Below are 68,060 nucleotides of genomic sequence, written 5' to 3'. Positions count from 1 at the left end.
CAACTACATAGGTATCCCACTGGGAAAACTCTATATTAGTCCTCTTTCGAGAACCAATAACCTTCTAGTAGTTTTGGTCCAAGTCAATTCACTTTAGTAGGTTTTAAATAATTAGCTTACCCGGTCACAGTTAAATTCATTAACTATTAATCCATGACCAACATGATGAAGGTCGGAGCTCAACTAACTAATCATAGTATGGTTAAGGCAATGTCACATTGTAGTACCAGAGAATCACTCTAGTCACAGAAGTCTAAGATTCTGAGGGATATACATATATATATATATATATATATATATTTTTTTTTTTCATACCAATACATAGGCATAAATTCAATAATTATATTCATATCCCTCTATGGACATATCTGTCATCTAGGTCAATCCACAAGAACAAGAAGTTCTCAGGTACGGTTTGCTAAGTCCTTTTTGGAAGGTCAAATCACGGTGTAAGACTCCCTCTATGAGTCTAAATAAGGTTTAGATGAACTAAGTAAAATCCAAATAGAGTCATCACTAGCTTGAGGTGTTATGAATGACTTCCAAATACACGAGACCTTTATGGCTCACTCAAATAACCAACCTATAGCTTTCCTTTCTTAATATCTATCTATAGGTTTAGATTCTATGTATCCCATTAAAGGTCTCTACCTGCATAGGTTTAGGTTTCCTACCCATAAGGTTTGGGTCCTTAAATTCATAGGATTTAAGGATCTTCATTCATCAATGACGGTTGTACCACTAAAGTTGTAGATGACCTAGTGGTACCTTCTGTCAATAGTCCAAAGTCCACTCTTTAATAAAATCTATCTGTAATCAAGTGGCTTGTAACCATTTCGAGATCGATTGAACTAAAGTTCAGCGTATCTAAGGATTCTAGGAGATTCAAACTTCAACATAAACCTTAGGAGTCAACAATTCTAACTACCTCAACGTCTCACACCCAGTATCTATAATCTGTGATTTTGGGTCGTAAGGCATAAGTCTGTACTACTTTTGCTTACAAGGCTTCCTTATGAAAACTCTCATTTCTGGTTCTCCAATACCTAACTCAATTTTAGAATGAATTAGAATATTGATGGATCCCTGCTATTCGCTCCCAATAACGGAGGGGACATTTAGTGACCCATTACTCCACTCATACCTATTATTGAGTAAAGTTTTGTCAAATTCTTCCGTTCTCATTTCCATTTTGACCTCGACAGAATTAACTATGCTAACACACTAAATAAAACACTCACCAAAGCAAAAACACTGATTACACTACTTACTCGCAACATCAGCAAAACACGCACAGTAAAAAAATAACATACAAGTAGATAAGCCAACTAACACAAAAATAGATTAAACCTCACGTTAGGCAGGTAAGGGAGTATAATTCAAGCATGAACAGGCTTAATGAGTCAAGCGATATACCTGCTATCATGACTGGGTTTATCCTAGTGGGAAACTCCTAGACTTATGACCTAACTGATTACATTTGTGGCAGCGAATGGTTGATTAAGATCGCACGTACGGTGTATTCACAGACTCGCCTTGCGGACAATTCCTAGACATGTGTCCCAACTCATGGCAAGTGTAGCAACGAATGTTCGGTCCATACGATGACGGTATCACCATGGGTGGGGGTGACTGAAATGTTGGGTCCACTTCTGTTGGGTTGCTCTGTATTGAAGTTGAGCCAACATATTGCCTCTCTTGTGCCTCGCTTGGTCCCCTAGAATCTAGGAACACCATTGGCCTCTAACGTACCATCTTGAGCACGGTAGTTCTCTCACTGTTTATCCTCAATCACTTTGGCAGCCTGGACCACTTCTGCATAAGAGGGGAGATTGTGCAATACCACTGATGTGATAATACTGGGTCCTGGCCCCTTCTCAAATTTTTTGGCCTTGACAGCTGCAGGTTTCATATGCATGGGAGCAAAATAGAAGAGTTCTTCAAAAATCTGATAGAACTCAAGGACTAACTTGGGCCCCTGGGTCAGGCTCATGTAGGGTTGGGATGCAGTTGCCTGAAGTTATCTTTAGTGGATTGCCACCAAGAATCAGCCTCGCCTCTAAATTGGAAGGCAGTACACTTGATTTTATCTTGGTCCGCACATTGAAGCACCTCAAAGATTCTCTTCATATCCCTTATCCATTGTGCTGGATAGAGGAGATCAGTGGTCGCCTTTGTAAAAATGGAGGGGTTAAGTTTCTGGAACCTTTCAGTCAACTTGGAGGCATCAACCCACTCGGGTGTTGGAGGTACTAGTTGCCTTTCTCTTTCTTGTACATCAGTCAATAACTGAGTTCCCCAAGTCTGCATTCATGCCCGATTTTCCTATTGCATATTTCGCAGCAAATCTCCCAATACCGTTGCCATATCTGGATTGGCTTGGATAGTAGGGACAGCAGGTTGAGTTGTGCTTGAAGGGTCAGCATCTTGATCGTTAGGAGGAGACGGACTCCTATTTGAACGGGTGTGAGCCATAGCAAAAATCCTGTCAAAGGACTTGTACCAATAAACAAATGTTCAAACAAGTATAACAGATATCATAGGTTGTAACATGCATAGAAGAAATACCTATGCAATGGAGTTATGGTGTCAATCAGGTCTTCAGTTTACACTAATGTCTTATGCTCTTTTTCTTATGAAATTCTTTGTTTCTACCGGGTTTTAGTTATACTATTTTTATTGTCCTTATTAAAAGTTTGCACTCAAAGTAGTATAACCTATGTTAATTGCTATAATATAATCATGATCATCAATGCAAACAAGTTTCGTTTTATGCACATTGTTTCTAATGCCTTTACTATTGTTCATGTTTGTTGTTAAAATTGTTATTATAACCCAGTGCACCTAAGGTTCAGCTGGATTGTGAGTTAAGCGAGAGCATCAATGCTCTGATACCACGCTGTCACACCCCCATCCCAATAAAGGGATAAAATACTATAAAAAGGGTATGACTAGGATGCTTACCAATATCCTAAACCGCCACCAAGATCACGGACGCAGTGGCGTACCTCACAATCACATAAATGAGAATCAAATCAATTATTAGAATAGCGAAAGACTTATATTTAATAATGTTGATCCTCATTTAGGGAATAACTACAGTGGTAATAAATACATAAGGTGAATTATCCTTGAATTTAAAAGTTAATACAACAGAAGTTCTTTGATAAGTACAAAGAAAGGAAAGAAACCTACATCAAGAAATGTAATATTCAAAAGTAACAAGAAGAAGATAAACATCAATGGTCGTAGACCAACTTTCGCATCCACATCCTTTACCAGGTCCTTTATCATCCACATGTACCGTATAACCTGCATCACATTCTAAAAAGAAGGGTTCCTTGAGGGGTGAGCTTCCACTAGCCCAATGAGTAGAAAATTGAATCCACACATACACAACAAATATAAGACTGCAAACCGAACCTGATGAGCAAACATCCTTGACGTCCCATACCACCAATGATGATTCACACATCAGACCCGATTTATAGTCATGCAATAAACACAACAATATGATATGTAATATGAATAATGATGATGATTATGGTGTATGCATGGATGCTATGTTGTGTAGAGTAATGGAATTGTATCCCTAGTACCGGAACACACCCTCGATCCCCAACGATACAACACCATTGATCTACGACATAATAAGGCCATATCCCTGGTACCGAAACACACCCTCGATCCCCAACGATATACCCCTAACTATGTCAGTGGAAGCCTGTCGGTCCCAGAACACACCATCGGTCTCCCAACAAGCCTCCGATAATCTCAACCACGATACCAGAACTTACCCTTGATCCCCGAGCTGGATTATCAATAAGGTGATACGGCGTAGGAACTTACACATCTGCCTTCCGTATCCCTTTAACACAAATATCAATCAAATATGTAACATACTATATAAAACAATCGTATCGAGAGGTATTCTGGGTGCATTGACGTCCCATACCATATAGTACCCTGGTACCAGCACGACACGGCATATGGCAGGCCAAATATAATATATGAACAAAGACATTAAACAAACCACAGTATCATCTCATACAATTCCAACCACATTTATAACACATAGTCATCAATTATCACACACACGAACATATTCATAGATAAACAGTGCAAACATGTATTTATGCATTAAGTGCATCACAAAATATGAACGCATCAAGCACAACATTTAAACATAGAAACACTCAAAATAAACAAGATCCAATCCCCACTCACAATATAATTCGTGTTCCATTGATTTGATTTGTCGTTCGATGTCCGCTAAGTGCGTTTCCTCACACAAATAATAAAGCCTAGGATAGTGTAGAAGAGTGTTAGAAAGGGTGGGGGAAAATCCCTTAGGGAAAACCCCATAAATTACATAGCCTGTAGGCCTTTAGGGTAGCATCGGATGCAAGCTCGGTTGTAGGCAGGGCCTTGCATCTGCCCTTGCATTCGATCAAGGCATGATACAGATTTGAAGGTGTTCTTTAACCCAATTTGTCCCACTTGGATCTTTAAGTCCCAAGGACAAGGGAAGGGTGTTCTAGGGTCCACTAGGGCCTGGTTACATCATTAAATTTATTGGGTCTAGAGAACTTAAGGGATTGAACTCCCAAAGGTCACATCCTAGGGTTTTAAGTAATGAAATCCAAACTCAGCAACAACGTTGCAAGGAGGGGTTCTAGGATTGTACTTAGAGGCAAGGCCTTATTAATGAGGTCTAACACTGAACCAAGGTCACCCCTTAGGTTCCAAGTGGAACCTCAAGGTCTAACTTCAAACTCCAAAGTTTTCCAACCCAAAACTAATGAGGGAAAGGGATTTTAAGGATATCAATGGTAAGCCTTGGCACCATAATAGATTACTTAATTAGTATAATTAGGAGCACCTTAGGATGTAGTTAGACCCCCCATTAAACCCTAATAAGTTCTACTCCGATGGCCACGAAGTAGCCAAGGTTACTGAGATATAACTTAAATTCTAAAGTTACTATCTAAATACATCAGCAAGGTTTTGAGTTCACTTTCGAGGATCACACACTCATATTGGGTCCAAGGTTTCTTCGTAATAATTATAGCCCTTTGAGTCTAGTTTATAACGCAAGTTGAATAATATCGATATAATATACATAGACCAAGTTATGGTCAAAACAGCGAGTCAAGGTCTAATGTCAACAGTTCTGGGGATGAACGATTTTATGGGTGGTTTTTCTCAGAACATGAAACCGCAAGTAAAACCTTGCTAACCAGGGGCTTAGGGAAGTCTCTGTAAGGTACGATTTTATGTGTGGTTTTTCTCAGAGCATGAAACCGCACATAAAATCTTTCTAACCAGGGGCTTCTTAAGAGGATGGTCTCAGGGTGGTTGCAGGGGCGGTTTCTCGTAGGTCTTGAAACCGCAGGTAAAACCACATATCTCCAAACCCCAAAATCAAGGGATTCTTCACCAAGGCTTCCATTTTCAAGTAGATTAGAGGAAAGGAAACACCAAGAGAGCTTCCTCCTTGGCACATTAGGGTCCTAAGACCTCATTAGGCCTAAGCATCCCAAGGATTCAATAAAGGAAAGCAAGGAGAACTTCATTTAAGGCATAATAGGGTAGAAACCCTAGGTCTTTCCATTGGGATGGGATTGGGAGCCTTAAGATTAGCCAAAAGAGTAAGATAGCTCCACCATGATCATGGTCATGAGGTCACATCGATCCTTGGGTCTCAAAATAAACCCTAGGCCGATTCTCTCCCATCTCCCAACCCCAAAATCCAAATTAAAGAAGGAAGAAGGCCTTAAAGGCTTATCTACCTCAAGGAAGTGGTACCCATGTTGAGGCTCCAAGAAGCAAGATCCTCAAACCCCCCTATCAAGCTCCTCCACACATCTTTTCCCTTCTCTCCTTCCTCCACGTTTTAGGTTTGGTGAGAATAGTAAAGAGAAGTAAATTCCTTTAGTTCTAAATAGGCAAATGTGACTTTAGGACCCGTTTGGTAGGGTAACATTAGAATATAAACCCATTTTTAGTTTATTTAGTCAAAAGGGCCTATTAGGCTAAATGGGTCGACCCACTGGTTTCAAATAGAAAAGAATCCACTTAGGGATGGGTCCATCCACCATGGGATTATAAGCCCATCACATGCTCCCTTAAATAAGTGGGACCCACAATTAAAGTATTTTCTATTCAACCATAACAGCTCGGGTGGTTCAAACCTCAACCCGCACTTCAAGGACACCGAAGGGAGGGGTAAGTAATTAAATGAAAGGTTAGAACGTACATCTCCCTTGTCATGGTTTACTACCCATGACCCGAACAGTCTCGCCACGACAGTGTCAAGCTCATCACTGAACGAGGTGTCCAAGTGAGGCGACGCTCCGGGGTACACTCTCCGGTACTCTTCACTTTCTGGACTAGTACTTGGAGGAAAATCAACGAAGTCGCTGTCAACGAATTTCCCCCACCGTCGGTTGAGGAATCTTTCCTTCACAGGCAAGCCCATACTGTGGTCAATGATTTTGTAGCTGGGTTTGACCATCATGGAGAACAGGTCACTAGCATACATGGCAGCAGTATCTACACATCACGAGGAAGAAATAATATTTAATTATATTCCCGAGGTGCGGGTATAACAGAGTCGGCCAGCATACTTTATCGATTTTTCTCCCCTCCCCCTTGTACCCAAATTCTCTCTGCTTTGTCTTCTCTCTTGCTCTCATATTGAGTGGTGAGGTTTTTTGGGTTTTGAAAAACACTGGTTTTGAAAAGATTGGATCTTTTCATGGAGAAGTTTGTTGCTTTGACTTGGGGAATCTTCAGTTACATCAAGAAGGTTCAATAACTGGTTTCTTGAAGTGTTCATTGGGAGAAGAACCATTATCTGGAGGTGGAGCAACACTTGAGGTTCTTCAGGTTAGCGAATCTTGATGTTTTATTATCATGCATTAACGTTTTAATTATTTCTTATTCATGGGATGCCAAAGAAAACCGGAATCGATCTCTTTCCGCTACGCATTCAGGTATGGTATGGTTTTCTCTTTTCATGTGATGGAAAGAGATGATTTTTCTGTTGTTGTTGTTTACCCTAATTCTTATTGGATGATAGAAGAGATCAGTGTAATAAATTCTTGTTATACCATTAAATTTTTTTATTGTTTTCCCATGGGCAACCATGGAGATGATCCCATGATTACCTAATAGATCCAACCAGGGAAGAAGGATATCAAGCTTGTGTAGGATCCTCTTGTAGACGTGTCTGAGGTTCCTGCTCTTAGGAACCCCTGTAAATTGAAGAGGTTAGAAACTTTTACCTTTCTTTCTCTATCTATTGTGAAAGAATTCTATTGAAACTAGCAAAGACTGAATGTCTTGGGAAAAAAGAAAATGGGGATGGGAAGCATTCCCCTCTAGAGGACTGGGAATACCAGAAGGACTTGAACATGGCTCAAGGAACATTACTTCAATCATCAGACAAGTTTAATTCGTTTGTGATATACCGAATTGAAGAACAGACACACCCGAGAGATGAAGAAGAAATCCTCTTTTAGTTTAATCTTTTACGAAACTTGAAGAGAGAAAGACAGGAAGAGGGGGGGGGGGAATTGGCTTACATCTACGACTACGAGACAAGGAAATTAATTACAAAACAAGTTGATTTGAATTTGTTTTACACTTACTTTGTCTTGCAATATACTTGCCTTGTGAATAATTTTCTCTGTCATAAATCGAAGAAATTGGAAGAAAAAAAATGTGGAGACAAAATTACAAATAAGTCTTACTACTCCACGGGGATATAGTAAGGGATTACTTTTTAGCAAAGTACTTTATTTGTTGAGAATTTTAGGCTTGATTTGGCATGTTTTCTATTTCAATATCATGAGGTGATTTCTATTCCAGAAATTGTTTGGTTTGATTTTCGCACCTTATTTCAGTGAATTAGAAATCAAATGGAATAGAAATTCTGAAACAGCTAGGAGCAGTTTCAGAACTTCTATCCCACTTGATTTCACTCTTGCTCTTTATGAGCACATGGTTAATTTAATTGGCATAATAGTAATTTCATGTTAAAAGTAAAACACCACCTTTCTTCTCCTAATGGCCTCACAACCACCTTGCCACCATCGCCACTGTCACGGGAGAAGTCCATGTAATTGTTCAAAACACAGGAGGTGCTTGTAATTGGACCAAAGTACAAGGGAGGACCATATAATTTGCTCTACATAAAATATTCGGCCAAAGCGGTTCTTATATGAGAAGCTAGGTATTGTGATGTAGCAAGTGAGTCTATTTGTTACCACAATAGTGTATTCCATCCATGGTTTTAGGTATCAGTCTCGGATCGATTGTATCAATATCGACCAACACTGATACCAAATCGGTGAATGGTATGAAAATGGTATTATTGTCAAAATACAATCATATATCAATATCTTTGAGTTATATGAATGATTTAGATCCCCATCGTATTAGATTCAATACCGATACCGATACTGATACCAATACCAATCTGACCATGATTCTGTCGCTCCCTTTTCTAGAAAATAGTGATGAGGGAATTTTATTGCAAGGCAAGACTCAATCACCCGAAGCAACCATTGATGTCTGATCATACAAATGAATTGTGCTAGAATTCATACTTTTTTGTTTTAAACTTCCCCATTCTTTCAAGCTGAGTAAACCATTTTCTCTTACAATAAATTTAAAAAAAAAAATAAAGATGCGAAAAAGAGCGCTGCCCGTTCAGATGGATCCTATGCTCAGACACAGGAACACGCAAAATTCATTAATCCCATGTTGGTGCAGGGGCTACATGACCAGACAACATCGATCTCTTACCCATAAAACGATAATCATAAGATAAGATAATCATAAAACTTTGACCAATGCGTTAATTTGTTTTGGGATTAAGCATAACTCTTTTTTTTTTTTTTTCGAACCACCCCATGCTTTCAAGCAATTAAACGTTTTTCTTAAAAAAAAGAAAAAGATTATTGACTAGTTGCATGTAAAAGATTAAGATAATCATGGGAAAAGAAATAACAATTATGGAATTAGATAGGATGAAAGGCTTTCCCATACTCCACCCGAGAGGATCTCATGAATGATGCCTCTGTAGTTCGTTTTCCACGGATTGTTATTATAATAAAACTAGATAAGGACTGATAAATTAGTATGAGAAATAGTTTTTACGTCAGCACTCCCATGTGTCTAACTTTCTCCTTTTCAAAACAAGGAGGTAAATGTGTCTTTTCATATGAAGAGGAAAGATAGACTCATGGGAGTGCTGGCTGATGAGGCATAAAACACCCCTCCTATCAGAGGCTGCCACATGGCCGACCCGATCTCAGTCCGAGAACCTAGTTGGGCCTAGCAGGAGACCTGGCCGACCCCATCTCTGATAAGTCACCTGACAGAGTCAGACTCGAGCGAGCCAGCCGGTGGCTGAGGCCGAGCTCATACAGGTCAGCCATAGACTCCTGGCCGAGCTTGCGGTCGAGACCAACCTCTCGGGCCGACCTCCCTTGCCGACCTCCTTTGCCGACCTCCTCTGCCGACCCCCAGGGCCGACCTCCGAGGATGTAGCCCTCCTCCACTGAAGCTACCATAGCACCCCACCGGGGACCTCCGGGCCACGTTAGCACATCCAGAGAATCACGGGATAGGGATCGAGCCACGATCCTAGCACAACACGGAATCACACTCTACATGGACTCTTACCTTAATAAGAGTCCGACCCCGAAAATAACTCTCCACTCCGCTATACGCGGGAGAACCTTCCGAAAGAAGGACTCCTACCATACTAGGACTCTCCCAATCGCCTCATCTCCTCCTCACTCTATAAATACCCAGGTATGGAACACCATCGATCAGCTGGCTTTTTACTACGCAGTTACGCTGTTGCATTGGAGACCTAACTTGAGCATCGGAGAGTCTTAGGCCGGAGCCACACCGGTTCTCTTGTGCTCATCGCTTGGTTTTTGCAGGTCCATCCGTGGGCGAACCGAACATCGGAGGTTTTCACACGCAACACTGGCATAGGCCACACTCCTAGACCCAATTAGCATATAGTATTAAACTCATGATGGGGTTATCTAAAGTGTGGCCTTTTACCAGATGAATTGGTAAGCGATTATAATTCAAGGAATTTTGCATATCAATTCAAATCTGAACATCTCGTATTGATCCAATTGTGGTTATTTGATCTGATTTTGATTCGGTTTACATTTTGAAAAGATGTAAATCAAAATCAAAATGAATAGGAATTAGTCAAAATCAGAATTGTTTTATACTCGGTCCGATTTTATCGGTTTCTATTCGATTTTTCTTATCTGGTTCACATCCACTTTACATGCAGTTTGTAATGCTAGTTTTGGAAATGATTTGCAATTCTAATTTTTTGATGTGTTTAATTCCAATTCATATTTGATTTCTATGTGTTCATAGTGATGGTTTGTAATTGGTTTCACTTTTGTATCCTTTAATTCGATTCCTTTTACACTGATAAGTGCGCAAATGTTGGTGGAGAGAAAATAGAAAACAAATAGAAAAATAAGAGAAAAGATAAGAGAGAAAGTAGAGATTTGGGCTCCTGACGCAATTGGAGGCCGCCAATCTTCTCTCAAGTTAAACTCAAGAAATAAATTAAGAATTTTCTCTTTTTTAAATTACAACTTGAACTCATAAACTAAAGGGTAAAGTACACGTACCCCCTATAATGCACCTAGTATTTCTCGTACCCCCTAAGCTTTTGATAAGTCCACGTATCATCCCTCAATATTCCACGTACCACCCCTGCTTTACCCCCCTAATGCCAGATAAGTCCAAACTATTAAGTACCACCTTTAAGTGCTAAAAACTTGATCATTTTACCCTTTGTTCTATTTTTTTAAATTTGAAAAGACCTAATTGCCCTCACTTAGGTATTACCCTAACCTAATTGGAAAAGACCATCTTACCCCCAACTATTTGTTCTTCAAAATCTAACCCAACCTAATATTACCGTCCAGCTCCCTGCTCCGTCCACCACTTCCTTCTTTGGCGACGACAACTTCTGCAGGTGACTTCTTCTCAACTTCTCCTTCTTCTGCTTCTTCTACAACCTCATCTACAGGTTTGATTGATATTTTAGGCTAAATTTGTAAAGGAATTGAAAGAAAAAACACTAAAAAGATTTCTGCATAAGTAATTTCTGCATAAGAAGAAGGAGAGGAAGAAGTATATCGCGTTCTTGACCTGGCTGACAAATCCCCGTAGCCGAAAGGTTCATTTAAAAATAAAAAATAAAAAAAATTCTCTAGATTCAACAGAACTGACTTGAAGACATCGATAGCTTAAGCAAACTCCCAAGCCTGCTCCACTGCAATTCTACCCACTCCCGAAATCAGAAGATTCTCTCCGCAACTATTTTACCCCTCAGAACCCTTAATCCATGATAATAGACTCCAATTCTTCGCTAAAACATTCGCATTTCACAAACCAGACAGATTTCTATCAATCCCGCGAACAAGGTAAACCAGAACTTATCCACTAGCAGACTCCTGTGAGCGCATCCAAAGCTAGATAATACCCAAAACTTCCTCGACTAAATACAAAGCATCAAATTTAAATTACCATTTCCAACTATCTCTTAATCGCTTAAAGCACCGCAGCTGGAGATCCCAAACAGAAACTATCAACTTTACAATCACCGAAACCCCCTCTTTTTAGTGTTTTTTCTTTCAATTCCTTTACAAATTTAGCCTAAAATATCAATCAAACCTGTAGATGAGGTTGTAGAAGAAGTAGAAGAAGGAGAAGCTGAGAAGAAGTTACCTGCAGAAGTTGTCGTCGCCGGAGAAGGAAGTCGTGGACGGAACAGGGAGCTGAACGGTAATATTAGCTTGGGTTAGGTTTCTAAGAACAAATAGTTGGGGGTAAATGGTCTTTTCCAATTAGGTTAGGGCAATACCTTAAGTGAGGGCAATTAGGTCTTTTCAATTTTATAAAAATAGAACAAAGGGTAAAATGGTCAAATTTTTAGCACTTAACGGTGGTACTTAACAGTTTGGACTTATCTGGCATTAAGGGGTAAAGCAGGGGTGGTACGTGGAATATTGAGGGGTGGTACAGGATCTTTATCACCTCCAGTTTGCTGACCGGCCCAGTTCCCCAGTTCCTCTAACAAAGGGGGGCTGAAATGACCTCTCTACCCATGCCCAAACACCCTGCCCGGGTGGGGTCCACCATCCCCCTATTAGAGGAACTGGGGAACTGGGCCGGTCAGCAAACTGGAGGTGATAATTTTCCGGGTGGTACATGAACTTATTAGAAGCTTAGGGGGTACGAGGAATATTGGGTGCATTATAGGGAGGTACGTATACTTTACCCTAAACTAAACAAGATAATAACCTACTCATAAAAACACTCTCCACTTCAGTCACTAATCTCCTAACCGAGATAAAACCCACCACTTCTTTACAATTAACATATGATAATATCCTTTTACCAAAAAAAAAAACAAGAAACACATGATAATATCCTTTATTTATTAATAAAAATTAAATATGGATATCCTATTATCAAGGAATTAGACACGTAACATACACCTAATTTGAGGGCATGAATAAATAAGTTTTAGGTAAACTTACCATCTAAATATATATTGTAGATTCTTTTACTATACATTCTAACATCATAAAAAGTTATCTTACAATCCCTTAGAAACACAGAACCGACCTTCTCGAACGTTAGGCAGTAAAAAAAATTGAGTTTATTCGGTCTGATTTTATCATTTTTTTTACTGGTTCCTATTCGATTTAGAATCATCAGTTTTTCGGTGCATATCAAAACCAATCTAGGAATAGAGAACCTATGAAATCATAATCAAGTCATTTCTTTGCGGTCCGATTTGGTTTGATTGTAAATAGTCAATTCCAGTTCCGATATTTGGTTCCAATTCCATTTTTACACCCTTAATCATATATGTCTTATCCTTAAACTCAACAACATGCGGCAAAATAAAATCCATCACTTCAAGCTAAATATATGATTAAAATTTACACATTTTGAAAGACAAAAAGAGAAAATTATTGAATTATCAGGTTATATGGATTGAAAAAAAATTGGGATAAATGATCTATGATCAATCCAACATTCCAACCCCACCTCCCATTATAAAAAAGTCTACCCAATTTATTGCTTATATCGGCTATATGATCTCGTCATACACAATAAATTGGCTCAAATTGTTTCCTTCCAAATAGCCAATCAAAAGACAGCCATCATGAAGCTAATTTGGAGAATTGCAAGAAAAATAGCATGTGGGTAAATCAAATTTATTCTAGATATATAAATATTTTTTTCAGTAAATTTATTCTAGATATTTGATAATGGACTCTATATGGGTTATTAAAAAAGCATCTGATTGTTCTTATGTTTGAAATAAAATTCTTAAATTCAGATTTCTGGTTGAGCAACATGTTAAATGGAAAATTAGAAATGGTGCAAATATGCTTTTATCATGGCTTGATCCCTGGTACCTCCAAGGAATCTTAGGCTGTGTTTGGAATGCATTTTAGGTTGATTTTGCATTCTCGAGTGATAAAAATAAGGGTAAATTATTTGGACACCTCCTGTACTATGGTCATTTTGCTTACGATTACCAACGTTTGGAACAATTACTTGACACCCCCCAAAACCTGTGGGTATTAGTCTGCTGTTAGTATTTAAAAGAAAATATCTATTTTACCCTTATCACCTATTGAATAAATAGAAAACAATGAAATTAAAATTACCTATGAACTCTTCTTCTACTTCTTCTTCCTACCACATCTCATGCTGCAACCCACCCCTTTCATTGTTGAACCATTTACTGTTGTTATGGTGATTTGCAGACGCCGGAGAAAAACAAAGCAAACAACCCACGAACGCCGGCCATAAAAAAACCCAAACCATTGTTACCCTAAAAACAAAGGCCCAAATGCTAGAGATTGAGATTGGGAGGTTGAAATTGAGAGATAAAGAACTTTCAGAGGAAAACTAAAAAGGGGAAAAAAAACAAAAATTTGCAGAAACTCTGGAACTTCCACTTCTGAAAGGTCCAAAAAGCAAGAAAACCTCTAAATTCATTTACAACGTCGGAATAAACAAAGAACTGTAGGAGGAAGGGGTACAGAGCAGAGGTTAGAGACGAGTTCCATTGATCTCATTTCTCCCACTCGCAATCTCCCTGCTTCGCTCTTGCGCAGAACGGTAACCCAGTCATTCATTCTCTTTCCCCATTGAAATGGCTTTCAATTACATCTCCCTCCCTAAGCACTCTCTCCCATCATCACTCCCCTCCATAATCCCTAAATGCCCATCTGTGAAGCACCGGCTAATGTCCGTTTCCTTAATGCGTCTTCCCTTATTTAAAATCCATTCCACTCTGCAACCACTTTTTACCATTCTCTTTCCTAGCTTTCCTGCAATTTAGGGTTTTCAGTCTTTCGACATTAACGAGCAATCTTCAGTAGTGCTTCACTATTCTCATCCTAAGCCTGCAAATCATCCATGAAGAATACCCAGGGCCTTCACTCTTACAACCCCAAAGCCCATTCAGATTTCAAGAAAATGACGATACAAGCCGCCATGGAGCATACCCAACGTGCCCAAACCCTCACAGAATCGCTCGGATCAAAATGTCACAATGAGAGCAGCAGATCTTCCTAATATTTTAGGGCTTAGTTGGCCCTTATGGTAAGGACCTTCGAACCTAATCAGAGGCTGATTCAAGCTTTTGATGTTGTGTAATCAGTTTTCTCCAAGGGGCTGGCGATGCCCTGTTTTTCTGGTTTTTTTGGACAGCTTTGAATGTGAGATTATTTACAATCAGACCATCCGTTATGTCTGATATTTTGGGACATTATTGGCTTACCTAAAAGGCTCCCTCGACCTTTAGTTTGGTGTCAATCTGACACCTTGAGTTGCTGATTTTTTGAAACCATCCAAATTTCGGGTTGGTGATTTCAGACATGGCTGCTGGTTTTTTTTTGGTTGCAAGAGGAAGAAGAAGAAGGAGGAGAAAGGGGGCAAATATGTCACTTCACTACACCTTAAGGGTAGTTTAAGTATTTACAAAATATTTAACCCATGGTAACGGTGATTGACTAACGGACAGGGCTACTTGAAAAAAATGGTAAACTATAGGAGATGTTCAAGTAATTATTATTTCAAACGTTGGGGAGACTAAGCAAAATGGCCATAGTATAAGAGTGTCCAAGTAATTTATCCTAAAAACGACTATTTTTATCATCTGAGAATGCAAAATTGACCTAGAATGCATTCCAAGAATGCATAGCAAACACTGCTTTAGTCAATGCTTTTGATGAGAATACTCCTCATAACTCTGGTATCTGGAGAAACGATTTTGTTTCTGATGTATTCACAGAATGAATGGGTTGAGTATTCTGGCTATCAATCAACTCTTGTGTATATTTGGGTTGAGTATTCTGGCTATCAATCTTTCTTGATGGATTGGGATATTCTTAACTCTTCTTCCTGTGTTTTTTGTTGGCCCCATTTTTTAAGAAAATTTGGGATACCGCATTATCCTGTATTTTGAAAGATCTTGCAAAAGAAAATTCAACTTGATTATTTCAATCGGGAGAAGTAGCAAGAATGTTCCTGTTATAAGGCTAGCAGCCAAGGAAATAGGATCTTAAGGGGTATTTTAGAAAATACAAAAACTTAGAAAGGTATTTATGAACCCAAAGGGATAGTGAATTATTCCATTTCCTTGGCTGCTAGCCTTGTAGCAGCAAACTGTTTTTCCCACATTTGGATAGTTTTGATGTGTCTAAGGGAAGAGCGAAACATTAGAACTGGATTGTATAGATTATTCTCTATGAGCGAGAGCCATCTTTGACCTTGTTATCCTTGTTTCTTTAGAGGGCGGGCTATCCATAGCGGATTGTGATCCTCTACTGCCTCCTGCCCAAGAGGCCGGCCAGCATGCAGCTTCACACCGACATGGACGAAATGACCGTCCTACCCCACTCAGGCAGGGTGGTCAAGCAATGGATAGGGTGGTCATTTCACTCCTGCCTGTATGAGGCTGCACGCCAGCCCACTGGCATGCGGCAGCAGAGGATCCAAATTGATCCATAGCTGGTTAGAGCTATACCTTTTATCTTAATTAACTATACTTGATCTTTTTGGAATATTGCCTTTAAGCTTATTTCGGATAGTTTCTTGTTCTATCTCCCTTTTTCTTTTGTTGGGTTGGCTTGTCTTCCTAGACAAAGTTAGCATTTCTGTAAGAATATCATTCCTTTCTTTATTTGATTTTTGATTACCCATTTAAAAAAAAAATGTCTCCCATGAGGTGGAAATGGCGAAAAGGGACAAAAGCTTACGGAGAACTAGTTTATGATCAATCCAAACTCCTCAATTGGCCAATCAAAAGACAACCTCTGCCTTCCATGAGGTGGAAGGGCAGAAAGGGACAAAAGTTTAGTAGCTGTTAATAAATTTTTAACAGGCAAAAGATGTGTTTATAAGGGGGTCGTGCATGCTCATCTTGAATCAAGCTAGCCATTCATAGTGATAGAGGCAGCTGAAATTAAACCACATAATGGAGTGGCTTCTTTCCCTTCTAGGAGCTCCCTTTCTTCCATTGATTCTCATTCTAAAGACCAAACAAGTGAAGAAGAGAACCAACCTTCCTCCTAGCCCTCCTAAGCTTCCCATCATAGGTAACTTGAACCAACTTGGCAAGGTCCCTCACCGCTCTCTATGGCAACTCTCTAAGGAATATGGTCCAATTATGCATTTGCAACTTGGGCGCATGCCTACGTAGGCATCATGCGAGATCATGAATTCTCATGATCTTGATTGTTGTGGTAGGCCTGCATTGATGGGTGCAAAAAAGCTCTCATACAACAATTTAGACATTACTTTTTGGGGTTACGATTAACAAAAAATGAGAAAATACAGAGGAAATGAGAAGATACAGAGATTTTGGGAATGTTTCTCACATTGAGCATGAGAAGACAAACTGCTTTCATTTATATAGAAACAGCAATAGCTTAAGTTACATATTGTGCTTACACGTGGACATGAGGGGACCATGTGGACTATGATGTCAGAAATAGAAAAATTAACAAACTAACTAACAACTGTAACAGACTCAGTTTTATTTCTATTATCCCCCCGCAAACTGAGCAGAGGTTTAGGACCTAAGCCCAGTTTGGTACAAATGCTAGAAAACTCCCTCCGAGGTAATGGCTTTGTAAAAACATCAGCTAACTGCTGTGAGGAGGGAATAAACCGAGTGAGTAGTGATCCAAGAGCCACCTTCTCTCTAACGAAATGGTAATCGATCTCTATATGCTTAGTCCGAGCATGTAAAATAGGATTCACCGTTAAATGCAAGGCACCGATATTGTCACAAGACATGGTTGCGGGCTTGACTGAGAAACACCAATATCTCGAAGAAGAAAAGATAGCCAAGTCAACTCAGCAGCTGTGGAAGCCATGGCCCTATACTCGGCCTCAGTACTTGAACGAGCAACTGTTGGTTGCTTCTTAGCACTCCAAGAAATACATGTAGAGCCTAAGAAAGTACAAAACCCAGTTGTGGAGCGGCGAGTGAGAGGGCAGCCAGCCCAATCCGAATCTGAATAGGCAGCAGATCAAGGGAACTATCCCGCAAGATACGCATTCCATGATTCAGAGTACCACTGACATACCGAAGTATGTGTTTCACCATCCTGAAGTGAGAGAGAGTAGGATGATGCATATGTTGACAAACGGTATTCACAGCAAACGACAAGTCTGGTCTGGTCATAGTGAGGTATTGAAGTGATCCCACCAGACTACGATACAAAGTGGGATCAGAAAACAAAACATCTGTGGCAGAGTCGGATGATGTAGAAAGACTCATTGGAGTAGAAATGGGCTTGAGAGCAGTCATATTAGCTCGCCGAAGAACATCAGCAGCATATTTTGATTGGGACAGAAAAAGACCGTGGTCATCGTTCAAAACCTCAATACCAAGGAAATAATGCAGAAAACCCAAATCCTTCATTGCAAAAGTAGAACCCAATGCTGAAATAAATTCATTCAAGAACAAAGGTTCATTCCCAGTCAAGATAATGTCATCCACATACAGTAGGAGAAGTAAGATGCGACCGTGATGCCGATAGACAAATAACGACGGATCAGACACGCTACAATAAAAGCCATACTCCAAAAGAAAACCGCTGAAGCGATCAAACCAAGCCCGTGGGGCTTGTTTTAAACCATAGAGTGCTCGTTGAAGTTTACACACGGCAGTGGGCTGAGAAACATCCTCAAACCCAGGGGGTTGACGCATGTAAACCGGAGTGGAGAGATACCCATGAAGAAAAGCATTCTTGACGTCAAGTTGCCGTATAGGCCAACATCGGACTGTAGCAACGGTGAGAATCAGCCTTATGGAACCAGGCTTAATAACCGGGCTGAAGGTCTCAAGAAAATCAGTACCTTCCTGTTGATTGTATCCTTTAGCAACAAGACGCGCCTTAAGGCGTTCCAAGCTACCGTCAGCACATAGTTTGGTCTTGTAAATCCACCGACACCCAACAATATTCATTTCTTTGGTTCGAGTAACCAATGTCCAAGTATTATTATGTGCTAGAGCCTCCATTTCCTCAACCATTGCAGCACGCCAACCATTATGACACATGGCAGATTTGATAGATTGTGGTTCTGTGGGAATGGTCACAGAGGTAAGAGCATATCGTGAGTTTGGTTTGACAACACCCAGTTTGCTCCTGGTGACCATATGATGAGAGGAAGAAGAGGACTGTTGTGTAATAGGTGTCTCAAGAAGAGGAGCTGGTTGAGGTAAAGTAGGTTCAGGTTGATGTAAAACAGGTTCAGATTGAGGTAAAATAGGTTCAGGTTGATGTAAAACAGGTTCAGATTGAGGTAAAACAGGTTCAGATTGAGGTAAAATAGGTTCAGGTTGAGGCAAAATAGGTGGATATATGTGGCCGTGTACACTGGAGAACCATGGACCTATAGTAGTAGAATCAGGGACAGACTTTGTAGAGGCTGGTGAGGAAATGGCCGAAGGGATCCATCTCTCAAAGGTACTAAAGTCGACAGTGGGAAGTTCTGGAGAAGTCAGAGTTGGAATTGTAGCTCTTTGAAGCAGAAATACACTCTCATTGAACACAACATGACGTGAAATGTAGACTTTCCCTGTAGAATAATGAAGACATCTATAGCCTTTGTGTCTATCACTATACCCCAGAAAAATGCAAGGGAGTGACCTCTGACCAAACTTGTTTGGGCAATAACCTCCCAAATAAGGAAAACATTGAGTTCCAAATACTCTCAACACAGTATAATCTGGTTCCTTGGCAAATAAAAGATGCAGGGGAGTATCCATACCTATAACAGAGGAAGGCAATCGATTTATAAGAAAAACAGCAGTGGAGAATGCCTCTACCCAATACCGAAGAGGAATGGAAGCATTATATAACATCGCAAGACCCAACTCGACAATATGCCGGTGTTTTCTCTCAGCAATGCTTTTTTGCTCGGGTGTCTTTGGGCAAGAGATGTGATGGATAATACCAGCCTGATTGAGATGTGCAATAAACCCTGAATCCATAAACTCACCACCACCATCAGATTGAAACACCTTGATCTTCTTTTCAAATTGTCGCTCAACCATTTTTTGAAACATAACAAACACTTTAAAGAACTCAGATTTGCGCCGTAAATGGGTAAATCCAACTATACCGAGAGAAATCATCTACAAACAAAGCATAGTATCGAAATCCTTGAACACTAGTAACTCGGAGCATTACCCCAAAGATCACAGTGTATGCGAGCTAATGGCTCGTACTACGAGTAAAAGAAGAAATGAACGGCAACTTAACACTCTTACTAAGTTGACAATGCTACAAAGACCGTGTAAGCTATGGGTTACAGTAATGACCCCTTTATTCTGAAGAAATTTTGTAATTTTTCCTTGGGGATGCCCCAAACGCTGATGCCATATCTCTGCTTTGTGATTTGAATCGATGTGAAAAATAAGCTTCATGTCTGTGATTTATTATCAAAAGCATACATCCACCAAGTCTACTCCCGATGCCAATATCTTCCTTGTCCGTAGGTCCTTTATCACAAAACCAGCACCATTAAATTCAAAAGCACAAGGTAAATCCCTAGTGAGTCGTGGAACTGATGAGATTCTTACGAATAGCAGGGACAAGTAGAACATCCTTTAATCGTAAAGTTGTGTTACCTTGCACAATTTCTCCTTCACCAACATGTGTGATTGGTAATTGAGTACCATCCCCAACCATTACAAGATGTGAACCATTATAGGGGATGAGATTTTTAAGGTTACCTGTCGTATCGACATATGAGTGTAGCTCCGTATCCTGGGAACCATGCTGAGTCCTGTGCATCGCAGCCAGGCAGATGGAACATCTCTAGCTTGGAAGTTATTATCAAACCTACTCCAACACTTGAGCTCCATGTCCATATTTGTAATGATTTGGCACCTAATCGGTGAGCCAACATACTTGTTCGAGAACCGTAAGACGGATTTTGGCGCTGATTTGGAAAGGAACTCGTTTGTCGTGGTTTGGTTGAATTGTGACTTGAATTGAGTCCGGCCGAAGCTTTCTCTGAGTCGACCAGAATCAGTATCAATCTTCTTTGGCCATTGATTGTTGCCTTGTGGCCGACGTGGCTGTATTGAACAAAACCTCTACCATGAGAGGTAAAGGAGTTCTCACTTTGTTTAGGCTTCTTGTTGTGGTCACCATAGTAAGCCCTGTGTGAATTCGTCATTGTATCGATTGATGATTCGATTGCGCAAGTCATGACTTAACGAAGAGGAATCAAGTCGCATAACAAGGCACCGGTGGCTTTAGCATAGTCGTAGCAAAAGTCTCATAAGCAGGTCCAAGATTGGTAAGTAGAGAAAACACTTTCTTCGATCTAGCACAGTTTGTCGGATTGCATTGAGCTGATCACAGATGTTCTTGAATTCCACAAGATATTCAGATAGAGACTTTGCATCGATTTTCTTGAGAAAATGCAGCTTAGAGAGGAGCTCAAATTCTCGAGCCTCGGATGCTTGAGAAAAAGTCAAGAAAGTGTCTTCCATAGCTCATTGAAGTCCGAATTCCAACGGCCAAACCGAGAACATCTTCGATAATGTTCCAGTGATCCAGGCTTTAACCAATCGGTCGTTCGAATCCAGGCCATATAGGCTGGATTTGGTGTTGAGTTACCGGAGGAATCGATTGTCTCGATCCGGTATGAGAAGATCCCCATAACAAAGCCAAGGAGATCCTCGACTTTCTATCAGAGACAAAATTTGAGTCTCCCACAGGAGAAAATTGTTCTGATTGAGTTTAAGAGTTACAAAGTTTGCAACATTGAGGGTGCAAGGATAAGCGTACATACAGATTCGAGTTGTTTGTACCGGTAGAACATGATTGCTTAGACTTACAGTAAAACAATCGTAGAGGAAAAGATGGAGAAAGACTCAAGATCTAAACAAAAAGATTTAAGATCTTTAAAGAAAAACAGATCGAGAAAGACTCCAGAAAGGAGAAATTGATCTGTAGAGTTACCCTAACATTCTGTAGATCTGCACTTAGAAAGACTTCAGAAGATCATAACCGATCATTGAAGAAGATGAAATCACCATTGTTGTGCGAGAGAAGTTCACTCTTGAAGCTCTGATACCATAACAAAAAATGAGAAAATACAGAGGAAATGAGAAGATACAGAGATTTTGGGAATGTTTCTCACATTGAGCATGAGAAGACAAACTGCTTTCATTTATATAGAAACAGCAATAGCTTAAGTTACATATTGTGCTTACACGTGGACATGAGGGGACCATGTGGACTATGATGTCAGAAACAGAAAAATTAACAAACTAACTAACAACTGTAACAGACTCAGTTTTATTTCTATTAACGATGATCATTGGAGGGAGATGAGGAAAGTGTGTGTTCTAGAGCTCTTTAGCTTGAAGAGGGTGCAATCTTTTCGTTCCATTAGAGAAGAGCGAGTTGCTTCAATGATTAGCTCAATTTTGAAATCTTCTTCATCATCTACTCCTATTAATATGAGTGAGATGCTATTTACCATCAATGATGATATAACTTGTTGCTGGTTGCTTTTGGTAAGAGTTAGAAGGGGAGAGAATTTGATAATGGGCGGTTAGGAGAAGCTATTCATGAAGCCGTCGCTTTATTGGGTAATTTCGCCTACGGCGATTTATTTCCTCACGTTGGGTGGATCTTGGACAGGTTCACTGGCTTCTAAGGAAGGCTAAAGAAGTGCTTCATTCCATGAATTTGATCATTTCTATTAAAGAGTGATTGATGAACACCTCAACAATGAGAGAGCTGAATCAGAGCAGGAAGACATCACTGATGTCTTGCTCCAAGTAGGAAGGGGTCATAAAGGTAGGGTTGTAAACGGATCGGATTCGGCTCGGATAGTGTTATATGCGCATCCGCATTCGATTAGCTATCGGACAGATTCGGATAGTGCTAAACGGATATGGACACGGATATAGATCGAATATTTTATCCGTTTACATGTAAATATAGTTTTTCGAATAACTATAGCGTACCCGTATCCGCATCCAATTAGCTTTCAAACGGATTCGGATAGTGCTAAACGGATACGGACACGGATACGAAAACGGATTTTGGTTATTCATTTACACCCCTACATAAAGGTAGTAAAGGTTCTCTCACTCATGATCATATCAAAGCAGTCCCCATGGTAAGTTAAGCTACCACCTATCTCCAATTCTTATCTCCTTCAACTTATAGATTTTCTTATTAACACCCCTCAAAGTGTCAAATAATTTATAATCTCATATTTTTGCCCTTCTGGCATGACATGCAAATTTTTTTTTTCCCTAATGAGAGTAATAATATCATTTTACATGAGTACTCGAAAAATATACATGACAGTAATACGTTTTGATAATGACATAATTATAAGTCACTTTCAATTTATTTTTGAAAACCCTTTTATACTCTTATCTTGAAAAATTTTTGAGAATAAGATAAGAGACAATTAAAAGAATGTGTCAAGTTCTAAATACACCTATAAACATATCATTCAGACACTTCCACTTAAGAATTATTAGTTCCTTTAATGTAATGTTAAACACCCCCAACCATACGTCAAATTGTGCAAAAGGCTCTATTTGTACAAGTGATATTTCTTTATCATATTATGCAAATTTTTAGGAACGAGTAAGATATTGCAGAGATTTGGCATCATGTAAGATGTAACGGCGGCCATTTACCCAAAAAAAGGAAAAAATGTAACGGCGGCCTTCTTGTATTTGGCCTATATTTCATATCATGGCATTTAATCAAAATACCATAGGTCAAATAGAATTCAAACCGTCAATCTAAAAGTTGGTTTCAATTTCTATCCAATTTAGATTAATTTTTAATGGGTTAACCTCACGGGATCTTATTGGGCCATTATCGGGTTGGCATTAAGCTCGGAAACCAGGTTTTGACTGGGGGCGAGTCATTTGAGTTGAGTCAAAATTTTGAAAACCTAGTCAAAAGTCATGTAGACTAGGTTAAGCTAAAAAAAGGCGAGACTGGATCATAAATCGTCTGAGTCAAATAAGACTCGGTATTTTTATCCGAATCATGACAAAGTATAGTTGTTTCTTAAAAATCATAAAACCAATTAACTTATAAACTGAGTTAAGTAAAATAGTAAATCCATGTAAACAATAAAAAAAAACCCTCAACTCTTTGGGTCCCTTTTCTTATTCAATTGTATGAACTCAAAATGCAATGATCTGTGATTCCTTGATTTTTGTGTCTTGATTTTTCCATATTTTTCTTATTTTTTTTATTAATTTATACATGTTTATTGCATTAAAAAATTATAATGTGACTCGTTTTGACTGGATTTGACAAGGCCGAATCACCAAATTTTCTAAAAGATGAATCTGAGTGAGAAAACCTAGTTTTCCAACTATGGTTTTAACTTCTTTTTTTTAGTCCATCCCCTCTCATGCTGCATGCATGAAAACCTCTTCCTTATAATTATGAATTAATTGTTTTTAATAATTTTTGCTTATTATTATTATTTTTTTTTCAGAATATATTTTTAGGTGGAGTAGACGTTGGTGTTGTGTTGGGCAATGACAGAGCTTGTAAAGAAGCCGGAAGTAATGAAGAAATTACACAATGAGATAAGAAGCATTGTTGGAAACAAAGGAAAGGTTGATGAAGTAGATAACGATCAGCTTAAATTCCTTAAAATGGTGATAAAAGAGGCTCTTAGATTGCATGCTTCATTTCCTCTATTGGTCCCACGAGAAATCAATAATCATTTTATCATTAATGGATATGACATTTACCCCAAAACACTGGTTCAAGTGAATGCTTGGGCAATCGGGAGAGATCCAAAATATTGGATAAACCCAGAAGAGTTCATGCCAGAGAGGTTCATAAATAGCTCAATTGATTATAAGGGAGCACATTTTGAGTTATTGCCTTTTGGAGCAGGTCCAAGAAGTTGTCCTAGAATGCATATGGGTGTTTCAGTGATGGAGCTAACACTCGCAAATCTTCTGTATGCCTTTGATTGGAGCCTTCCTGATGGTATGAAGAAGGAAGATATAGAGATGGATGAGGAAGTAGGTCTTATTGTTCATAAGAAAGCTCCTCTTTACCTTGTGCCTATTAAGTGTTTGATGGATGACCCTTGAGAGGAAAGGAATCCTCCTATTTCCATTATTTGACGCAATAAGTATTACGTACCCTCCCCCGTCTTTGTTGTATACCAGCTCATGTACCCTGCCATCGTCTTTCGTTGTATTCCAGCTCATGTTGTTGTTCATTTGGTGTGTATCTAGCTTATAAATTAATAAATGGAAAAAGGAAGCGCATGATGCCAGTGTGCAAACTATTGCTCACACTTTTTTCACATCCCTCTTGTGAATCTCATATTTTCTCTCTTCATTAAATGCCCACCACTATTTGATTATTCATACCTCTCCTCCCTTATTGGTGTAAATCTGTATTCTAGAAGAAATAAATTATTGTTTACCAAAAAAGAAAAAAATAAGAAATAACTTATTAGAGATTGAGATACATTACGATCGTACAAAATCAACTAAAAAAATTATATCATTCACAATTGAACTGGTATTAATGTCATTGTGTCAGATATTTTTTTAGGAAAAAAGGTGGGTATGCTAGCAGTATATTGTATGCTAGCACCGTGTGTCTATCTCTCTCTTACCCCTTTTGAAATGACTCCCTTACCATTCAAAGGGGGAAGAGAGAGATAGACACATAGGGTGCTAGCATCCAGTATACCCCATCACTCTCTCTATTTTTTATGATGGAAACATAATACCATCGCTAAAAACAATATTTTTTATGAATAAAAATTTTTACCGTCATAAATAACTCTTTTCCTGTAGTGAAGCAACCCATTACCTTGATCAATGGAGGCGTGGAATGAACTCTTCTTCCCTTAAAATTACTTCCAGTATGATTAATTTTTATGAAGGAAATGAAATTAGATCATGGCTCCATGCTCAATGGCAGACACATACTTTTTTATTTCTAAATCTGCCTCTTTTGTGCTCTAAGAAGTACTGGGTGGGACATGTGTCTACCACTAAACGTGCACGTGCAAGCAGCGCGGAACTGAATTTTTTTTGTATGCAGTTCCTTGACCGGTGTGGTTCCCTAGTGCCTCTCACAAGAGGAGGGTGGACCCCACCAGGGCAGAGTGTTCGGTCAGGTGTCCTGGGTGGGTCCCACCCCCCCTCTTGTGAGAGGCACTAGGGAACTGCACCGATCAGGGAACCATAGACGATAACGATACGTGCGAAACTAGACTCATGAAATTAAGAAGGGAAAAACTAGAAGTAAGAAATGAAATGAGTAAGCACAGGGAAGGAAGGTAAATTAATGAGACTGGATCTTATTGAGATGTTGGGAGTTACAGAGTTATAATTATTTGGGATTTTGGATGTGTCTTCGTATACATTATGCTATTTCCATCGAATGACTTTAGCTTTCGAATTGATTTTTTAAGTGGTATTTCTTGGACAATCACATCATATTTATTTGGTGGGATTGTGGTCGTACAATTAACACTTAATGCCGCAAAGATAAATTCAATTTTTGTGTTTCATAGTGATGTAGAGAAGATTTCTGAACAATTCTTGGATCGGTTGGATCGACAAAGTTCATCTGATTAGGTCGAAGATATTAATTTTCTAGTTCATCTTACGAGGGCCATAATTTTTTGCTAAGGTGGAGGTATGGGAGCCATAATACCTTTTCGGAAAGGACAACCAATGCTCTACAGGTAATCCAATAAATTCATTGGACTAATGTTTCAGAACCAAATTCGCACGTTTAAGGGATGCACGTAGCCTCCGAAGTTTTATACGTGATTTTCTGGATATTAGTGTCCTATTTTATTTTTTTATATTATTTTATTTCCTATTTTATTTAGGTTTTCTTTTCCTTTGCAATTCGACCTCCTTATATTAGGGTCGTTTTGGATGAAATAAAATCATCTTGAAGTTTATAACCTAATTGTTTTGTTTGCTCTTCTTCTTAGTTGGAATTTGGGTTTTTGATACCTTGAGGATTTGAGGGTCGTGAACGCTAAAACGATATCTAGCACCCATACTTCCTACTGCATCATTTGCATCCAAAGAATAATTGGCTATGGCTTGGAAGGCTCTTCAACCATGTACGGACTCCTATACCAGAAAATGTGGACTTCTCTGCATTACAATCACAACACATAAATTGAATTAACTCAAGCTAGCCAGAAGAAACAGAGTCACAGACAGGAATTCCATTAAGCCTTATCTTAGTTACAGGAGAACGAAAGGCATAAAAATGAAGGAATATAGAAAACACACTTACTTGGTTATTCCTCCGCGAAACCAAGGAAGACCAGAGAAGAAAATTTCACCATCATATACAATAAAACCTTCAAGGTAGAATATTTTTCCGTTCTAAAATAAAGAGTAAATGCGTTATCATTGACTTAGGTTAGAAGTCCGAATTTTATCAGGTGAACCGGGGTGCCTAACACCTTTCCCGTACGGTAACCCGACATGAACCCCAAACTTTGGATCAGATCAATTTGGATGGAGTCATTTTTTGTTCTTTTTAATATGGGTCCTCAACCCTAATCTAAATGACGACTCTTTGTTAATTTGATACCTTAAACCCCCCTCCTTTTCAATCAAATGGAGGGAAGGTTTCCCCAGAACCCTTTGTCCTCATAGTCGGGTTCTAGTTCCATTACAGCTACAAAAGCTTAAACACAAGCAAGGGAAATCACTCTGTGAGGTATAGAGTAGTGTAGAGAGTTATTCTAAAGATTTAGATTCTCCTCTTGTGTGTATATCTTTGTCTAACATATGTTTTAGTTGACGGAAGTACTATTTCGTCGTTTATAATTTTGGTGACAGAAACAGCCTCTTTGTGAAACAACTTCTTTGTGAAAGCAGGGATAAAGCTACGTACTTTATGACCCTCCCTAGACCCCAAAATAGCGGGAGCCTCGTGCATTGGATATGCCATTTTATATTCTTGGTGATAGCATTGTAATTTCAGCGAAAGTTGCCTAAAATAGCTTTTCTTGTAGTATGGTCCTCAGGGAAAACGTAAAGGAAAAACAAAATGACCAAGCAGGATTTCTTTAGGGGTGTAAATGAATAGTCGAAATCCATTTCCGTATCCGTGTCCATATCCGTTTAGCACTATCCGAATCCATCCGAAAGCTAAACGGATGCGGATGCGGATAGGCTATAGCTATCCGAAAAGCTATATTTACATATAAACGGATAAAATATCTGTATCTGTATCCGTGTCCGTATCCGTTTAGTACTATCCGAATCCGTCCGCTAGCTAATCAGATGCGGATCGGATGCGGATGCGGATATAACACTATCCGAGCCGAATCCGATCCGTTTACAACCCTAGATTTCTTTTCCTTGTAGAGAACTCAGTTTAAGCTTTCAGGAATAATCTTTAATTTCTTCTTGATGATTCCATTCATCAAGCTATCAATTTCTCCATCACCACCAGGGGAAATCCTCTTGGAGTCTAGATATGATGGCATCCACTAGAAAATTGTAGAAATCCTGCATTGCTGAACCCATTCTGTACTTGTCCTCCAAGTTTAAGCTTCAATTATCCATCTAGCTTCAACCCAAGCTTTCCCCCAGTGGCTTGGAAGGCTCTTCAACCCTGTACGGACTCCTATTGAGCCACCATAACATGTGGGCTTCTTCTGCATTACAGTCACAACACATGGCCAGAAGATAGAGAGTCACCACACCAGACCAGAGGAATTTCACTAAGCCTTGGAAGGCATAAAAACGAAGGAATACAGAGAAACACACTTACTGGGTTGGATCTAACGTAGCCCCATTGAAAAAGTTTATTATCAACTGTGTTTGATTCTGTTTTAGGGAAGAAGGGAAAGAACTGGGCCACTAGGGGAAAGCTTGGAATTGTGTGCAGAAAGGTGCATCGATCACCTGCAAAACCGATACAATACTGATATGGTATTAGAATGAATTGGTCAGATCACACAACTTTACCCCTAATTTCTTTTAAAAATGAGTTTTTTTTTATACCATTTTACCTTTTGTACCGTGTCACCGATATGTTATCGACATAGTATTAGGATCGGTTACCTACAAACCCGATACGTATCACCCGATAAGATACCAATACCACAAACCATGGTGAGGATCCTATCATTTGAATTAGTTGAATTCCAATCCAATTGTTTCAAATTTAAAATCATCTCTTACGCATGGCCCCATTCATGAGTCATCATAAAACTCAGAGCGATTGATGATTGAGCGAGTGGTGGATGGTATTTTTGGAGTATTTCTTTAAAGAGACTGCCTTACTGACACAAACCAACCCTCTTCCCCCCTAAACATGGTTTTAGTGTACAGTATTAGATTGGTATCGATCACTTTCAAAACGATATGATACTATTACGTAGGGGTGTCAACCGGTCGGGCTCGGTCGGGTCCGATCGGGCCTAGCCGGATCTTACGGTGCTAAAAGCATGCACCATGACCGCCCGTTTAAGTTTTTGGGCCGGGTTTGGTCGGGCTTGATCGGGTTAGGTCGGGCTTTGGGTTATAAACGAATTGTCATAATCGGGTCATAACCGGGCTGTGGGCATGTTTAACTCTAAACGGGCCTTAATCGGTCTCTAAACGGTGCAGCCACATAGGGCTTAAGAAAAAAGCTGACCATTAAATCAAAATAAAAACTTACTTTAAACTTTATATAAAGATAGTTTATATATGATAGTTGTCATATGGTAATGAGAGATTAATTTGATTACTAAAAAATACTTTAAATCAAGACAGGAAAAAAATATAAAATATAAAGATTAAAAGTATCAAACTAACTGGATAAGTGAAAACTGACCTGGTAAAGATTCTTTTCCAAGTCTAAGCTGACCCTGAGAAACTCAAAGCCAATTTTTAGGCGTGACTTTCCCTTGTAACACAAGGGGTTTGAGCGAACTTGAGAGGAGTCAACAAACTATTAATAAACCAAATACCATAAACCCCTTAAGTTGGTTATTTATTGATTAATTTACTGTAAGGAAAGCAGAAAAAAAAACTGAGATTTTATTTATCTGTTCAGATGTATATACTACCTCATCTCTCCTTTCTTGTTCTTTAATGGCGAGGTCAATTATATCTTGGGTTGGGATGATTTTCCATTTGGGAATGATCTTGGAAAGCTTCGCCAATGCACTAATAACCAATGGATGAGGTCTCATATCATCTGCAATTTGTAACTTACAGTAGAAATAAAACCAATTAGTAGTTAAATCGGGCTAGATCGGGTTGTAATTGGGCGGGCTAGGTCGGACCTGGAATCGATCGGTCTGGTCGGGTGCCTGATGGGCTAAAACTCCACACCGGGACTGCCCACTTACTAAATGTGTCGGGCTTAAACCCGACACGTTTAGTAAACGGGCCGGGCCGAGCTTTAATCGAGCAGGCTCGGTCCGTTCTATCGGGTCGGGCCTAAAATTGACACCCCTACTATTATGGATCGGCATGAATCGTCTTGTATAAGACAACTTTGCCCCTGAATTTTCTTTAAAAAATTAGGTTTTTGATTGTTTTACCAGCATATTATTGGGATTGGTGGTTAGCGATTCCGATACAGGCAATCTGATATCAATACATCAACCACACCCTCAAAGTGGTCAATGATAAATTGTGAGAAAATCATTTGGAGTGACATGGGCATGTGCCTGATGATTTGATTTAGATGGATTAGACGGAAAACTAAAAAAAAAAACTTATCATAGAAATGCATATGATGTGGGTTGCTGAGTTGCGATTTGGGATGAGATGTATACTATGATTTTATTGTTATCTTATATATCAAGTCAATAATTTTAAGAAAATTCACATATTTGAGAAAAAATAATTCCAACATGAGGGGACAATTAATTTTAATAAACACGTAAATGTTCGGTGAATGCTCCAAATTACCAATTACCATTGACCATCACCCTTCACCAGCATTTGGACAAACGTTGACGTAGAAAGAAGTAGGAGGAGAGAGAAACTAACGAACTAGTTACGTATGAAGGACATATGGACAATCACAAATATTTCATGGTAGAGAGAGAGGTGAAACAACAAAGAAAAGAAAGCCCATAATTGACGGAGTTTCAGTTTCCCCCAATTATCAATTTTTGAGATCCTGGAAAGTTGATTTGCCAATTAACATGACTTTTGGAGTTTTCCCCCCTCCCCCGTGGTGGTGCAGGTCATAGCACTATTGATTCCCCTTCATATATTTTTTTATTTTTTCTTAAAAGAAAGAATAGAAAGAAAGAAAGAAAGAAAGAAAGAAAGAAAGTAAGAGCTGTTGATTCTTTAAATATAAATTGGGCCATGTGGTTTGTGGGCCTAATCCCAACAATTTTAGTAGACTTCCACAATGACTTTGCTTTACTTCCATTAATTAATTCCATCATATACACCTTCCAACCTTTCCCTATACTACTAACCCCCCCCCCCCTCCTCCTCCCCAGCTCCATTATTGCTGCTCTCCCTCCCTCTCTCACACCCCAATGCCACAACCACAGGAGTGTCAGTAGTTTTGAAGAGAGAGACAGAGAGAAACACCCCACTAGTAGTAGGAGTTCTCCTTGGTCTTAATTTGCAGGAATTCAGGAAAACGCCTTTCCTTCTCAGACTCTACTGTTAAGGCCCAAGGGGTGCTCTATGTGGAATGCCCTTCCTTCTTCTTGGATTATTGGCAGGAGGAGTAGTAGTAGGAGGAGAAGGAGTGGAAGGGTATATGTCATGTGGGCTCCCTTCATCTTCCACTCTCCCCATTGATCTTCTCGATATCCCTTCTCCTCCTCCTCTTTCCATCATTTCCTCATTCTTGCTTTCTAAGCTAAAGCTCGCATTCCCATTCCTCTTTACTCCTACAAGCTAATCAAAATACGAATAATGATTGTCAATAATTGGTGAATCAAATTGAGAAACAGAGGACAAGAAAAGATAGAAACTGAACTGACCTTACATCCCAAAGAACAGAAACGAAATGGGGCCAAGAGGCTTCTCCCACATATCTCACACATATGAGACACTCCTTTACCAGTCTTGGGTTGTGGCCTCTCATTAAGAAACATAACTCTGGCACTGTTTATCACATAAGTCTGCACTCCACTGATGTCAAGAAACTTTTGGATTTCGGCCATTCTCACCACATCATGATACGATGACCGCCTTATCTGCATAAATATTACATCGATCAATCATCATCTTCTCCAATCAATTAAAATGAAATTTTCTTAATACCCACTTGTATTACGCGATGATCCTTGTGACGAGACGAACAGCAATAGAAGCAGAATGCATCTCCATTACAATCAAGGCAATACATATTGCATTCACTCCGGGCGGCGTCACTGTGTATCCGGCAAACAGCGAAGAAGGCTGTGGAGAGAAGCGATTCGAGCCACGGCGGCACCCGCATTGACTCCTGTGACCCACACACACAACAGAATCCATGAGTTCGACGAAATGCGCCAAAGAAGGAAATTGTATTTCTTCATTAATTTAGTTAGGATTTCTTTTTTTCTTTACCATTACAATGGCCTATCTTTCTGTAGTGGGTGCTCAATTGATGAATGCAGAGTGTGTATTATTGACAATGGTGGCCACTTCCCAGAAAGACATGAAAAGGGCAGAAACAGAGAGAAGAAGGGTGAAGAAGATGCATAAACAACCTGCAACTTATAATCTAACAACAAAGAAACGCCTCGGTTAGGAGACGATTCGTATATAAACAAATCTCCTCAACCTTACCACATCGGACGATCCATATCAATCTTGGTGGCTCAAGTGGGTTACTGTCCGTTGGATGGAGAAAAGGTAAAGGTATTAGTTTTGGCGCTTACCCTGCTTCTTTGCGTCTCTTCGTAGGCCGTGGGAAGCTGATCGTGGCGAGGCAATACAAACTCCGTCCCACGTGTCTGCCAGTTGTGCAGTATCGTCCACGTGGACTTTCCCTTCAAGCTGTTACCTTTGATAATGAGTAACAACGACAGTGTGTGAGGTGAAACAGACGAGAAGTATTTTAAAAAGTAAAAAAAGGAGAAAATTGTGATACCCAAAATATCCTCGTATGTTTTTCTTTATTACGTTTGAGGTTTCCGCTGACGTAAGCTTTGTCACGACATAATGCTTTACGTAATTTCTGGGTGGCATGTCATGCCCGGAATAATTTATTAAACAAATAAATTTAAGAGATCCGTTGAGCTGTACCTACGGACTATATGAGACATGAGGATGAAAATCTACAAAATTAATATATTATTATTTTTATTATTAATTACTTTGGTGTTGATCTGGATTTTATTATTAAGAAAATCAATGTTTATTATTTTAATTTCTCATAATTTCGATAAGTACAAAATATTATTTAGTTTACCATATGAGAATCAAGTTAGGATTTGTGAACCCTAGGATGGTAGGTGAAACATCACCCTCTCTATGGATAGAGAAAACCTATTAGAATGGGGATCAGGTTCCTTGAGACATGATCCGTGCCCATATGGATTCCATTGTCCTCGGAAAATTATTCTTTCCAATTCTTTAAAATGTGGCAATGCAATAGTGCTAGGTCGAGATGTCGACACCTGGCAGCTGTCGCATCCAACTATCCATATCAGTGAGTTCAGACTGTTGGATGCGGCAGTTGCCAGGTGTCAACATCTCCACCTAATACTTTCGCACTGCCACACTTTAGGAATTAGAGAGGATAATAATACGTTGTCCCTTCTATGGGTCCCTTGGATTCCATATGGGCACCGATCAGGTCCCAAGGTCGGTCCACGTACGTGGACCTGGTCTATATTCAACTTAGTCCTATATATCTAGAGTTGAGACCACAAATATCCCATTCAAAAGAAATACCACTTCAATGGCTAAGATGATGGATTTGATCATAATATTCCAATCTAATAGGGACCCACTCAATGATGGATATATATGTCACGGGATTTCCATCCTTAGTCCCACATGTAACTCTTTTATGTAGCTTTTGAAGAGTTCGGGTTAACCACAGATATGAGATATGTGATCCAAAAGAAATACTAATAGATGACTTGATCTCAACTTATTTCTATCTTTTTTTTTTTTTTTTGTGGGGAATCTTCTTCGGGAAACTAAAGCTAATTTGGTGATTGTGAGGGTAAGCGGGTAAGAGAATGGGGGGAAGGTTTAATTTTCCTTGCTCTTTCTTAGTACATACAGTTACAAGGGGTGGGGTCAAGAAGATTCCAAACGTGCCTTAAATGGAGATACATAGAGATGTACGTTACTTCAGAGGAATTTTTTTTTTGGTTGGATAAGATACTTAAGAGGATTAAGGGAGGAAGGAAGGAAGGAAGGAAGGAAGGGAGCTTTTAGGCGTTCATACTACGTATGCTTTGCTTGAAGTGCTTTAGTTTCGATGGATAGATGGAGTTATGGGAAGAACCCTTTATGTGAGATTAAGCAAAGAACAGCAATGGCAACCTGCACCCTACACTACTCTTCAATGCCAATATTCTCACATTTCATGTCCAATCAATGTTTAGGTATCAAGAAAAGAATACTTAATGGGAGAGGGTTCTTTGAGAAAGCGGTACAAGAGAGTGCGTCAATAAGAAGGGACGGAATGGTTTTGTACCTAGAAGGTGAGAGGTCATTTTATGTGTTTGAGAGAGAGAGATGGAAGAGCTAGAGAACCTTTTCGTGTGTTTGGTTAATGAGAAAAAGTAAACGTTGTCAATGGGTACTGCACTCTCATAGTCTTAGAAAAGGTACACATTGTCTGTGTGTACTTCTCTCTCATAATCTCTCACTTTTTGCCTCTCTACTCTCTCATCTCAATAAATAAAGATAGGGAGAATGTTTCATATCTGGTAGTTGAAGATATGCACATAGGAAACAATTAATAAGGGTAGGGTTATCATTTTAGATGGGAAAGGAGAAAGATAAAGAGAGCGGTACTAGTGGAGGCTTAGGCCTGATTTAGTATGGTTTCTATTTCAATTTCAGAGGGTGATTTTTATTTCTAAAATTGTTTAGTTTGATTCTTGCTCCGTATTTCAGTGAAACAAAAATCAAGTGGAATAGAAATTCTAAAATAGCCTAGGAGTTGTTTCAAAATGTCTATTTCATTTGATTTCACTCTTGATCACATGGTTAATTTGATGGGTAAAATAGTAATTTCATGTTAAAAATATAATGTCATCTTTCTCCTTCTCCTAATGTTCTCACCATCACCATGCTGCCACCACCACCGCCACCATTGCCACCATTACCACCATCGCCGCCCTTCCCAAAGAAATATAGAGGCCAGATTTTGTATGATTTTTATTTCAATTTTGGATTGATTTCATGAAATAGTCAACAAAGTGATTTTTTTGTTTTTTTGTTTTTTTGTTTTGGGTAAAACAAAGAGATTTTTTTTTTGTCAAGAAATTGAAATTGTTTTTGTTGTATTAATGTGAAATATTTCAAGAATAAGCAATCCGTTTGGTAGTTTGTTTTTTTTTTTTTTTTTTTTTTTTAACCCAGAAACCCCGTGGAGGGAGAAACGATTTATTCTTCCTCAACGGGGAAAAAAATTTGATTACAATAGACGCGAGAGACTCACAATCCATTTGGTAGTTCAACTTAAGAGAATAGATTCTCTATATTTATTTAAGAGAGTGAGTTTGGTGGTAGCAGGAACGGGGCAGGGAGAAGGGGGTGGCTGTAATGCCCCGTGTTTTCAGTACCGTTATTTAATATATTTTATTCGTTGTGCAAGCAGGTTTGATTTCAGAATTTCGAAGGAATCCGGTTTGGATGTTGTTTGCCTTAAAGTAAGTTTGATATGTGATTGGTTAAATATGTTTTGAGGTGAATTAGAGTTAAATTAATATTTAATTGTATTGTTCGGATTATTATATTATAATCTTATGATGAGTGTATTATTTTAATTATTTTATTTGCCTATTGGGATTACTTAATGATACGTTAGTCTTATTTGAGCTATATTGTTGTTTATTTGTTATTTGGATTATTTTATTAAAATATGAGTGATGACTGGAATATATTATTATTTATTGTTGTTACTTCGATAATTTTATTATTATTATTATTATTATTGTGGTTTTATTTAATTGAATGTTTGAGTGTAATGTAATGTGCTAAGTTTGATTTTTGGTTTGGCTCAGTAGGCCATTTTGGTTTGTATCTTGCTTCATGGTTTTGATGGGTTCAATTTAAATATGGGTTCTTGTTATTGGTTTGATTCAAGGCTTGGTTTAAGTTCTTTGCAAGGTTAATATGGGTGGAAGGCAAGGGTATTTTGGGAAAGGAAATGTTAGGTAGACTTGCATTGTTTTTTACTGGATGTAAAGAATGTGGACTAAGGAATCTAAGGAGGGCATTATGGGAAGTTTGCTTTTGTTAGTCTTGTTAGTTACAAGGTTGCAGATAATGCTCTAGTTCTAGGGAAATAGAGGAGAGAGAGGAGAGAAAGAATAAAGGAAGAAGTTATAGAGAGGAATTGTTGTGGATGATATTGGATTAGTGAATAGGAGTGAGCATTGTTGAGAAGCTGTGCAAGGAAGAGGAGAGAAGTGAAGAGAGAGAGAGAGAGAAAGAGAAGAGGACTGAACCTATTGCTATATGTATGCTTAGTCCTTGAAGTTTTAGGTTAGAGAAAAGAGAAGAGCTAGAGGTAAGTTGCTTTGATTTTGTTGTGGTTTCAATCTTTTGGTGTTGATTGTGGGTTAGATGGGTTACTAATATATATTAGATACTGTGTTTGCAAGGATTTGGTATGTTTGTGGTTGAAACCCCAAATTTGAAGAAGGATTGAGAAAGGGTTGGTTCAAAGAAAGAGGTTTTACAGCTTCCTGAAGTGTGCAGAGAAATCAGGGGGTAAGATCATTTTGATCCTTTAATAGATGATGATTTTAGTTATTTTTGAGTTAGATTTTGGGTTTCAGTAGGCTCAGTTGTGAGCAATGACAATGGAGTTCACGAATTAGTTGCAGGGTAGGAGTGTAGGACTGCAACAGGATTGGGTTGGGTCGGGTTTTTTGAAACTCCAGCCCAACCCTGAGTCCCCTTAGTTGGGCCCAGGCCCAGTCCGGCCTTGACTCAGGACCTGAAAAACTCCAATCCTGACCCACCCTCAACGTCAGGCCGGACCAACCTTTATTTGCTCACACTGTGAACAATCTTAGGCATGAGGAGTATTGATATGGGTCTTCTGAACTTGCTAAACCATCAGATTGGTTGGTTGATTAGAACTCGCTAACTCAAATAAAAGATTTATCAATAATAAAAGAAAAAATATTGATACTCAAACATTTGCTATAAAGATCTACGCATCTCATTCCCATCCCTAGGATTAGAAATACGTGTAGAATATCATAGGCTTTGAGTTATTATATCAGAATTCAATAGGAACATTTGAAATTGAAATTAAAAGTCACTAGACAATTAACCCCTCCCTCTGCTTCCTCTGCTCTCACCGCCCTTCCCAAATCCCCCTGCTCCATCATTGCCCACTTCCCTTCCCTATCACCGCCACTGCCCTTGCTCCGAACCACCTCCTTCTCAAACCGACATATACCATGTATTTTATTCCATTAACAAAAACTGTCATTATTTTATTCGAGGGGCAATTACTATCATTCCCCTACACTTAGCCTATATTTTCTAAAACTCCCCCACCTTAAACTTTCTTTTGGATATTTCCCAACTTGTAAATTCTTATATCTCGTTCTCCCCTCATGTTTTTAAATACCTAGATTGCCCTTCCTTTTCACCATATAACCGGCTAATCCATTCTTAAAGTGATTGGTTCAAAAGTTGTTTATACCGAATCAAGAAAAAGCAACAAACCAGTTACTCCATTTTTAACGTGACTGGTTCACTAGTTTGCTTTTTCCGACCTCCTTCTCTACAGCGGGAAGACATTTTTTTGTTATCATTCTTTTTTATTATTTTTTAATCCCTAAACCTCTTGTTGGTACCTTATTGAATGTACCACCAACCGAGATCGATACCGATTCCATCCCAATACGACTGAGACCAATACTGATCCCATCTCAATACCGATCTTGCCATCGATTACTAAATCCATGATGATGGATGAGACAAAAACAGAAGAAAAAAAAAAGAAGATAAATAGACATATGTCCTTAAGTGCTTATGCATTTAAATATAATTCAACCAAAATAAACTTAATCATATTAAAATACATAAGGGGAAGAACTACTTCGTTAGTGGGAGGCATGGTTCGGAATCACGAATTGGATCTGTCGATATCGATTGGATAGGATCGGTATCGATCGAGGCCGATCCCGAGATTAGACCGATATGACAAGGTTTGACTGGATCGTTCCTTGGATCGGCTGATCCAATCTTTCTTTTTTTTAATTTTTCAAAGTTAATAAATTTTTTTATTATTTTGTATATTAACTTGACCGATACTGATCGATACCAACTGATATTGACCGATCCGATCCCGAGATCACAACACCCACCAACTCTGGCCAATACATGACCCGATCCATAAAAAAATTGATTTTGGGGGGTTTTTTGACCGATCCTATTCGATTTGTACCGATCTGATCCCGATCTGGAAAGGTTTCGGCCATGACCGATACCAAGTCCGATACCTAGATTTTAAACCTTAGTGGGAGGAATGTTGAAAAGCCAACATTTTTCTTTCTTGGTTCGGTAAAAGCAAACTTGTTAAAAATAGAGTAGTCAATTGACTCTTTCTTGGTTCGGTAAAAGCAACTTGTGGACCGCTTACAAGTCACTAAGAATGGATAAATAGATTAGCTGTACCAAAAAGAAATAGATTAGCAGATTACCAAGTGAAAAGAAAGCACAACATACGTATTTAAAAACATGAGGGGAGAAGGAGATGTAAAAGTATAAAAACAGGAGAGTATCAGAAAAGAAGTTTAAGGTAGGAGAGTTTTAGTAAATATAGGCTAAGTGTAGGGGAGTGATAGTAATTGCCGCTTTATTTGATCATCGTTTGTTTGGGTTTGAATACAAATTTAACCCTCCACTGAATGTATTCAAAGCATCAGTTACTTCAATGGAGAATACTATACATAAGGATGTCAACGGATATTTGAAATCCGTATTCAATCCGCGTTCATATCCATTTAGGAGAATCCGAATCCGTCCGAAACTAATCGAATACGAATATGATAATTCTGACCGATTATTATCCAATTTGTTTAGCAATCCGACGGTAATAAAATATCTGAAATATATATTTGTGTTCGTCTATCCTTTTAAGTTACCTTATTGGATTTTGTTATCTTATTTTTATAAATTTATAAGTTAAGATAATGTAATTTTTTTTCTAGATTTTCTATTGGTTTATATAGATTGTTTTATGCAATTTGATACATGAAATCACATAACTATTAAAATAAATACAAGATAAAATCAAAAGTAAAAAACGTAAGAACGGCAAAGATATCAACCGATAGTCGAAAATTCGTATTCGATCCGTGTTCATATCCAGTTAGGAGAATCTGAATTCAAAAAATCACTATCCAGAAACTATCCGAATCCGTCTGAAAACCTGTAGGCTATTATCCGAATTCGTCCAAATATAATCGGATACGAATATGATAATGCCACTATTCGACCGACTTCGATCCGTTTACATCTCTAACTATAAACTATTATTGAGATTTCAGAGAGCGAGTTATCATTGATTGGGATTAGTAAAGCCATTTATTGCAGTGACAATATACAAGGCTAATTTTGTGGATCGATATGAAGAAACATTTAAATGGAATGCTTTGATTCCCTTTCTCTGAAATCTCTAATATTGTTGAAATTTGAAAACAACCATGGTGTATAGTGTATGGATCTGATTTCCATTGTCAAAGCCAAGGTGTTTTATTTTCTTGGTGGAACAAAGCCAAGGTAGATATGCATGCTTTGATATCTTCTGTCGAAAATAAAATTGAACCAAGGTCCAATGATCTTTATTCCATCGTCAACTGTGAGAGAGAGAGAGAGAGAGCTATCCGCGCACCACCACACCCGGACCTTTATCCATTGCTGTGCCATCGTGCGACGCAGCAGTGGCCATGTGTGCACAGTGGGCCCTACTGTGCACACATGGCTGCTGTTGGGCAGTACGATAGCATAGCAGCAGATAAAAATTCCACCACACCCACCTTGGATTTCTTTTTATTTGCAAGGACTCCAATTCGATATAGAGAATGAGACTTACGGGGCCCATTAAAAAAACAACAAGCAAAACTAACAGCCCATTAACGAGTCCAAATAACCCAAGCCCAACCTTTTCTATAACTTGTACACAAGTCCTCTTACGGCACGGCACGGCACAGTCGAGGTTAGCCTAGCGGTTTTAAAAAACCAACCCGAATTGGTTGGACTGACCAACTAAAATTGGATCGAATTGAAAGTTTGAACCCTTATCAGTCCGTTTCGGATTGTGATATTTGGAAACCAAAAAAAAAAACAATCGATTGAACCAACCTAATGGCCTGATTAAAATAAAAATTAAACCGAAGACGGCATAGGAGGCACGTGCCACACATGACCAAGTAATGTTCTGTGCTCCTATATATTTATACGCACACACACATTGAGTTGGACTGATATAACCCGTTTGGAGGAAAGCGATAAAAACCAGGATCAAATCATTCCAAAACTAGAAACCATTAGAAATCGAACTTCAGTTTAATGGTATGGTTTCAATTTGACCTCGTATTAGTCCAAAACTTGCTCAACCCAACCTATACCTGATCAAACTGACCAATCGACACCTTTAATTGAGGCACCTTAAAATATTTTGTTGGGAAGGGGTTTGTTGTCAGGCTGCGTGGCCCTGTGCCAGTGCAATGCCAATGGGAGCACATTAGAGCATCAAGGGGAGAAGTGGCCGGGTAGTCATTTCATTACCCCATATGAGAGGGCATAAGGACGCTACCGGGTGGCATTGTACGTTTTTTTCTTTTTTATTTTTATTAACATTTATACGGTACCTGGATTAACCATCAAGGAAACGCTTTGCCGGCCAGTATAATGGTAGACAACTCATTGTTTGAAGTTCGTAGTTTGCACCCAACATAGAAAGAGTAAAGCAGTCACCCTAAGTTCTCCCAGAGTGCAATTCAGGTTTCTCATGTGAGAATCTGAGTCAACCTCACTCTCCCACCCCAAAAGTCCATGAAAGCCAAAACCCGAAGCATCCTTATTTTTTCCATATAGGGTTGATGTTCTCTGTGCCATAGCACAGTCTACGCCCAGACACATGGGCCTACCATTCGAGCATCAAGGGGAGAAGTGGTCGGGTAGTCATTTCATTACCCCATATGAGAGGGCATAAGGACGCTACAGGGTGGCGTTGTTTTTTTCTTTTTTCTTTTTATTAACACTTATACGGTACCTGGATTAACCATCAAGGAAACGCTTTGCCGGCCAGTATAATGGTAGACAACTCGTTGTTTGAAGTTCGTAGTTTGCACCCAACATAGAAAGTGTAAAGCAGTCACCCTAAGTTCTCCCAGAGTGCAATTCAGGTTTCTCATGCAAGAATCTGAGTCAGCCTCACTTTCCCACCCCAAAAGTCCATGAAAGCCAAAACCCGAAGCATCCTTATTTTTTCCATATAGGGTTGATGTTCTCTGTGCCACAGCACAGTCTACGCCCAGACACATGGGCCTACCATTCGGGGGGCAGGGTGGTCATTTCACCCATCCCCATGTGTCTGGGCGCAGCCTGTGCCCCTGGCATAGAGAACATTTGGCCATATATGGAAAAGGTTGGATATGCTAGCACACTATGTGTCTATGTTACGTACTTAACCGATACGTCAAAAAGCTCCAAAGCTAATGGAACACGCTAAATCAAGTCCTTTAACTCATACTATACTAAGCTGGCCCAATCTAGAACCCATGCACTAGAGTGGGGCCCATTAGGCACATGACGAACCACCATGCTTCCATAGCCGTCATCCTCGACAACTCTTACTCTAGCGGTAGGTAGCCCTTTCTAAGCGGCTCCACTCTGCTGTAGGATTTTTATCTGGTAGCAAGTAGCCCTTTTTCTAGGTAACCCTTTCCGTGACTCGAACCCATGATGTGGTGACTTGCTTTGATTAAGGGTGTCAATTTGGAGTCAGAACCGGGAACCCTCCGAAAACCATCCTGCTCAAACCCGGAACCGACCCGTTGCATTACTAAATGGGCTGATTCTAAGAGTTAGTTTTGGGACCGCTTGCTAAATGGAAAAGGACGGTTCTGGGATAGGTTTCCCAATGGATCTAGAACCGAAATCCCAATAAGGAACCGACTAGAACATAACTGCTAGGACCCATTTAACATGTCTAAGTTATTTATTTAGGGATAGTTAATACTTAATAGTTAGGGTTGTCAAAACATGAACCGAACCAACCAACCCGACCGGACTTGACCCGTTAAGGCCCGAACCGAGCCGATCCCTTGTTGGGTAGGTGTTGGATTTAGGAATTGTAGACCCCTCAGTTTAGGGGCGGTTCAGTCTACACTGACAGTTCCCCAATAAGCCTAACCAATAGGATCGAAACGTAACTAAAACCCGACCCGGTAGAAACCGAATGACACCCCTACACTATTTTTCAAATTTGTTTAGTTGTTTGGATAAAAAAACAATGGAGCCCAATCCATTTGAGAAGGTAAAAATGTAAAATGGAAGTATTGAACCCAGCCCATTAGATAAGGCCCCCTGGGCCCTAATCCATATGGCATATAAATTTCGGTCTAAAACTGGGCTGGTAACGATTTCGGATCGATCCAAACCATCTCACACCTATTATCACAAACTGAACCCAAACCGAATCAAAACCGGCCCAAAATCGAAAAAACCTTATAGATCCAGTTTCGGATTCATCTTTTTCCACACCAAAACTGAAAAAAATCGAACTGAAACCAGCCCAACCTGACTGTTTGACACCCCTATTAATAGTTATAACATGTTTGAATTTGATTTGGTGTTGGTGATTTGTAAGTGTAAATTTTGAGCTTGGTTGAGTAAGTGCATGCTTAAGAATTGGTACTTGATTATTTTATGCTTAGAATATATATTCAATTATTTGTATGCTTGTGAAATCTATTTGTATACTTAGGAATTTTGTACATATCTGACTGTTGCAACTTTGAGTGCTTATAAGCATTAAGGACTCGGAACCGGAACCAGACCGAGTCTCATTATAAACGGGACTAGATCCTAGTTTTGGGACCGCTAAGTAAACGGGACGGTTTTGGGATTGGCCCTCTTGGGACCAGAACCAATAAGGAACTATCTCAATTACCCAGAACCATCCTGTTTGACACCCTTAGCTCTGATACCAAATGTAAGATACTCGAGCCCATTTGGTCAGCCTCTTTCTTCCCCTTTTGGGATGACTCCCTACCCTTTTTGTCATACACTATAGTGTACCATAAGTTGTGCCCATTTGGTCTATCTCTTTCTTCCCTTGTTGAAATGACTCCCTGCCCTTTTTGTATGACACCCAATCTCGCATGCCACCCCATTATGCATGTTGTTGGGCTTCCCAACCATGTGTCTATTTGTTGTTGATGAGATCTTCCTTCCATGGTCTGGTCTAATCCTGCACACAATAGAATCAGAAGGCAGAATGGGCTCCGAGGGAGGATTCTTCGATGCCTAAGTTAGATCTCAGAGCAATACAGCAGTTAACGGGGCCTGAGATGGAAAGTTTGGTTCTAGAGCTTTTGGACCTCAACCCGTGGAACAGTCATCAGGATCTTACCTTTAATTTCCTTATTCTGTTGCCCTTTTATATGACCTTGTCTTCTTTCTCCCCTCCTTCCTTAGGGTTGCATATTCTTCAAGTTAGGCGGGAGATCCGAGCAGGAACCATTAATTGAATTTGTCAGTGTCGTAAGTGATTGTGCCTTTGGCAGGCCATGTGTAAAATTCCTTGTGCATACTTCAGGCGTGAGGCTACAACTGGAGGTTCGACCATAGTTAGCAAAAACGGGAACGACAAAAAAATGGGGTCTTACAATACGGATTTTTAATGGTAAAAAATTGCAAATGGACGGTCAACTAAAATGGTTCAAAAAAAATAGAGAACGATAAAAAATGGAAAAACAGACGTTATGGGTTTTATATTTCAAAAAAACCGGAACCGAAAAAATGGCACTATTCTCATATAAATTTAGGAATTTTTATTTGAAATACATGCTTCTAATTTCAGTGTCTATGCATTGACCTTGAGTAGGTGATATCATGAAAAATGTAGCCCTTCGTGTCATTTTTACGTTAGTTAAAGAATCAAGCCGAACAGAGTTCGGGAGAGACAAATATGGTCAGTTAAGTAACTCATTGTTCAATAAGTCCAAGGTCTTAAAAAAGGCCAAAAAATGGGAACATGTTTTAAATGTGTTTAAAATGAGAATGCTTGTCGTTTGCCATTTTTTCCTATATATTTGAGAAACATACGGCAAAACGTGTTTAAAATGGTAAAAAATGGGAATGTGTTTAAAACGGAGTTTTAAACATGTTTTTGCCAATAGAGGGTTCGACCAAGTTATGGGCACTTATTCTCTGGACCGTTCCCTGGTTTGACCTTATTACACGTGTTCTCATGCTATTGGAGGCCAGATTCCACATGTCTCATTGTCTTTCTTTCCCACTCCCAAGAAATGACACCTCTGTCTAGTCCATCCCGCACTTCCCATTGTTTGATGCCGTAGTCTTGCATGTAGGGTGCTCAAGCCTCCATATATCTCTATCAAAACTCACAATTTGGATCCTCTACTACCACCTGTCTGTCCTACCTGTATGTTTTCTCACACAGACAAGGGTGCAATGATCACCCTACCCACTACCTGAGCGCCCTGCCCGAGTGGGGTGGGGTGGTCATTGCACCCCTGCCTGTGTGAGGAAGCACACAGGTAGGACTGGCAAGTTGCAGTAGAGGATCAGAATTCCAAAACTCAAGATTTTGATCACAAAATAAGATTATTATGACCAACATGCAACACCACGAAAAATTATCTCCTCCAATTCTCTATCCGGCCCTCTAATCAGGGGGGAGGAGGTGGATCCCACCCGAGCAAAGTGTTCGTACAGGGGTAGGGTGGTCATTGTGCCCCCCTCCCCCTTGTTAGGGGCACTGGGGACTGATACCCCCGATCAATGGAATGGATTAGGGAGGCTTGCAATGAACTCTTCCTCCAAATTAACCGTAAATTTACTTCCAGCAAGCAATGTGATTAATTATTATGAATAATGGGGAATTGAAATTAAGCAAAAGGGGTGAAAGTAAATTAATGAGGTTCTTATTTGGAAGGAACCAAAACAACTATGACCTTTATAAATTAAAAAAAAAAACTTTACCAAAGAATTCCACTTTACCTATCCTAGTTAACAAATCATAAGAATTTATTACCCAAAAAACATAAAGTCATAAGATTTTACCTTTTTTTATCTTACATTTTTGGCATTTTTCCATGGTGGCGGTGAAAACCAAGCAAATGATGACGACTGGAGAAGGAATTCACGTGCAAAGATGCATCAATCATAGATTCATAGATTCATAGATACATAGATTCGTAGAGTGTCTCGTAGTCTAATCTAGTTGGTAACCCAATCCCAACCCACCTCGATTTTATAGTAATTAGGTGGATGATGCCCCTATGGAGCAGATTCGGAGTACTAACGCTTCAAACTCCTCTTCTCTCTTCTCTCTCCTCCCACCCACACGAGGGTATCCAATGCACGTTGTCGTCCTGGAGTTCCAGATAGCGATGGAGACGAAAGAGAGAAGATAAAGACAACAGACAAATAGAAAAGTCGAGTTGTTGGTGATGGTAATGATGTGTACGCTTCATCTGCATAAGGTTTAATAATAAAAGTCTTTTAATCTTTTTCTTCAAAAACTTTATCCTTATCGATCCTCCATCGATTTATCAGCTTCTCTCCACCCTTCAAACTCGATCTCATAAATGGCGTAAATCGAACGTAAGTATTGAAACAACTACTACGTTCCACTTCTCATGCCCTCTAACTTGATTATGAATTCAAACTTTGAGACTAATTAAGAGAAGAATTAAGAAGAAGAAGAAGAGTCAGGGAGTTGAAATTGAAACAACTACCTAAAATACCTAATTTTATATAATAAATTTCCTAACGCTAATTATACTACCCTTCTCTCTTACTATTTACCTTCTTGTCACACACGCATTTCGTGTCCCGTGTTCAGACTGAGACACTCAGCACCTTCATATAGGGCACCCATACACCCCATACACACACAATCCCCTCCCCACGCCTCTACTCCTCTCTCCTTTCCCTCTCCTTCATGTCTACAGATCTTCAATTCCCACATGGTTTGCCGGTGATCCGGCTACGGCCCACCGCTGAGGAGGTCCAAACACGACGACCCTCGACGGAGGAGGACCAAAAACAGAGTCAACATGGCGATGATAACGAAGAAGATGATCAATGCGGAACGCCCAAGTCAGATGACCACAAGATACCCATTATACGGACCTGCCCACCTGCACCTAGGAAGCAAAGACGTGTGGTTCTCTGTAAAAGGAAGATATCCCATGATTTGCACTTCTTCGAAATCACCGGTGGTCGCGACGAAATTGAATCCTTCTTCAGGTCCAGCTTTAACGTCAAGAAGCGCCGTTAGCCGTTCTAATTCCAACTCAATTACTCAAACTCTTAACTCTTCTGGGTGATTGATGATGAAGCCTCTGTGTTCTATAATTCCCAAATTAAGTTATTTAAACGAAGATTGTGTTCCACCTTCCACAAGATGGACATACATATACAGACTCGTTTCTTCTATTCTGCTGATGTTTCCGAGGTCGAGGCCAATCGAGATCCACACCATAGTTTTTAATTAATTTCATGTAAAGATAACTGTATTACTTCCATCTGAAATCCCCATATGTATGGTTCATGTAGTTTTTATTGTAAAAATGTTTTTTTTTTCCTTTTCCTTTTCCTTTTCCTTTGTCTTGTGGAGATGGATAGATGGATGGGTAGGAGGGGAAGAGGAGTACGAGAATTAGATGAAATTTGCAGAGAAGTGGAGACAGGAGGATTTGTTCGGTTGGGCGGCGCTGGGCTTTGCTTTCATGCGAAGAGAAGATAGATGATGATGACGATGATGAGCGACCTTTGATTTCTTCTATTTCAATTCGTTTTGAAATTTTCCATATTGAGTGATTGACTTGCCTTTGGGATCCTCGATTTCAGTTTTATATTTTATTAAGTAATTAGTACGGTGATTTTTAATTAATTTTGTAGCCCTAATTTCAAAGATTGAAATTACAATACGATGATGCATACGTACGCTACTGTGTTCATGTCACAACTTATCGTCATCTTATACACTTCTGGTAGTCTGGGTATTCATATTCAATCAAATCGGTTTCAGACTTAGTATTAGGGATATGATCAAGGATGCGAGTCTGCTCCAAAACTATCGATCATCGACCTTGTAGAGCTATGGTTGCAATCCAAAAAACCTTTCTGTAAACTGTCGATCATAGACACTGTTTGTTCAGATATGGTGGAGCCCATAAGGTGTTCACAGAAATGCCCCAGTAGTGCCTCCCCCTTCTTCCCCGGGGCCTTTCTCTCGAGGACTACTACCATTATAGGTGCATATTTCTTCTTCTGTTTTTTTTTTTTTTTTGTTTCTTTCCAGTACATTTCATCGTTAGTGCCGAAAGCCAATTCTTCCTTATGACAGTATCTATCTATCTTTCTTTATTTTATTTTTATTTTTTTTCTGTACATTTCATCGTTAAGAGGGATAAAAAAAGAGAAATATCACAAATTGGAAAAGTAAAAGAAAAGATAAGATCTAACCGACCATATTTTGTAATTACCTTGATCGCTCGAATGGCTACTCTATGTTAGTTAATGGGGCTGAGAGGATGCTCAGTGAAACCCATTAGAGGAATCCAACAAATAGATCCTCTCTCTCCAGCCCTCTTCATCATTTGCAGTCTTCTATCCCAAGCTCAATTTGGAGGTCTGGTTCATAGTATAGGTAGGAAATAAGATTCAACCCATCTTCCATTTACTATTTGTAGACGATTGTCTCCTTTTTTTGAAATGAGGTTACAAGAGATCCACAATTTGAAGGAGTGTGTAGATCTATATTGTAAATCAAGCAAACTGGCTAGCCATTAACATGAGAAAATCAAGCCTTTGCTTCAGCCCAAATACTCCCCCGAAGGTGAAGATGTGGTTCTCAAGAATCCTAAAATTCTCCTATGGGAATGGGCCGTCCAAATTAAATACTTGGGGTTACCAACATCATTGAGAACAAAGAAGACCGAGTTCTTCCATGATGTCAATGACAAAGCAAGTAAGAGAATGTTTGGCTAGACCAAACAGTTCCTCACACATGTTGGGCTAAGCTCAACCCAAGACCTCAGCCTAGACCTAAAAATCTTAACCTAGCCTGTGTTGTGGGTTCAGAAACTTAACCCAGTCATTGCCGGGATCTGGGCGGGCTCAAGTTCATCGGGTTAAACTTGCACCCCTCCTAAGTAGAACACGGTAAATTTTTGCCATGTGATAGATCTAATTGAACATGTAGACAAAGATAAATTTATATTTATTTTAAAATGTACATTTAAAGTACGTAAAAGTCCTTTATGACCGTCCATGAATTTGAGTAGTGAAAGTTAGGGTTCATTGGGCCTGTATGATAACATTTATGTTTCCATGTTTCTCTGTTTCAATAATTGAAATCTGTTTGTTAGCACCAGTTAATCTCTTTTGTTGTCCCTGTTTTATGGATTGTCATTTCAAGTATGGCTCCGATTGGACTTCTTATGTCAGGATATGGATCGAATAATAAATATCCTTTTTCGGGTGGTCTACAAACTGCTACTCAATCGATTAGTTATGAAATAGCATTAACTCTATGTGGTGTTATCAATATCTCTACATGCGATTTGTTGGGACATAGACTTTTATTTAATTTACTTGTTTTACTTTACATTTCTAAGCCTAACATTTGCTTTTTCACTATCAGATTACTTTTAGATATTTTTCTGAACATTCGACTTCCATGAGACACTTGCATCCACACTTTGGCCTGCCTTGAGCCCGAATAGGGTATAGGCTGAGATTCTTGACCCTGAGGGCGGCGGGAACAAATGTAATTGCAGAGAGTGTGGAAGTCGCTGTGGTTGCACTCGGCATCAAAGCGGCGATACCCACCAAAGAGCCCTTAAAGTTGGCGATGGAGGACAAAAACCCAGTACCCTTCTTCACCAAAATGTTGAAACAGATCGAACATTGAGGAAGAGACGAATAACCACTAGTACCCGTCTTCCTCCTCGTTCTCCTACTCCGAGAAAGGAAGATAATTAAGCTGGGAATCTCACGTGCAAATTAAGAAGCTATCAATCATATCATAGTGGTGTCGCGTAGTCTAATCTGGTTGGTAACCCAATCCCAACCCACCAGATTTTATAGTAATTACTAATTAGGTGGATATCGATTCGGATTTCGGAGTAGTACTCTTCAACCTCCTACATATCTCTTCTCCCACCCCCCACGAGGGTATCCTATGCACGTTGTGGTCATGGAGTTCCTAGATAACGATGGAGACTGGAGAGAAGAAGAAGAAGAAGAAAAAGACAGCAAAGAAATAGTGAAGATGAGTTGTTGGTGACGGTAATGATGTGAACGTATTATCCATTATCCTCCCACCCAATTTACAAAGCATTACCAATTCAGGACTGTTGTTACTAAGACTCACAAAGTATTATCAATTGAGGCGACGGCAGGGAATGTTCACGTAATGTATGTGTACAATGTACAATCGTTCAGTTGGAATCTATTTTGTGAGAATATTTAATTTGAACGGTTATAAGTCGTTCACATACATCTACGTGAACATTCACCCCTCGAAAATAGCAAGGAGATTGGAATTAGAGATGTAAATAGATTGAATTTAACTCGGATAGTACTTTATCCGCATCCGCATCCGATTAGTTTTGAATTTAGATAATTCTAAATGGATGGATGCAGACAAGGATAAAGAAAAAAGGACCCCAACGACTCACTCACGACCCTTACCCTTCGCTCTCTCTTTCTCTTTATCTTGTCTCACACGCATCCCGTGTCCAGAGTCACTCAGCAGCTTCATATAAGGCAAATCCAACATACACCCATACACACACAATCCCCTTGCCACAACACTATAGTCTTCTCTCCTTTCCCTCTACTTTACTTAGTATTTGGTTCTCTTTATCATGTCCACAGATCCTCAATCTCCGCCTGCTTTGCCGGTGATCCGGCTCCGACCCATCGCTGAGGAGGTCCATACGCGAAGACCCTCGACGGAGGAGGACCAACAAAACAACGAATCAATTCAGAATTCGGAGAATCAGAGTGAACATGGCCGTGGTGGTGATGATAAAGAAGAAGATGAATGCCGAACGCCCAAGTCGGATGACCACAAGATACCCATTATACGTAGCTGCCCACCTGCACCCAGGAAGCAAAGACGTATGGTTCTCTGTAAAAGGAGGATATCTGATGATTTGCCCTTCTTCGAAATCACCGGTCGCGAAGAAATTGAATCCTTCTTCAGGTCCTGCTTTAACGCCAAGAAGCGCCGTTAGCCTTTCCAATTCCAACTCAATTACTCAAACTCTCAACTCTTCTGGGTGATTGTTGATGAAGCCTCTGTTTACTGTAATTCCCAAATCAAGTTATTTAACCGATCCATGATTGTGTTCCACCTTCCACAAGATGGACATATATTTATACAACCTCATACAATTTCATTCGAGATCTACACCATAGTTTTTTAATTAATGTCATGTAAAGATTACTGTATTACTTCCATCTGAAATCGCCATATGTATGGTTCATGAAATTTACAGAAAAGTAAAGCCAGGAAGGTTGGTTTAGTTGGGTGGTACGCACTGGGCTTTGTTTTCATGCGAAGAGAAGACGAAGATGAGCGAGCTTTGATTGCTTCTATTTTCAATTCGTTTTGAAGTTTTCCATATTGACAAGCCTTTGGGATACTCGAATTCAGTTTTATCTTTTTAGGTGTAATCATAATGTAAGTATGGTGATTTTTAATTAATTTTGTAGGCCCAATTTCAAATTCATTAGAGTTTGTAATTATTAAAGATTACAATACTGATGCAGATGCTATTGACCTCATATCAAACACTTTTTATAGCAGAAATCATCCAATCGAATTTTTACCCAACTTAGTTTTGGGGATTTGGGAGAATTGAGGAAAACAACCCCTTTGATGCTGTAGACGGGAGAGCCCGCGAGGGCTCAAAAAGAAAAAATAAACTTTCAATAATCATCGACAGTGTTTTTTCAGATATGGTGGAGCCCAAAAGGTGTTCACAGAAATGCCCCAGTAGTGCCTCCCGCCACCCCCGGGGGCTCTTTCTCTCGAGGACTGTATTTCTTATGATCGTACAAACTCTTTGTAGCTGCGGATCCATTACAGACCACTGGAAGCACCATTGGAAAGTTCTTTTTTTTTCACTTTTTAGGTTCGGAAATTTTTCTTTTTCATCGTTTGTGCCGAAAGCCAAAAAAGACATACATGTGTACGTGGATTTGTAACTGCCCTACACCTTTAGTACTCTTCCTTAAGACGGTATCTATCCTATAAACATTCTCTCTCTATTCCTTCACCAATATCACACCTTCTTCACGTATTTCCTCAGTCTTTCTTTGTTTTTCATCGTTAGTGCCGAAAGAGAGAAAAAGGAGTATCACAAATTGGAAAAGTAGAAAGTTCTGTGTCCCGGATGGTGGCTTATGGTAGTACTCTCATGAATCTATCTCTCTCCTCCCCATTTGAAAAGATACCTCTGCCCCTTGTTTTGAGGAGAGAGAGAGAGAGTGCTAGTGGTGTAGGATAGAAAACTACTACCCAACAAAAATATAAGATCTAACCAACCTTATTTTATTTTTTAAGGACACAGTTTTCCTCCACTTGGAGTATGGTTCACCTACCATCCTAAGGTTTACAAACCCCTCCTAGGGTTTTAGTATGTTTCAAAATACCCTCCCGATAGCCATTCCCGTCCTCTCCCGCTGCTCGGTGAATGGGAATCCCTCGGTGAATGGCGTTGGTGGAAGGAACTTCTGTCCTTTTTGTAATTACCTTCATCGCTTTGTGAAGGAAGAAAGATAATGAATGCACTCTAAAGTCTAATTCATTGTTAACAAAAACGTTTTTAAAATGGCAAGCATTCACGTTTTAAACACATTTAAACCACTATAAAGTCTAATTCATTGTTAGCAAAAACACTTTTAAAATGGCAAGCATTCACGTTTTAAATGCGTTTAAACCACGTTGTCGTTTTTCTGGCATTTTTTACGCAATATTGTTTGTCGTCCGCACTAACTTGATTAATTGACCATATCTCTCTCTCCCAAACTCCATATGACCCGAAAAGAAGACTTGAAGGGTTACCTTTCTCATGATATCACCTTCAACTCAAGGTCAAATGCACGGACCCCGAAATTGAGTTACAAACTGATGCATCTACTGAAAAGGCTTTCTAAAGCGATGATTCCCAACTGGATCTTTATCCCCTCAATTTGCCTGCCCCTCAATGTCCTCAATTTCATCTAATAGGAGGGCAGAAATGACCACCCTATCCCCTGCCCGAATACACTGCCCGGGGTGGGGCCCACCTCACTCTATTAGAGGGAATTGAGGAAATTGAAGGGCAGGCAAATTGAGGTGATATTTTTCCTTCCCAACTCCAACTAAACATGCATCACTCCATGAGTGCGTTGGTTGTATTGACAACAATGAGCGACACCATAGCCAAACCACATTGCTCAACAAGAATTTGGACCTTATGGTGTATGAATTGGGAATTGATATTGGATGATTAGATGACATGTCTTGGAACTTACAATGGGTGTGCAATATATATGGATTAATTTTGAATGTTAAAGTTGTTTTGAACATTAGAACCGTGTATTGAAGTAAAAATTCTTCAGTTTATATGAGAATAGTGCCTTTTTTTTGTTCTACTTTTTTGAAATATACACGTTTAAAACTTATACCATCAGTTTTTTTTACCGTCATCTTTTTTTTAACCGTTTTATTTGATCATTCATTTATAATTTTTTATTGTTTAAAACCCGTACCATTTGTTTTCATTTTTTTGTTGTTCCCGTTTTTGCTAACTGTGGTCTAGTCTATCAGGGAATGTAGCCACAAAGTATGATATATAACAATATAGTTAGAGCATATATAGACCCCTAAATACCTTTTGTTCCCATGTTATGCTTAGAGAAGCCCTAAGTCGATGGCTTTAGATCTAAGTAGCTAATTGGTCATATGATGCAAATAAGGGTGTAAATTGGTTTGGAATCGATTATTTGAGTTGGTTTCAGAGAGTGTTGGTGTGATCCAAAAACGAACCAAGAACCGAATCTATTTCAGAATTTTGATACTCAAACTGAACCTACTCGATTCGGTTCTTATTCTGTTCTAAAATTTGGTTCACACATTTTGGTTGTAGTTCCTATACTGTCCATATACTATAATATAGTAGCATTATAAGATCTAATACTAATATTATACTAGTATCCAAATTCGGTTTGATTCCGGTTCCTATGATGGAACCGAAACTGAACCGCACCGATCTCGGTTCCTATATTTCAAAACAGAGTTGGAACTGAATTTCTTCCGTTCGATTTGGCTTATTTGGTCCAATTCTGTTTCGGTTTTCAGTTTCGATTCCAAATATGTATTAGTTAGTACAATCCAGAGCAGAATGAGGATAATGTATTAGCAAGAATGTTAGACCATAAAAGAAGTTATCAAATCCCATTTAAGTTGGGCCAACCTTTTTCTCGGGTTCCATACTTTCGTATTTTATATTCATAATGACTAAGGGTGTCAAAATGGAACCGAAATCGAATTTTGGAACTGTAATCGACCGTTTATGATCGAACTGCACCGTAGAAAAATGATCCAATTTTGGTTTCATAGGTTTTCTTTCCAGTTCGATTTTGATTTGCACTGTAAAACCGACGGTTATAAACCGAATAGAAACCGATACCTCTCACTTGAATACTAGCCCATGCCTCAATTGGGTTAACTAATAAATAATGATTAATTTAATAAACAAAGATTTTTGCATCATACTTGAAACATAAAATAAGTAAAATGTCTTGAAAATACCTATATATAATATATATGTTCAAATACGGATTGAAAATGATGGGTCGTATTAAAATGGATTAACAAAACCTTACATGCTATGGAAGAAATACTTTATTTATCATGTGAAAGTGGAGAAGGGACAAAAAAAAAAAAAAAAACAAGGAACATAAAAGGAAAAGATGGATGAATTCGAAGATGGGATGATTTTTTATTATCACATAAGCATGAGAAATAGGATGAGTGGGGAAGATCGAGAGAGAATGGGGAAACACGGGAATATATAGGGTTTGAAAAACGCTTGTTTTCATTACTATTTCCTAAAATCGGCATTAGAAACTGCATGTAAAGCAATTGTGAATCGGATAACGAAAACCGAATAGAAATCAGTAAAATCGAACCATATGCAAATCGATTCTAATTTGGTTGATTCCTATCTGGCTCAGTTTTGCTTTCACCTTGTCAAAATATAAACCGCACCGCAACCAATCCAATTGACACCCTTAATAATGAAGAGGGCTTTTGAAACCCAAATTTCCGTGGCCTGGCTTCTTTTTTTTTTTTTCATTAGACCATTTAATTAGTTTGCTTAATAATAGTCTTTTTTTTTTTTTTTTTAATTAGGCCCCAAAGGCGTAGAATTCATGACTTCTTAATAGTGAAGTGTTTGTTATTACCAACTAAGATATATTCTCTTAGGGTTTGATAACCAACTTTAAAAATCTGCACCATAGAGGCATAGACTCATTCCTTTCATTTCTTCTTATATTTTTAATGTGAGACTAAAAATGAATGTATTCTCTTAGGATTACCAAAAAATATATATTCTCTTATTATTATTATTATTATTATTATTATTATTATTATTATTATTTTCTCTCCTTTGAGTAAAATTTTTTTTTTTGTCCTACATTAAAAATCTAAGAGAAAGAATAGATAATCTGAAGCCTATAAATAAAGCTAGACATCCCTAGCTAGTTACATAATTAGTTTTGGCATGTTGCTTGCTCTAGGTGAGCTAGTGGGCAGCTGACACATGGGAAGGAAGACAGCCATGGGCAAGAGAGTCATTTCACTAAGAGGTAAGAGAGTGGCAGACACATGGGAAGGAGGACAGCCATGGGCAAGGGAGTCATTTCATTAGGAGGGAAGAGAGTGGGAGGACAGCCATGGGCAAGGGAGTCATTTCAGTAGGAGGAAGGAGAGAGACAGAGGCTACATGGCAACCCGGTGACATGCCCAAGCATTTCCCCTTAATAGAAATTTACATATGTCCTACTTAGAGGTACAAAGTTGGGTCTGGCTCAACCCAAGACCTCAGCCCCCCTACCTAGCTTTTGCCTGGACCTAAGAATCTCAACCTAGCCCATGTTGTAGGTTGAGAAATCCATTCCAGGGTGAGCGAAGAATCTTCACGTACGTGAACGATTCACAGCCGTTCAGATGGAATTCAATCTGTACGCACACGTACGTGAAGATTCACCGGACTCCATCCCAGACCCTCCAGGGATTTAGGTGGGCCCCCTCTGTGAACATGGTAAATTTTTGCCACGTGGATTTACTGTATGCTCCACTGTGGCTGTCTTTAGAACCGCCTGGCAGTTTTAACCCACGTATCCGTTTCATTCAAAGTCAAGTTGACACATTTCCCACGATGTGGCAGGTAACGGCAAGCCCCCTCCTCTATCTAAAACACATTATAAGTGTACACAAAAACCCAACTCCAGATCTCAATTCTGATAGATTTTGTTTTCCAACAACTCATCTCTCATTTTCTCTTCTGTGTTTGATTCAAAAGCAATAATTGGGATCTGTTTTTCCAATTTCATAAGAGAGTGTTTGATTTTAAGAAGAAAAAGAATGGCTCCAAAGCGAGCGAGGAAGGAGGTGGTGAAGACGACAACAACAAAAGTAGTTGCAGAGAGTGTAGAAGTCCCTGTGCTTACAACCGGCATCAGAGCAGCAATACCCACCCAAGAGCCCGCCTTAAAAGTCGCAATGGAACCACCTCGTTCTCCTACTCCAAGAAAGGAAGATAAGCAGCAAGTGCCCCACCCTGAAACTGGGATTGGGCATGGAGAGGAAGGGAAGGGAACAAGAAAGAGAGGAAGACCACCAAAGAGTGAAAGTGATGGGACAAAGAGGAGGAGAAAGAGGAGGAGTAGTGGGGTGAGTGTTGTTGGGGTAGAATTCAAAAGGTATCTGTACATGGTATTGAAGCAGGTGCACCCAGAATTGGGTATATCTTCCAAATCCATGACGGTTATGAACAGCTTCATGAACGAAATGCTCGAGAGGTTGGCCAACGAAGCTTCTCGGTTGTGTAAGTACACAGGCAAGAAGACCCTGACGTCAAGGGAGATACAAGCGGCCGTTCGGTTGGTGTTGCATGGGGAGCTCGCCAAACACGCAATCTCTGAGGGTACCAAAGCTGTCACCACATACCTATCAAAACGACTCTCCAGGTCCTAGTTTAGACTTTTAAGGTCGTCGCATCTGATATTTATATATATATCAAACACTTTTAGCCACTGACCTGAAAGCTGAACTGCTCTAAAGTCCGTCCATACATTGTAGGGGACCCTAACCCAATCTATTTCGATCAATTTTCTAACACCTATGGTTCTTCGTGGTTACTTGTGGGGGTTTTGTTGTAACATGTGGCCTCGAACCGTTTTCTTTAAGGTTTTTGGTGTTCATTGGTGTATACAGTAGAGTAGACTTTAGGTTTGTAATTTGAGGAGAATGGTTTTTGTTTTTTTTTTTGTTTTCCTCTCTCTTTTATCTGTTCGGTTATCTGTGTTTTCTATTTCTGAGTTTGGTTGGGTACTTGAAATTAAGTTTGGAAAGAATCAAGAAGGTTCCGTATTAGGATTTGGTTCCTGTCCTGCAGTGGTGGGAGCTGGAGCGTACAGCTTAGCAAAACCCCCCAAAAACAGGGGGTGAGGTGGTCATTTCACATGTGTGGCCCGTGAAATGACCACCCTACCTTTGTTTTTGCTATGGTTTTGCTAGGTTGACGCTCCAGCTCCCGTCACTGCAGGATAGGAACCAAATCCTTTCGTCTATATTATTATATGACGAGCAAAAAAAAATAGAGTTGAAATTAACGTAAAATAGAATTTTTTTTTTGGTTCAACAAAGAAAGTAACCATTAATTAAAGAGGGAAGAACGATGATCAAGTTCAATTAAAGAGGGGGCAAACACACATTCAAGGAGAGAAATAGAAAAAGAAGCCAAGAGATGGGTAGAGGAGTTTGTACATCTTAAAACATGCATAACAATTGAATATTAGAATTTTACGAGTCCAAATCTTATGAACAAGATCGGATACCTCCTTGATGCATTCAACCAGTTCTGTATAAGCTAATACCCGAACTCCAAAGGCAGCTGAAGATCCATTTTCATTCAAAAAACAATAATTTTCTTATGAAAAATAGGAAAAAAAAATGGTAAAGAAAATAGAAATTTTATGAAAAATTCGAACACATATTTAAAACTTTACATCTTTTTTAATTTCTTGATCCTTATTTTGTTTTAAATGTTTTTTATTAAGAGGTATAAAAGTTATAGGGCGTTGTTTTCTGTGCCGCAGCGCAGTCTGCGCCTACCTACATTGGGGTGGGCGCAATGATCACTCTGTCTCCCTAAGTGGTAGGCCCATATGTCTGGGTGCAGTCTCTGCTTATTGAAACTTAACACATCTCAAGTCTTATTTTTTTAAAGTTTTTTTTATTAAGAGGTATAAAAGTGTTGGGAAAGAGGATCCTATCTGGTCTGGTAGCGTTCTCTTCCACCAATTGTGTAAAAATAATTTGAAAATAATTTATTATTATAACATTATAATAAAAAATATTTTTGGTAAGATTTTAAAATATTATTATATTATAGGTGAGAGAACACTTCTTGGGCTTCTTAGTCCTGCATGTATGCTGGCCAATAGCAATGTGCACGCAAGCATTGTTCAGGGTGAGATTTTTTGCTTTTATATGAGGTAGCATAGTATTTTCTCATGTTTCTATTTCTAAGTGCAGGAGCCACGTAACGACCAGATAATGTTCTTTTTCTTTTATATTATTAATAAAATCTATTATTGTCACGTATTTTTTTTAACGTGAAATAAGATCATTTTTATGGGTAAAAATTAAAGATCTATATTTGGTGGTGTTACCTACGTTCTCTCACAAGGTACCGTGAGATGATGTCATTGCCCCTTGGGTAGATACCTAGACGTGTTCTCCCATTGATCCAGACGTTTGTGTAGAGACCATGTGACCAAGTAGAGATCTCTTGTCCGATATCATATTTACTTTCTTTGAAAAAAATATTTGTTATATTAAATATGAGAGAGCAATGTCTTTCATATAAAGCAGAGCTCTACAGACTAATGGGCTCAGAGGTCTCGAATTAAGTGGTTCAAATTAGGAGATAGAAATTTTAGGTTGTTTCACACCTTCACCTCCCGCAAAAGGTTCAGTAATCGCATTAAACTCAAAGACAACTCTGATGTATGGATTGAGGACAATTTTTCTTGTTTGTATTCTAGTTCTAGGCCTTCTAATTTGGAGTTGTTTCTTGAGTGCGTTTCTCCTTAGTATCACTGCGGCTTAAAATGACTACCTTTGTGTGCCCATAAGTTATGCAGAAATTAAAAATGCAATTGTTTTAAAATGGGGTCTATAAAGCTTCTGACTTGAAACGGCTGCCTTGAAAAGGTAAGATTTTTCAATAATGGATTTATGCTTAGGAAATTCAATAAAATTGTTGTCATCTTTATTTTTTAGCAAAGTCACCCAGAAGATATTAGTCGACGGAGACCCATTAGTCTATGTTCAGTGATCTATAAAGTCATTGTTAAATATCGAGTACCTGAAGATATTAGTCAGTTCAGACCCATTAGTCTATGTTCAGTGATCTATAAAGTCATTGTCGATTGTTCGGTAATATAAACATGCTTAAACCTTTGCTAGACAGTTTCATTAGTCTCTATTATCAAAGTGTTTTTGTTGCTTCCTGTACCATCTCTGATAATATCTATGTGGCCCATGAGATGTTGTATCAAATGCGTAATAGCAATATAAAAAGGGGTATATGGCTCTTAAATTAGATCTTAGTAATTAAGGTCTATGATAGAATTGAGTGGATCTTCCTTGAAAGACTTTTGTTTGAAATGGGTTTTGCTAACACATGGGTTAGTTGGATCATGTAGTGTGTGTCTTACAATTTAATATCATGTTAAATTTAATGGTGGAATCTTCGGCATTGTTAAGCCTCATAGGGGCCTTAGACAATGGGATTCAGATCCTCTATTGCTAGTTGCCCGGCAGACCATGCTGCCTGGACACGGTGCTGCGTGCAATGACCATCTTACCCTCACTTGGGCAAGGCATTTGAGCAGGGATAAGGCGACATTGCACGCAACATGGGCAGCACGGTCCTGCCGGGCAACTCGGCAATAGAGGATCCAAATTGTAGACAAGGGTACCCAATAAGTTTCTATCTTTCTATTTCATGCCAAAAAGCCCTTTCTTGTAAATTGACTCAGGCTGAGACTGCCCATGCTTTATTTGGCATTCGGACTAGTAGACTTGGGCCTTGGGTATCTTATTTATTCTTTACTTTTTCTTCTCTAAAACAAATCTAGTGGATTGTCAAACAATTGCCTCTTCTATTCATGAATATTTTAGTGATTCGGGGCAAAAATTAAATTTTAGAAAAACTAACATTAGTTTTAGCCCTCTCCCCTACTGACCGTAGAGCAGCTATTATTAACATTTTGGGCATTCAAGAAATTTCTAATCATGGTAAATATTTAGGCCTTCCCTCGGAATTTGAAAGGTCTAGAAAAGAGTTGTTTTCCAATATTGTGGAGCAAGTGAATGCTAAGGTGGTTGATTGGAAAAACAATCTCTTATCCTCGGCAGATAAGGAAATTTTTTTTTTTTTTTTTTTTTGGGTAAATCAAAATTCATTCATTAGAGCGGGAGCAACCCAAGGAGTTCGAATTACATAAATCCAACAGCCAAGGAGAGAAAATAGGCCAGTCCATCTTACCCGCTAAGCAAATAGACTTTCGGGACAGGGAGTCAACCACGTTGTTAATCTCCGGAAATATAAGAGAAAGTACAAAATCTGAAATAAGTGGAGAGGTGCTTGATATCTGAGGAAATTTTAATTAAGGTTGTTGTCTCAAGCCCTCCTTATGCCATGTCCATTTTTCTCCTCCTTGTATATATTTGTCAGAACCTAAGTAGGTTGTTCAACGTTTTTAGTGGAAAGATAGCGACGATAAGGATGTCTATTGGACTAAATGGTCTCATCCAAGTCGTAGTGAGAGGGATGGGGGTCTTGGATTTAGGGATTTTATATGTTTTAATAATGCCCTGCTTGCTAGACACCGTTGCAGCATTCTCCATAACCCCGAGGCCCTTTAACCCCGAGGCCCTTTGGGTTGAGAGTCTTGAACTAATTTCCTTGATAGTCCCTCATGGAAAAGCTATTCTTGAGCTTGGCATAATAGCCTTATTAAAGGATGTGATCTTCTCTTGAAGGGTATTTGTAAAAAAACTAGGGATGGTAGCTCCACCAAATATTTTTTCTGACTCTTGGGTAGGGGTATAAATGAATAGTCAAAATCCATTTTCGTATCCGTTTATCACTATTCGAATCCGTCCGAAAGCTAAATGGATGCGAATACGTATAGGTTATAGCTATCCGAAAAGCTATATTTATATGTAAACGGATTAAATATTCGATCCGTATCCGTGTTCGTATCCATTTAGCACTATCCGAATCCGTCCTAAAGCTAATCGGATGCGGATGCGGATGCAGATATAGCACTATCCGAACCTTCTCTTAGTAATGGAAAAATTATAAGTACTCCAATGAATAATCTATTCTGTCTCAGATTTAATTGATTCTAGATTTGCTTGTTAGAAGGACAATCTTACCCATAGTACCTTCTTCCATATTGAAATCCTAGCCATTTTACAGATTTCTATTGGGGTTAACCCAAGAGCTGACTCTTGGTTTTGGAAGGTTTCTAAATCAAGTAATTTCACTGTAAAGTCAGCATATTATCTTGCTGTTCAACAGCAAATGCAAGATGCATCTGTGGGATATGTTTTATCCACCATCCTCTTTGGAAATCTCTATGGAATTCGGAAGTTGTTACCAAAACTAAAAACTCTTCTTGTGGAAATGTTGTACCAATGTAATTGCTGTCAATTATCTCCTATCTTCTAACTTTCTTTGCCCTCTTTGTAATTTTATTGTGAATTTTTTTTGTGCTTGTTGGAAAGCCTCTCCATTTAGAATGGACATTAGTTCTTTATAGGGTAATTCTATATTTGATTTTATACAACACTTTCTGAAAATTTCTCAGCTGTTTCCTCGGCCGGAGGATGCTGTCCTTCAATGGGTAACCTTAATCTGGCATATTTGGAAAAGTCGTAACAACTTCATCTTTAACCAAATTAATCCTTCCCTTTTGGTTGTCATTCATGGCTTCCATCATTCAGTTGAGGAAGGAAGGATAAGGATCAATCTCAACTTCTTGATGATCCTATTCTCTTAAACTCTATCCATCCTACTTTTGATATTGGGTCATTTATTATCCATTCTTTTGGAGCTTGCAAATCTGAAAACTCTTGTGCTGCTAAATGTAGAGCAGGGAGGAGCTTTTCGGCAATGGCTATGGAGGCAGAGCGAGGGATGGCATTTTTCTGGTGTTGGATTCTGTTTTGTTAACCATATTTTGAACCATGAGGCTCATACTCTGGAAGGGGGAGCTTTTCATGTTTGTTTGTCTAAAATCTAGTGGATGGAGCCACCCAACTTCATTGTATGTCCTGCTATTCTTCATTAAAAAAACAAAAATTCTTTTCTTCTTATAAATAAATTCTCTTGATGGAGGCTCTTCTCCATCTTTTTCTGTTAAAAAAACATATAGGTAGAGTTTTAAGAATCGGCATCAGGTATTGGTCGATATTGGATCGGTGATAATACGGCCTATACGAATCAGTATCGGTGATTTATATCAGTTTCGGAACTGATTTGATTTTTATTGATTTTTGGAACTGATCGATACCTACTTTATGCACTATAACTATCGCATATAGACGGACGGCAATGAGGTCATTTGAGAGAGAGAGAGAGAAGTTAGTAAAAATTATAAGTAGGTTATATAATCATCCTAGGAAATAATTATAATTTATTTTAAATTGATTTTATTTTCCTTCTTTTCCTTTCCTTTAGGTAAAGTGTTGGCTTAAAAAAGTATTAAATATAATGATTCTTTGAATACAACTTATACAAGTAGGGGAATATTAACATAATTTTGTTCAATAGAAAAGTATTAATAGATACCACGATGTATATTTTATATTAACCAATCAAAAACTAGCACTCTAAAATTTTCTTGATCCTCCTCAACTTAGGCTATGTTTGGATGTCAAGAAAAGAAACGAAAAAATTAAAAAAAAAAAATGAATTTGAAGAGAGAGATAGACACATAAAACAATCATTGCATCATTATATTGAAATAAGGACCAATAACACAATATCCTTCATAAATAGGTAACATTTCCAGCTGGTCTTGGTTTCACTTTCTGACTTTTCTCAATGATCCTTCCATGCAGCAGCATAACAACCAACTCAAAGCAGTAATTTTGAGATGTCTTCAATTAAAGCCTCTCAGTATGCAGTTACAAAGATCTGAAATTCAATTTGTGATTGGAGGAGATCATTCTTGTTCTAACCTCCTAACAACTTCTATGTGAATCTAAATGCAACTAATTCCCAAATTTATTTAACCCCTAGGACTGTAAGACTTCAAAAATCCAGTGTCCCTCTCTAGTACACATATTCACAATTGCTTGTCTTCTAGATGAGTCTCCTCACCTATTCCTCTCAGTTGTAGTTTGCAGTTCTTCCAAATGTTTCTGTCAAAGACAGTAAGTGATTTTAAAAAGTATTTCTATCTTCAAAACTAATATGTCTCAATCAACAGAACCTATTGCACATCTTAACCTGGACCAAGATGATATTAGTTTTGGTATTCTGAGTTCTGTCACACCTCAAGAAAATGGGGTACATTAGAGGGCAAGATTAGACAGTAAGTGATTTTAAAAAGTACAATTCAAATATTTACAATCCATTGTTACATATGAACAAAAAAAAATATACAAAAATTGTGAAATAAATGAAGAGAGGGTAGAACTATGCAACTTGTTCAATTTACAAAATGTGCAAGTAACAATGGGGTGCTTCCACTTGTGAAACCATATCTTATTCTAACTTAAGAGAAAAAGTGAGTTTCTTCAAGTACCAGTAATCCTACCTTTCTAAATGGAGCAGCATAAGCAACAAGAAAGGTAGGCAATCACTGAAAGAACATGTTCTTGGTTCCTATTCAAGAACGACCCCCTCCTCAATTCCCCTTCTTTCCCAAAACAATTCCGAAAAATGTGGATTGTCTTTCCTCAGTCCCATCCAACCCAAACTTCATCACTCTGGTCTTTCTTGGAAAGCTCTTCAACATCTTTTTTGCTGACAGAAGCAGTAGATACTGGACTGCCCCCTTCCCAGTCATCCCATCCTTTAAAAGACGCCTCAACATCTTTACTGTCCCCATGATTATGTTTGGCATTACCATCAATGGTCTGATTCACTCCTATGCAGTCATTTTGTTCTTCTTTTCTCTGTATTCCATCTCCAGCATATTCCTCCATCTTTTGAGATGCCATGGTCATTACATCTTTCATAATCCCCCAAGTGCTCTGTCCAAATTCTGTGGTCCTCAGAGCTACCACATTCACAGTGTCATCATACCCATACCCACCTTCTCTCACCTGTTAAGTTTTTAATTTCTTCAGTAAACAACAGTATAATTTTAAGGCATGGAATTCCTGCTCTGGTGGGTCTAGGAAAAATCTCTAGACCGGTACATAGTTCTGCCTCTTGGCATCTCTAATGAGGCCCAAATTTTGGGTACAGTTAAACCCCTAGGTCCACTTCTTACATGTCAAGTTTCGGTCAAAACGGAATTTGGCAAAATAGAGCTTTGAAAAATCAGGACTACGAGAAAGTGAAAAGTACTGACAGTAGTGGCCAGAGTACCAATAGGTGCACATGGGCATACACGATGCATGCCAATAAACGGGAGGGTATTTAATTGAGTTAGGCTCTGAAATTTTACATTTTAGCTAATCCAGATTATTCCTGTCTATCCAACGGTTGGAATGGCCACATCACATTTCCATGTGGCGCAAATAGGTGCAGTGAACTGGGTATTCTTCCTAAACCCCTGCGGGGGGCGGGGGTGTTTCCATAATATTATAATGAATTTTATTGTCCTAATCTTAACTTTAGCAAAACTAAAGGCAGATGAAGAAAAGAAGCAGAGAGAAAAAGGAAAAGGTAAAAACCAGTTAACAACTTGTTTCTACGCAATCTAGTGTGTTAAAATTTGACAACAATGATCAAACATAAGAGACAGGAGATCTATACTAGTAATCACCTTTGAAGTAAGCTCCTGGGTGCCTGCTTGGACTGCATTGGCTGCAGACTGTACAGCACATGATGCAACCAAAGACAATTGACCAAAGCCCTGACAAATAGCAAAAAACAAATGCAATAAATGAGTTCAGCAGAAAGGATAGCTTTCTTGTGTAGCAGAAGGATGTTGTGTATAGCATACACATAGATATACAATGTAAATGTTCTATAAATTTTTATTGAACAAGATTAGTAAGCACAGTGCAACTGCAAAAGATACCATCATCTTTAATGGTAGCTCCTAATCCAAAATTTTATTTTTTTTTCATATCAGGAAAGAGCATCCTGCAAAAGATAATAAACTTGCAATCAAAAGCAGTTGAAATTGGTAGCAATCGGATTGCGTGAATCATTCTACAAAGAGAAAAACCTCTGCGGCTAGAAAGTGAAGGAAAAAAAAAAGGAAATTTATAAAATCTTCCCTATAGTCTACCGACATTTTGTTCTTAAAATAGTTACAAACTGGTCATTGGTTTTAAGCACACAGCGTAAATTGGAGGAACCCATGGTTAATTATGTGTTGCTTGGTTTGTTAATTCTTTATAGTAGAATGTGATTGGCATTCATTTACACATAACTTCATTATTTCTTGTAAATTCAGAATGGACTCATTTTGTAGAAAGGGTTCAGATCTTTCCTATGTTTTGTATTGTGTTGCCCACCCAAATATAACTCCAATGGCTTCAGATATGAAGATAGAGAGAGAGAGAGAGAGAGAGAGGCTTTTATTTTATTTTTCCTAATTTTGGTTGGTGAAAATTTTTCTTCTCATTTGCTAGAATTTCAGGAAGGGCAATATTGGAATTCAAAATTAGGCAGCTGAGAAAGTGTTGTATGAGTTTAGGAATTTGGGTGTAGTTGTGCATAAGTATTCCACAAGAGAATATCAGTAAATATAACTATACTTTAGTAGAACCATTGAAATTTTCCCAAAAATGAAAGGTCTGTACAAGTGCCTGTCCTTAATATGTTTGCGTGACACTCCTATTTTTTTCGAAGGAGCACACATGTTTTCACAAAGAAGGGCTACAGTCTAACCTTTAGTAGTTTAACCAGAGTCCCAGACAATCAGCAGAGTTACAAATTCAAATTTCATTTCCTGAAGATGCAAGCTGAAGTATAAACAAATATCAACTATGGGTAATCAGATTCGAATACTTATATCCATGCAATGTAACATAGATTCGTAGGATAGGACTGGTGTAGTAAGAGGATCTTCTCTGAAGTTCTTATAGAGGATCCATTTTTCAACGTATCTAAAATACAAATAACGATGAATAGCAAAAGTACAGCATTACAAGATCAGATAACAGGCCTCTACTTGGTCATTTTATTAGCACGTGGAATCTTCTTCTAAAGGGAGTTCAAGCAAAAGACCCAGTAGAAATTTACCTATGCCTTAAAGCAGAACACTCTGAATCCAAGTTACTTTGTGCTGAAAATTCTCATGAGGTTAACAGTTGGATAAGAGAATTTGAAAGAAGTAATAAAAAACGAAAGGAGATGGAGGATTCGTTTAATTGTGGGAAGAAACTGCATTTACAACAAACCATAATCTTCTGAAAACTAGGGGAATTAACCACTAATAGAATCATTGAGTTTTTCTGAAGAAAGCTCGTATCAGGAATAGAGTATTTTTGGTAATACAATATGCAAGAGTTTTATCACAGTATTAATTCTAAGCAATGGATTAATCTAAAAGAAGAGGTTTTAAGTTAGCTGGCAGGGTCTCTTCGCCGACTACCTTGCACCTGTGTCTTTCTTGTGATGTTGCTATCTTTAAGATCTGTAGATGTTGACAACAGCCCCTTGATTTGCAGTTACAAGTTAAAACGTTGTCCATGATCTTTTTCATGAAAGGTATGTCCAAATGCTTCACTTCCTCATAAGAATTTCCAATTCAAGCCACCCAAGTGAAAACCATAAGAGGCCACTCTATCTGTGCACATCTTCATTCTAGATCTCAATTGTGAAAACCATAAGAAGCCACTCTATCTGTGTACATCTTCATTCTAGATCTCAATTGTGAAAACCATAAGAGGCCACTCTATCTGTGTACATCTTCATTCTACATCTCAATTGTCAACATTATCTCTCTCCTCCACCACAAAAGACATTCTCTTATACACTACTTATGTAGTTGATTATAATTCTTATTTTGGCATACATGTAAGAGTAGGCTGCGCCTGACTTTAACCATAGTGTGTGGATTTCTGCCTCCAATTGATATCTTTTCCTTTGTAACCATTGCATTTAACATCCTTTTAGCTCCTAAATTTGGTGGTTTCTCTACTTTTCTTGAAGCCTCTCAGGTTCAGTATCTTAATTTTTGTTGATTCTGTTTCCAAAGCTCTTGTCGCTACACTGCTCTTCCTTTAATTCTGAAATTTCTCATGGAACCTGAATGTAGCCATGGCATAACTTCCCATTTCTCCTCCTTTTAACTTGGGCAGTCCAGAAGCATCTTCATTTCCTTCCTAGCCTCACTCATCAAGGAAAATTAGATGCTGAAAAGATCACAAAAATTCTAGGGCTTCAAATGCCTATTCTACTAGAAGCATGGATACATTAAAATAGCTAATTTCTCATAACTAACGAAAGATGGAATGCAGATCAGACTCATTTTTATTGGATCCTAGAATGAAATTAAATTTACACAATCTTGGAATTCTAACCAAGAGATGAAGTTATGATATACAATTGGGAGGGGAACAAATGCAGCCATAACAATGCCGACAAGAAAGTTCAAAAGGCAAGTACCTAAGAGCACCATCATCTATAGAATAAATGATCCTCAAATATATACTATACCCTTTAGATACACATAATTCAAATTTGAAGTTATCCAGCAGAAGAACTGAAGCATTCCGACCCTAATGAGGTAACCAAACGAAAAGCATTCAGAAGCTCTTGCACATTTTATCTAAAAGAATTAAAAGTCGGTGTAGTTGTAAGGTTGAAACATTAACATAATAAATAAAGGGAACCAACAACGGGAAGGAGAAAGCGATAAGGATTAAGCAAAAGTTTCTCCCCTGCTTACCTGCGAAACCGCTGAAACAGTATCCGCAAACATATCCCCATGGGAACTGGTCCTTGAGATTGGTCGTGTCCCAGTCCCAGTTGATCCAAACCCAACATATTTTCCTCCTTGAGAAGGCGGAATGCCCTCTGGCCTCCCCTCATTCTCGGTAACCTTCCTGGCGAAAAAGCTTTCCTTGTTCGCCGCCGAAGCCTGCACTTTCCCATGGATATCCTGCATAGACCAGGATCGGCTCGGACTAGTCACCCCTCCTCCAGTTCCTGTGTTCGTGTTTGTAATGGAATTGAAAATTCCAACGGATTGATTCCTCCGCATACTATTCTGAAGATGATTAGAATTACCGCCATTATCGTCCCATGCAGACCATTGCCAGTCGGAGACGGAATCATTGGCGATACTGCAATTGATTTTATTACGATGCTTGGCTGGATTGGACGAGGGTGCGGGAGAGTCGATGGGGACGACAGGGGGCTCGTGCCAGGGGCGATCGTTGGCGAGGGTTTGAATCTTGTCGCGGAAGAGAGCGGCGGCATTGGAACCGTATTTCAAGGGAATGTCGGTTTCCTTGAGGATACCACGTGCGCTGAGGAAGTCATTGAGAGCTTGGTTGCCACCTGGGTTTGATTCCATCTTCTTCAGCTGGAGCTCCGACCAC

At 38.9% G+C, this 68,060-nt stretch overlaps 3 protein-coding genes and 1 pseudogene across 3 annotated transcripts in view; 2 read left to right on the top strand and 2 right to left on the bottom strand.

The window, feature by feature from the left end:
* The first annotated feature begins 19,826 nt into the window (after positions 1–19,826).
* On the top strand, positions 19,827–24,724 carry LOC122655089 (annotated as a pseudogene).
* A 6,482-nt stretch (positions 24,725–31,206) lies between these two features.
* LOC122656287 (protein RGF1 INDUCIBLE TRANSCRIPTION FACTOR 1-like) lies at positions 31,207–32,487 on the bottom strand. The gene is made up of 4 exons (XM_043850773.1): positions 32,162–32,487; positions 31,878–32,057; positions 31,591–31,806; positions 31,207–31,504 (listed from the first exon to the last, which is right to left on the bottom strand). Exons 1-4 carry the CDS (start codon positions 32,162–32,164, stop codon positions 31,268–31,270), a joined length of 636 nt encoding a protein of 211 aa, XP_043706708.1. The 5' UTR covers positions 32,165–32,487; the 3' UTR covers positions 31,207–31,267.
* Positions 32,488–55,664: 23,177 nt separating this feature from the next.
* LOC122655088 (late histone H2B.L4-like) lies at positions 55,665–56,276 on the top strand. The gene has a single exon (XM_043849328.1). It carries the CDS (start codon positions 55,665–55,667, stop codon positions 56,274–56,276), a length of 612 nt encoding a protein of 203 aa, XP_043705263.1.
* A 6,657-nt stretch (positions 56,277–62,933) lies between these two features.
* Positions 62,934–68,060, bottom strand: part of LOC122655087 (probable ADP-ribosylation factor GTPase-activating protein AGD6) — an 8,016-nt gene continuing 2,889 nt past the window's right edge. The window contains exons 3-5 of the mRNA XM_043849327.1: positions 67,406–68,060; positions 64,325–64,414; positions 62,934–63,656 (exon numbers count right to left, since the gene is read on the bottom strand). The exon at positions 67,406–68,060 is cut by the window's right edge and continues 239 nt beyond it. Coding sequence (XP_043705262.1) covers positions 63,288–63,656; positions 64,325–64,414; positions 67,406–68,060 — 1,114 coding nt within the window. The 3' untranslated portion in view covers positions 62,934–63,287. The remainder of the gene's footprint in view (positions 63,657–64,324; positions 64,415–67,405) is intronic.

This window comes from Telopea speciosissima, chromosome 3, assembly GCF_018873765.1.
Source record: "Telopea speciosissima isolate NSW1024214 ecotype Mountain lineage chromosome 3, Tspe_v1, whole genome shotgun sequence".
Lineage (NCBI taxonomy): Eukaryota > Viridiplantae > Streptophyta > Magnoliopsida > Proteales > Proteaceae > Telopea > Telopea speciosissima.
The sequence above is the reverse complement of the archived record's forward strand: the minus strand, read 5'-3'. Positions and strand labels throughout refer to the sequence as shown.

Coding starts and splice junctions, on each gene's coding strand:
- LOC122656287 (XM_043850773.1), bottom strand. Junction 31,807..31,877: donor AGGATCATCGCGTAATACAA/GTGGGTATTAAG, acceptor ATATTTATGCAG/ATAAGGCGGTCATCGTATCA. Junction 31,505..31,590: donor TCTGTTCTTTGGGATGTAAG/GTCAGTTCAGTT, acceptor TATTTTGATTAG/CTTGTAGGAGTAAAGAGGAA.
- LOC122655088 (XM_043849328.1), top strand. CDS start 55,665: ATGGCTCCAAAGCGAGCGAGGAAGGAGGTGGTGAAGACGACAACAACA.